Source organism: Drosophila suzukii, chromosome 3 (genome assembly GCF_043229965.1).
Source record: "Drosophila suzukii chromosome 3, CBGP_Dsuzu_IsoJpt1.0, whole genome shotgun sequence".
Lineage (NCBI taxonomy): Eukaryota > Metazoa > Arthropoda > Insecta > Diptera > Drosophilidae > Drosophila > Drosophila suzukii.
This window is the reverse complement of record NC_092082.1, coordinates 8,975,744-9,043,211: the sequence shown is the minus strand read 5'-3', so window position 1 is coordinate 9,043,211 and position 67,468 is coordinate 8,975,744. Positions and strand designations below refer to the sequence as shown.

The 67,468-nt window shown below is 39.4% G+C and overlaps 2 protein-coding genes and 1 long non-coding RNA gene across 4 annotated transcripts; 1 reads left to right on the top strand and 2 right to left on the bottom strand.

The window, feature by feature from the left end:
* Positions 1-17,254: 17,254 nt before the first annotated feature.
* Positions 17,255-20,688, bottom strand: can (cannonball). Its single transcript, XM_017077555.3, has 5 exons — positions 20,538-20,688; positions 20,056-20,479; positions 19,952-20,006; positions 19,731-19,883; positions 17,255-19,674 (listed from the first exon to the last, which is right to left on the bottom strand). The coding sequence occupies exons 1-5, from the start codon at positions 20,553-20,555 to the stop codon at positions 17,325-17,327; spliced, it is 3,000 nt and encodes a 999-aa protein (XP_016933044.3). The 5' UTR covers positions 20,556-20,688; the 3' UTR covers positions 17,255-17,324.
* Positions 20,689-27,210: 6,522 nt separating this feature from the next.
* Positions 27,211-28,687, top strand: Or67d (Odorant receptor 67d). 2 transcript variants are annotated; one of them, XM_036815434.3, is made up of 4 exons: positions 27,211-27,574; positions 27,638-27,919; positions 27,978-28,075; positions 28,143-28,332. In XM_036815434.3, exons 1-3 carry the CDS (start codon positions 27,249-27,251, stop codon positions 28,027-28,029), a joined length of 660 nt encoding a protein of 219 aa, XP_036671329.3. In that variant the 5' UTR covers positions 27,211-27,248; the 3' UTR covers positions 28,030-28,075; positions 28,143-28,332. The 2 variants fall into 2 exon arrangements, with proteins under 2 accessions (XP_036671329.3, XP_016933045.4); XM_017077556.4 differs by adding an exon at positions 28,385-28,687 and having other exon boundaries at positions 27,214-27,574; positions 27,638-28,075.
* A 15,204-nt stretch (positions 28,688-43,891) lies between these two features.
* LOC118877430 (uncharacterized) lies at positions 43,892-66,956 on the bottom strand. The gene is made up of 3 exons (XR_005014299.3): positions 66,875-66,956; positions 65,056-65,794; positions 43,892-44,688 (listed from the first exon to the last, which is right to left on the bottom strand). It is a non-coding gene; the product is annotated as an uncharacterized lncRNA (long non-coding RNA).
* Between the last annotated feature and the right edge of the window lie 512 nt (positions 66,957-67,468).

The window sequence follows — 67,468 nt, the reverse complement described above, 5'->3', positions numbered from 1 at the left end:
GGAGCTAATTTTTAAATGTTTCAAAAAGTATTTAAGTTAACTTATTATTTTTAGAAAATTATTCTAAATACCTTTTGAGGTTTGAAAACATAAATGTAAATAGAAAAAATTATAAGATTAATTTGCTTATACCTTTTGTTATTTTTTAATTATTTATATCTTTAGAAGTATTTAAGAAAATCTCCAAGCAACACTTAATAGCAACTATTAGTTTTTAACATGATTTATAAAGCAACATATATTTGATTAAAATTGTCTTAGCAATATAGAACTTTAAAGCCTTTATAACTGCGTATGAATTAAAAGTAAATCCTTCTTTAAGCACATCTCAAGTTACTCAGTAATTTTCTGCCAGAAGCTCCTACCTTTTCAATTCCGCCTTTTCATTTCAAACTCACAGCTCGCCGGCTTTTCAGCTTCATCGGACTGAACAACTTTAAGCTGATTTTGCGGTCATAACTGCTCAAACCCAAGGCCCCGAAACAACGGCAATCCGACAACTTTTGCCATATCAATGCCATGCAAAAATAAAAACCAAAACTGAAATGTACAAAAGCGGAGCAAAGGAAAGGGCTGCGACTGGAGGCTGGTTGGGAAATGGTAGGAAAATGGTAGGAAAATGGGGGAAAATAGGGAAAAGCTGAGACTGGGTGCGGGTACCCATGTTCCATTGCATTTCCGTTGCTTTTGACGCGATTTTTTCCCACACAGTCGACTATGCTGCATGCAACAAAAGCGATGAAAACAAAAACAAAACTTTTGCCATTTTTAATTACAGCTCTGAAAAGCGCCGAAAAAAATTCGCAGTTTGCCTTAATTACCGCGCGAAAAGCGAGACAGAGTCAAGGGATAGATAGAGAGTTGGGGGGGGCGAAAAAGTGGCAGGGTTTTTCCTCGCTTTTCCCCGTTTTTTTTTAAATATTTTTTTCGCTGATGAGGCGCACTTTGATGAAAGAATTGCAGCGACGACGATGACGACTACCTCGCAATTATGGCAACATGGAAATAAAGAAAAGCGAAATAATTCTCGTACTTGAAGGTATCGCAACAACTCCATTTTCGCCGCTGCCCCTCGAGTTCTTGGTTGGTTGGTTGTTTGGCTGGCTGCGCGGCAAGTGGAAGTGCATTGAGGCATGCAACAGGAACAGTGCCTCTGAAAAGTCTGAAAACACAGCCGCAGCTGCACTTTAACTTTGGCGCGCAATGAGGGGATAAGTCGGGTGAGAATCGTACTCCGCATGGCCGCCTGACACGCCCCCCACTGCCATTGTACATTTCCATTCTAAAATAATGGAGAATTCGCCCATGGAGCTGGAAAGTCATGACTAATTAATAATATTTAAATGCATTTACTTTTATTTTCATAGCAAAGGGAATGTAAACACATTTGTAAATAAAGTCAAGACTTAGCATTGCATTTCTACAACATTTTAAATGATTTTCAAATGCTTTGAGCATCAATTCTTCAAAGAATTACATTCCTAACATTATAATATTGAGTTAAATAGGTTGACAATTAAGTGAATATTTTAAAATTTAAAATAAAATTTGTATATCTTTTAAATTAATTTATAAATACCATTTCTTTAGTTTTAACTTTTAAAAACATATAGTTTCAATAATTTCTCTTGCATTACTTTTAGAAATTCCCCTAAAACCCGTCTTCAAATTTTTTATTTCCGACCATTTTCTGAGTGTATCTATACTCTACTACGACTCAGCAGCATATGGAAAATATCCCAGATAATAAACCAAATAAAAAACAGCAAAGAAGTAATGAAACCACTGAAAAAATGAAAAAGCTGCGAAAAAAACAGGGGGCGCGTAGATAGTCCTAGACATTCCACTCGCAGAGGGGGGAAAATGTGGAGGCATATCTCGTAATTATGCTGACAAGAGTTTACTTTGGGCTCCGCCAAATGCAATGGAAATGTCATTAATATTCGCGCCCATTAAAATCGACGCCAAGCGGAAAACTCCCAAAGGACGGGATCCCAAAGTGCGAGGGGCTTTCCAAGGGGGTTTCGGTATGGTACATCATTGCACTTTGAATGGGCTTCATTAGTGCGGTTTATTGAAACGCCGACTGCTGCATAGATACAATTACAAGTGGACGCCTGGATGGATAGATAGATAGATAGATAGATCCCGTAGATACAATTGCAAAAAATTAGTAACCAACTTGGCCGCTGAAGTGGGAGTCCATTGAGAACGGTCACAATGGAACTGATCGGATCTGAAGTGGCCCGAAGTGCAGATAGATGAAGCTGAATGGAGCCAATAAACGAGCCAATAAGGAAAGCTCAATTCAATGAAACCAGTTACGCAACGAGGAAATGAAGTGTTCAAGTAAATATTGTTGAGGGTCTAATGAGAATTGAAGAGGTGTCAAGGCATAAATCAAAAACATATATAACATTTGCCATTACAGAGATATTTTTGTAGGCCAATCCGTTAATAATTTAATCATGTTTTAGAAAAGATATAAAGATAGTAGTTATTCCAGTAAATAATGCTCAACAGATCCTTTTTTAGAGATGTCGTATACAGTTTTTGGTCAAGTTTAACCTATTTAAACTTATCCCGCAGCAATTAATTTTATTTATCTTCTGGGCACATTTAAATGAAATAGCTAAGAGTTTATCTGCAAGGTAATAAAGCGGACTCCTCTCCTTTAACGGGCATTTAATTGAAACCTTCTAGGCAGTGGCCTAAAGACCTTTACAGGTTTATAGACTTTTCCAGCCTCCTGCCGGCGACTTAACTATTTCCATTACCCTCGTCCATTATCAACTTCGCTTCCAATTTCAATCAACGGTTTTCCCCTCTAGTCTTTCCATTTGAAATGAGCTCACATCAATTTTAATTACCATCTAAATACGAAGTCTGCTCCCTTCTCCGTTTCTTGGCTTTCGATACGCCCCTCGGAATTAACTTGGCCATCGTTTGCAGCGTGCGTTGAAATAATTTGCGTTAATTTTTCGGTATTAACAAGTGAAGTTTTAGTGCCCCTGCTCGCTGGTTTTCAAATGGTACGAGCATTTCTTTTTTTCGAGGAGGTTGGACCGGCGCCTGCAAGGGCAATTAATCATAAGCTGGCTACCCAAAAAAACGTCGAAACGGCTTCCCTTTTGGGCTGGCTCTTTCGCTTTTTTGGCCAGCAAATGTAAACAAAATGCACGCCCCGTCGTCATTCGGATCGTCATCGCTGTCTGCCACAGACAAATGGTTGGCCAAACGGCCAAATGGCCAATGGGCCAATGTGACTGCCAACTGCAGTGCCCCTAAATACCCCCTCCCCTCTTTCTACGTAAAAAAAAATGTTTTTGCCTTGGCAAGAAATGTGCATGTGAAATAAAGTCTGCGGCTGAATTGGCTTTCACATGGGGGTTGCGCTGGTCAGATGTGAACGGGTATTTTGACATGGCCGAGTAAGGAAATTTATAGGCCAGGTACTGAGAAAAAATATGATTGCACTAAGAAAGGGGGGAAAAAAATCCCCAGCTTAGTTATAATATTATAGCAATCAAAAACCATGAAAAAACATTACTTTTAAAGATTAAAATGTAGACAAAAATTGAACTACAAAATAACTCTTTATAAAATGTAAGAGTCATTTATCATAGATTTGAGAACATGACTATTAATAGATTTATCTAAAACTATCAAGGGTTCAATATTCCCTAAAAACTACCATGTAAATTCAATTGAATATTTTTCTAGGTTTATTTTATTGCAAAATTGAACTATATCTGTTTTTTGAGTGTGGATTAATCCCCCCTACACACAGATTTTCATTCGAATGGTTTTTTGAGTGCATGTTTTCCTGGAGATGTTGGCTCCTTGGCAGCTTTTATCAAATGCATCAGAGTAAGGTGATCGTTTGCTGGCCATGTTTTTAAGCTTGGCTAACCACAGTAGTCGCGTTTTTTAAGCCGCCGCTTAATGCGCTTTTAAACATGCAAATTGGCTCATTATGGGCCACGTTTTCGGCTCCTATTCATGGGTGCGACTTAATTAGCCCGGCTAATTGCAAGGCGCTACCGTTTGCCGCGCGTTCCCGTTTCCAGTTTTATGGGCTGTTAATTGAGCCAGACCACTCAAAAGCCAACAGTCACCGATGCGCCTTTGTTTCCTCGCGATTTCGGGGAATTTCGGGCTGAGTTTATGATGCCTGAAATGGATTTGGGCTTTGAAAGTGCAGGTTGCATTTGCTCAGTTGGGCTCGCCGGCTAACAAAGATTTCAATCTTGATTGGAAGGAAAGCCAGTATTTATAAATGGGCTACTTTAATTACTCCAAAGGTATTTCCTCCACTAATTTAACACAACTATAAGTTCAGTGGTCATAAAATATTAAGATAATTAACTTAATGGCAACTTAAATATCTTTTGTAATTGCTTAATTAACTAATTTGGTTAATAAAATTGCTGGGTTACATTTACATTTACATTTGGAATTTAACAATTTTTTTTTTTCATTTATGATTTTAAAAATTTAGAATTTAACAATTTGTATTTTCATTTATGAAAACAGCGAATCAATTTGCCTCTGCATTTCACAATATTTCCCTTCCCATTTATGAATACTTCGAATCAATTATCTTTTATGAAGTGCTCCCGAACTGGTATCGTTTTCAAGGTGAAAGGTATCGATTAACCCAGCCATCGAGCCCTGTAATAAGCCACCACTTGACTGGCTGAATGTAACACGTATTTACGATTCATGAGATTCAATTGCAGGGCACAATTAAAATGGCAATTCCTCTGACAGGCTGACAAACTGACAATGCAAATTAGCACTTATGCCATTGATTATTGCCGATTGCCGATTGCCAATCGATTCGCACAAAAAAGGAACCCTGCAATTGAAGGGAGGCGGAGTGCCACAACAAAGGCAAACAAAACCGATGTCCTGTTGCAAAATGAACAAAGGACGTTGCAATTAAACCGGGCAGATCCCTGGGTGTCTGCAAAACACTCTCACCCCAAGGACATCGAGGATATCCCCTGACTGCATTTGCATAATTTCCATATAATTCTCTGTCGACCCGTTAGGAGAATACAAAGAAAGGGTTTTCGATCTAAACGGGGAATATTTCTCTATGCAAATTTCAGGCGGCGTGTGAAAATTCTATGCCGCTTTCAGAGTCAAAAGACAGCTGCTCCTGGTTTTATTTTCCTACCGATGCTGTTAATGCCTTGCACCTTAGATATCCTCGCACCTCTACTTGCACTGCAGTCTATAAATATTCAGGCGCTGCATTGACAGGCCCCCTGGTAAAAGTTTTTCCTGGTCAAAGTTTTCACTCTGCGACAGCTTAAAACAATAAAAATGGCTGAGGAAAAATAATATGGCAAAAGGAAAAGCAAGCCCAGTGAACTGTAATAAGAGAAGGGGAAAAGCGTTGCCTGAAAAGTTAGCGTATCATTTGGCGTTTTATGTTACGCCGATTTGCGTGGCCACGCAAAGTTGCAACAACTTGCCGGAGTTATAACTTTGTGCGCCACCAAATGAACTGCGTGGCAAGAACTGAAATCCCGAATAATAGTTCTGGAAAAAATAGAGAAGTATAAAAGTATTGAGGGATTTTTCAGAAATTTCATGAGAAATTTCATGAGAAAAACCATTTTGTAAGCTATGAAGTTTTAAAGTTTAATTCCCCCTTTCCATATTAATTAAATTTTAAATATAAATATAATAAAAAAAAAACAAATTAATTGAAAAAAAACGTATTCCCTATATTTTTATTAAAATTTTACCTTAATAAATTGATGAATAATATTAAAATAAACAGTTAGAAAAATAAAATTGTTTGAGTTTTGCAAGCACACCAAATGGTTTAAAAACAGAAAAAAAATATTGTTACAAAACATTTTTAATTTTTCATTTAAAATATTATTAATAATTTTATTATCTTTTTTATTAAAATACAAATATTTTAATTCTGTTCATATTCTTTCAATCCATACGTCCACTTATTTTATAACAATTTAATCTTCTCAAAGTTCTCTGTTGCTTTCATTTAACTAAATTTTACCTCGTCAACTGCAACCCATTTAACCCGTTGGGACCACTGTTGAGTTCTTTATTCCATTTCCTCCATTTTCCTCCCGTCAGCAAATGAATTCCAGAAATCTTTCCTCAAGTCGTCAGCTTTCCATTTCTGTTCGCCCAGTTCCTTTTTGGCAGCCAACTCGATGTCCTTTCACACCTACGTCAAGGACACGCACACAGGGACTTCAGTGCCAGACGCACACTCACTCACACACACACACACAGGGACACAAAGGAAAATGGAAAATAGAAAACTCTTGGCCACTCCCACCGTTTTGCAGAGCTAAATTAATTAAAAACTTTGCCCTCCATTTCTGGGAGCCCGTTACAAGTGACGGCAAATTGCTCCGCCAGCGGATGAGTGAGAGAGAAAGGAAAACAGAGAGAGAGTGAGATAGACGGAGAGAGGTTGAAAGAGAGTTTTCCTGAATTTTCCGAGAGAGTGTTAATTGCATTAGCGCCTGTGAACTTTGACCCCGGCTACCAGTTGCGGTCAGCTGAATTTTTTCAACACTTTTGTAACGAGGTCAAAAGAGCGCCACCTGCTGGACATTTTCCAGAAAAAACACCTCCCCTTTCCCAGTTCAAAAAAAAAGGAACAAATTGCGTAAATATTTTCGCAGCGTTAATAAACTTTTTTCCTTTTGGCCGCTTAATGCGACAGTTTTTCCCTCACCTCCAACTTCATTTTCATCTTTGGGTCTCGACCTTCGGTGGGTGGCATTTCCCGCCCGACTGCTTTTCCTTTGGTCTCTCTCTGCACCTCGCTCTTCGCCCCCGTGACAGTGAAAATGATAGCAAGGACAAGAAAAGTGGCTAATTAGGTTTTTGCCCCGGCTTCCTTATTCCTCTCTGACGTCACCGTTTGCTGGTGTAATTCGGTATGAAATGAAATTAGTTGGGTGGTTTTTGGGTGGTTTTGCGGCGACCAAAGCTTTTTAATGAGTTTTTGTTTTTATTTTGTTTGAGTCTGGGTCGCCGGGTTCCACTAATTTGCATTTCCCGTTTTTTTTTGGTCAAGGTCAATGTCAACATAAGTTCACAGACGGGTCAGGGTCATGGAAGTTAGGAGGATGAGCAGGATGAGAGGTCTGTTCAAGGTTGTTTATAAATAGAATTTAATGAGGGAAAAAAGGGTTAGAAGGGTTGGGAATTAACTCATGGAAAATAAAGCCTTTTCCGGTTCAACTTTTACATAAAACCAAGTCTTTATTATGATCCTATCTAGATATCATCTTAACTTTTTCTACCTACAACTAAATACTTTTTTAATGCATATATTTCTGATAGAATACCTTCTTTAAAAGGGAAAACTATAGACTTTGCTTTAATAAAAATATATTTTAGTTATTAAAATAAAGTTTTGAAAATACCAAGTTTAAGGTATTATAACTATTATTATCTTAAATTGCGTTGAAGTATATTTTATCAAGTTTTTATTTTATCTTTTAAAAATCTATCTTTTCCACCCCTAATCACAGCTTTATTTTCATATTTAAAAGGAAACTTTTGTTCGCTTTTTTGCCTCTATCAATCTCAACCACTTGAAACGATTTCAAATTCAAGATCCCCCAGTTCAAAGAACATTTTCGTCGCTTTCAAGCCGTGACATGGCCCAAACTGTACTCACATCTGCCTCCTTACATAGATTTTCTTGTACTTTTCCACTTTTCCACCGCCTATATGTGTGCACGCATATTTGCACAGAACCGCCCCTCGTTGAAAACTCACAAGTTCCCGCCCACGATTTTCAGTTGTTACTGCTCCCCCCAAAAAACCCAAGTTTACCAACATTTTCGCAAATCAACGGCAGACAAAAATCTTTTATTCAAATTTTATTTGATTGCTTTGCGATTTTCGCTGTTGTTCGGAGTGAATAAGAAAGGTACGCCGAAAAAGGACGGAGGCATCTCCACCGAAAGAGACGCATGAGAAATCAACATCGGGGGGTACAGAAAATATTATTTCGAGGACGACAACTTAGGGTTATTGTTCAATTTAAGCACGCAGACAGTGGCTGCAAAAGAGTGGAAAAATTTCACGTCGCTGGACGGGACAGCCGAAAAAGAAAAGCTCGGAAAAGTTCAGCATCAGCAGGATAAGAGCAGGACAAGAGGGCCAGGACGAAGAACCAGTCTGATGGGAAGACAGATGGACAGAAGGACCCAAAGTCGAAACGACGGACAGCCAGTCACTTGCAGTCATAGACAAATTCTGCACGAAAATAGTTGGGTTTAAGATTTCAGGAGGATCTTGAGATATATACACAGAATTAAAAAGGTTATCGGGTTGTTGAAATTGGATTAAATTAAAAATAATATTAAAATCTACAATCACAAAGATTTGTTAAAAAAAGATAGCATCGGAAAATACATAAAATAATTTAACACATTTTTTAGTAAATCAAATAATATTTATAAAAAGAAGCAGTAATCAATAATTTATTTTAGACAGTGTTGTAATTTTCAAGATTTAAGAAAAGACTTAAAGTCAAGTAAGGGCTAAGATACAAAGTTTTAAAAAACTTTAAACAAAGTAAGTCTTGCTAGACTTATGTATGTACTAAAAAAACCTTCTGAAACTTTAAGGAAACAAAGACCATAACAAAGTAACTTTTAACGGCCAGTACCAACACCTTTGAAGATAAAATATGGCATCAGGTGAGTGTTCACTGCATTTGCAACAAAATTGCATTTGCATTAAACTCTTTAAACAGCGGCCGCCTCGTAATACTTGATTATTAAATTTTGCACATTAACAACGTTAGTGGAGGCGGTCTGGGGCCGAAACAAAATCTAGATAAATATGCCGGCCCGATATGGGCGGTGGTCCCTGAAAAGGGGGCGTGGCAGGGCAGGTGCAGGGAGGCAGTGAAGCGCAAGGTTCAATTTTGAGGCAAACATTTCGCTCCACAAGCTTGGAAAGTCGGTAGTCGGTAGTTGGGTAGTCGGGAGTCTCATAAGCGGGGAGCGCCAGTCAGTCGTCTATAAATTATATCCGTTCCAAATTGAAATGCGCGTTAAAATGCAGTTAACTTGGTCGTTCTGGCTGTCTCTGGGCCTTGGTCCCTGGTTCTGGCCATGTTGTTATGGCCACGGTGGCAGCACTGCCGTTTTATGGCCCTTTCCATCCTCATCGCCTTTATGCTCCCGCTCCTGTTTTACAGTTTGTGCGCACATAAAAATAGAAAATGGCTCTGAGCACTGCCGGTCGCATGGACACGAGCACATTAGAGTCCGGCTCCGCTTTTCCCCGCTTCCATTTCCCATTTTCCAGGCACATTGTCCCAGCGTTTGTCCACCTGTTTGGCCCAAATGTTGATGGTCCACCCGAAAAAAAAAATAAAGAAAAGGGCAAACAAGATTTCCTGCCAACTAAAGACAAAGACAAAAGCTGGTGGAAAAATAAAGAGAAAATGTTAGAAAAAACGCTAGCATGGGAAATCGATGAGTTGTAGTTAGTTTTTGCTAACTGATTTCTTAATCAAAATAATAAAAATATTAGCCAGGTAAGATATTTTTTTTTATTCATTATAAAAGTGTTCGCAAGTGATAAGACTTTAATAAAAATTAGAAACGATGGGTACATAAATTGTTTCTAAATTGTTTAAAATATATTATGGAGCTGGTAAATTCAAGAAAAATTATTCAGGATCATGTCATATTGCCTCCATTAACCCACTGAATTTATATACCAAAAGTTTTAATATAACTCGAAATATTTCTCAAGTTTTTCATGAGTTTGTTGCGAGACTGTTTTAAAAGATTCTAGAGATATTGATGTAGCTGATTGATATTTATTAAAGTGTATTATTGGGGAAAGTGTAAAATACTATATGTGGCTTCTCTCCCACAGATCAAGGAACCCTCTTCGGTGACCTGTTCCCAATCATCCTCCGAATCGCTATCAAAGCAGTTGGATACCCAGGACTTCTCCTTCTCCGCTGCGTGTGGCGCTCAAGTGTTAAGCTTATGTCATCATTGAGGCATGAACGAGCTTTAGACACGCTGCCTGATTAAGCATACGCCAAGTTGGCGCACATGGCGACTTAAATTTTAAAGACCTAAAAAAGAGCCACGTTGGCAATTGGCAAATAATGCTAAAAGCAAATGCCACAGCAAACGGCAGGGGAGAAAAACTATTCAAGGCTTTTCAAAGGCAAAAAGTTTCCCAGCAAGAAGATGAAAATGCCACGCAATTTGGGGAAAATGCGTGCAAAAGTTTTGAGGTTACGAGCGAACAAACATGGCGGCCCGAAATAGAGTTGCTTGTAAATACATTTGCAGAAATTGCTGAATAAATGTGAGGGCTTTTTGAGGGGGTTGGGGGGCGAAAAAGCCATTTCGCATGGGTGGAAAAACTAACAAAGGCCACATAAAGAAAATTTTCCATTTTATATGGAAAATAGGAAAAACCCGGGCGGGCAGCACACGCACAAAGATACGGGACGGATACAGACAAATCCACCACCACATGCATGTGTGTATTGCTTTAATAGAAAATTGCAAAAGTTTCGCAAAAGAAAATGCCTCAGCCAAGTCAGTTGGGCCAACCCAAGTGAGCCAACCCTCCCGACCGCTTTTCCCTTTTCCCGTTTCACATTTCCCATTTGCCCCTTTCCACCTTGCGTCGCCGTTAAAATTGAAAAGAATGTGCAAAAGTAGCAAACCAGAGCGAAAACGAGGTGGTTCGAGGGTCAGGGGTTGGGGATTGGAGATTGAGGGTCGGAAAATGGGTGGTGGTGATGGGGCGGTATGTTTGGCGGATCGAGGCTTAGCGTTCGGGGGCTGCCAAGAAAGCCAAAGTAAGCTCGAAATAAACCCCCATCGCAGCCAGCGCCAATGTTGTCTGCCAGGAAAAGCAAGCAGTGAACTGCGGAAAAATCCCCACGAAAATGAGATACGCTCTTCATTACGAAAGGAAGGGGTCAGTAATATCCTAAGATGAAAAACCCTAGAACGAGCCAAGTTTTGATCTTATTTTTACAAAAGAATTTAAGTTCTTACTCTACCTTACTTTATATTATATTAATGTATAGGTTCCTACATTTTAAACATAAAATAAAGACTATAACATTTCAAAGCATTTTTAATATTACCTGGAGACTACAAAAAATTGTCTTATTACTTAGAAGGTTACAAAAAAAGACTCATAAATACTGTTAAAATTGTTCATATAAGGGTCTGATATTTGCATATTAATAGCTCCTTACTTAATAAAGTGTTTGTGAAGAAAGTATTAATTTAACTTACCTTTTAATATAAGTATTACAAACAAAGTTTTATTTTGATGTGAGAATGTAAATTTATTATTTTTAAAAATTAAATCTAAGAACCCTTTTCTTACAATGGAATGTTTCAAGTCCAGTTGAAATACCCATCATACCTTTTCTTTTGGATACTGACTCAGTTCAGGAAAACATTGGAGGCCAGCACACGCAGCGGGCTCTATGAAGATTTACCGGTTTTAACGTTGCCAGTCAGCAGTTCACTTCCACTAAGAGTGTGTATGTGTGTGTGACGGGGCGGTAGTAGGTGTTGGGCGGTAAAAGGGGGAGTGGCAGGGTTCATGTCGCGACTGGCATTATTCGTCGCATGCCCCATGTTCGGTTTCCTGTGCGCCCTGCCATGTCGTCATGCTATCGGAGGTTGGAAGTCCGGAGATGGGACTGGAAATGGGCAGGAGGATGCGTGGAGTCGAGGATACGAGCTGCAGGATGAGGACGAAGATATGGCCGGGCCTCATGCAAAACGCGTATCGATTTGTTGGGTCACGAAGGAGGCGACGTGGCAAGTATCTCAGGTGGCACAAGTAGCAACTTCATCCCAATGTCAATACTTTAAAGAATTTTGATAATACAAAACTCAGTTAAATAATTTTATTTAATATTTATTTTAATTTATTAAGTTATTTATTTTTGCGCTACCAAACGAAGAGTTAATAATGGAATACATATATTGGGAAAAATGCACATGGTTGATCAAAAGTCTTATGTTTTTATTCTTACAAAGATCGATTTACTTTTTTTGAGATCCAAAGATACAATGGCATGACAAATTTAATAAAAACATATATTTAAAAGATTAATTATGACGGCAATGAACTCTGGAGTGTTTACTCAAAGCCCTCTTGTTAAGGACATCAACCCGCAGTGCAAAATTCAATTTATCCGGTGGGACATACAATGTGATAATTGCCGCTGGCGACACAATAAGTTTCATGATTTATGGTCGTATATCTCGTGGTACTGCATACATATTTGATGGGCGATAGCCCGCCCATAATTAGGCGTTACCACCTGAAACGGGCTCTATATCTTTTTGCGCTGAGATGTGCGTGCAACAACATTGTGGCAAATGCTATCGGTAGAGATACCCTGGGATCTGGGATATGGGATCTGGGCCTTATCAACGACCACTATCTGAACCCGAAAGCAACTCGACAAGTGCGTGCGACCCGGTAATAAACGGAGCATAAAACGGGGACCTGTTCCATCGTCATCGTCGCTTCTAGAATGGAAAATAATTAAGTTAATGCAAAATGCATTTTCAAACTGTCTGCCACTGCATAATTGCCTGTGGGCCGTATGCCATTCATAATGCGAAACTGACAGCGGGTTAAGAACTAGAATCTATCATTTTTAATAGCCCCATTTGCCATCTGAAAATATTAATTGAAATTTAATACGAGGGTTTCATTTTCACGTTCTTAAGACTAGAAAAAGGCAATTAAAATTGCAGGGAATCTTCTTCAATTGAAATTACAACTAATTATATAGGCATAACATGGGCTTTCGAAGGAGGAGTTTTCATGACTTGATACTCTTTTTAATGACCCTTTTTTACGTACTTAACTGACATGCAAATGCTAATACCATAGTTAATAATACTATGTGGGGGATAACAAAATTAAAAAAATTGTATATATATTTTTAAAGCACTTTTGTTGAATTTACGATGATGTGATGCATTTGGGATATGCATTTTTTACAGAGGGCATACAGAATATATAACCAATTTATTTTTACCCAATTGTTATTCAAAGTACATACTCGTAAGCCAAATTATGTTTGCCCAACCGATAATTTTGGTATCTTACTTCAAGTTTGCATCTTGTTAAGCAGCTTTCGTTGTGAAAAGCGATCGCGATCCTTTCAACGCTTTTTAGAAAGGATAAGTAAGAGGGAGCCTTATCCTCGCCGCCATTAAATTCATTAAAATGGCATCAAAAAGTACGAGCTGGGGCCGCGTAATGGGCCTGTAATCCATCAGCGTGTCGCCATTGACACCCGAGGGCCCTTCACTCGACGGGTAATTTCGAAAGGTTTTATATACGAAAAATATGAATTACAATGTGCGCCGCAACATGTTAATAAGATGAAGTACGTGAATATGCACTTCGGACTGAAGACTTAAGACTTCGGACTGGCAAATTCAATTAGGCGGGACGAGTCGCGACAGTCATGTGCGATAAGTGGCCGCCACAAAAGCCGCAAAAGGCAGTCGAGGTCCATAGTATATCCTAGCCTATAGCTTATCCCTTTGCCGATCTGCGGTTGAAGTTGAATGCAGCAGAGGCAGTTGCAGTTGCAGTTGCAGCTGCAGATTCATTGTGTGCGAAACGAGCCGAATGCGTAATTTAATAAACTTACGAGGGCAACTAGGAGCAGGTTCAGGACATTTGCGACAACGCCTGCCAGCAATTCGGGCGAAAACTAGTCGGGGCAACTTTAATCCCGCCTCGCATTTGCGTAATAAAAGTTTCAACTTTATTGTTAATTAAATGGCCAGGACATGACGTGGTCGAAGTGGATGTCGAAGTCGAAGTCCTTCCACTCCTTACCCAAAGGCCTTTTCACAACGCAGCTGCCTTTTGGGCCACGTCTATCAATGTAAACGTGATCCTCTGGCCCATAGCCCGAAAGTGTGGAAATTATAATAAATTTAGCCGCATTTGGCCCGCAGTTTCTGTTGGCCGTAATTATGCGGACACCTTGCCAGCCTTTTGCAGATCGAAAGCGAGCTGCAATTGCATATTGCCATATTGGCAGCGTGATGGATGTTTGGATCCCAAGTACGAAGTATCAGGCCGAATTGAAATCGATTGAGCTGCTCGTGCTCCAAAAGGAGCTTTTGCATATATGGAAGAGAAAGACACTGCAAGAAAAGAAGGTAAGGTGTATGTTAGTTGAAGAAGTATATAAAAGGGGCATAATCTTCGTGTTTTTATTTCTTCTATATTTTTATCTTTTTCCATGTTTTGATAATATTTTAAAGATTACAATTTTTCAATTTCCTAAATGACAGAAAATTTATTAGAAATACTTCTTTGAAAAAATGAACTATTTGTATCCATTCGTAGGTCCTTAAAATACGTTTATGTTCTCACATCTTAGAAAAATAGGTGTATTTTCTTTAAAATACACTTAAAACGTTTTTTAGTAACGGTGAGATCGTATGCTTTAAGTACCCTTTTATGGCCCATAATATCATCGACCTACCCAATAAATTATGCAGGTACTTCGAGCATCCTTTTTTTGCCGAGTGCAAATACTGCCACGGGTGGTCCCCCGTCAAGTGGCTGGACATTAAGATTCGTCCGGCGACTACCGTTGGCCATTTAAGACAATAAATTTCATAAATAGCTTATGCATAAAATGCAGCCAGCCCCGCTCCTGGCCACTCCATTCGAACGCCGAACAGCACTCGACTCCCGCTGCGTTGATATTAATTGGACGACATAATTGCGGGGCCACGTTGGCCATAATAATGCGGAGTGCGGTCCGTGGGGTAATTGCTCTGGAAACACGTTCCACTGGCAGCACTCCCCAATCACCAGGCTGGCAGCGAACTACTGGAGTTGGAATTTGTATAAATTTGGCTAACATCGAGGGTCCTCTTCTGTAATTATGGGTTTGTGGCACTCAGCTTTTGCACCGCTGCCTTTTTGGCGGCACATACTTGAAATTATCGGTGTGTGTCCGCCTTTAATTTATTGTCTTTGGCGCTGCCCTAAATCCAATTGTAATACAATACGCGGCATTTATCATATTTAAGTACCGACTCCAAACTCACACACATCCTGTATTTACGGCCTGCTAATACGCGGTTTAACTTTAATGAGTGCAAAGGGGACGCTTTCGCTCTCAAACTTATGGAACTTCATAAAAATATGCAGCCATTGTTAAGAATAATATTTTGCAAACGAAAAATTATACAAAAAATATTAAAGTTTGGAAAAAAACCCAGTAATCCAACATCACCACTAATCAATTTATGATATAATATATTTGTTATGATGTTCGTATTATCTCAATATTATAATTTTTTACTCAGATCCTTTCTTCAGTTCATATTTATTTACGATTTATTTGCTCATCATCAGACTGAGATTGGTTCGAAACCCGCCAGGACATTGTTATGATTATAAATATTTATTTTATGCGCTGCTTTGCTCAGCTCGGGGCTTTTCTCGCCACTCCTCGCCGAGGAAATCGGTTAAATGGACTGTGCTGTTTATTTTTTCGTAGTCCCTTAATAAGCCCCATGAAAAATGGGCAAATAAAAGAAGGCGTCTGCAGGGGGAGGCTGAAGACGATTCCTTGAGGACATAAAACATGTGTGTAAATGTGGGTGTGGCATGTGTGGAAGGGTGGGCCCGAAAAGAAAATGGCGCTGGGCCAAGGATATGGCAGAAGATAAGGACCGAGTCGAAGGAGCAGCGAACAGAAAACATGTCCAGGCGAAATTGCGCACAATTACGGGGCAGAAACGGACTGTACTTCACCTTCCGCCAGCCCCGCGCTTCTTATCCAAGCGGAAAAGAATTATTACGTTGAATTTTCCCCCAAAAAAGCAAAGGAAAAGAAAACGAAGCGAAAGAATTCTCATTTTTTGATAGCCCACCAGGACGATGCCGCAAGGATGCACGGAGAAAAAAGACTTTCAAATATTTTAGACCACCTTATGGTAAAAAAAATCATGTATTTTGGTGGAAGACAAGAGAAAGTACATTCTTGAAAGTATATGTTAGTATAATAACATTTTGTAAAGCGTTGAAAATAACACATTTTGAAAAAATTCATCGATAATGCTTTTAAAATAAATAAAAAGAAAATAAAAGCTGTTTAACAAATATATTTTTTTTAAATATAATATAGTTTTTTCATGTGCTAGAAATATCAATTTCCGGTTAAATCTATCTTCAAAGTTTTTATAAAAAAAAGTGATTGACAATTCTAAAAAAACGTTGTTCATAAATCAATTTTGTTTACTGAAAGCCAGTTTATCATTTCAGGAAGACCTTTTATCATAGCTCTTAAATCACTTAAAATATATTTTTAAAAAAATTAATAAATAATATCTTATTGAGTATTTTTCTCAGTGTCCCCAAGGATATGCCAGCCACATCGCTTGGCTCACGTGCATATGACAGTGGAGTAAACAATTTCATTTCGCGCAGCAGGACCCACAAGATAACTGCTACAAACGAGAAGCAAGATGCTGCAGTGGCGTGCGGGGAGGGGTAAGAGGGGGTGCTTTGCAGGACATCGAGTGGGTGGCGCAGGGGGCAGCAAGGACAACGACAGCACTTGAGTTCTGTTTTCGAAGCCGAGCAAGAACAACAACCACCGACAGCAGCAGCATAAGAAGTTGCGTAAATATATTGTCCTGTCGCTTATTTTTCAGGGGGCGGTGGGATTTTTTTGTATGGATTGGGGCACAGGACGAAGGACGAACTGCGAAGGACTCGCGGACTGCGGTCGGCCGGGACCAATTCGAGACTCAACTGCCAGCGCCGTGGGCGTTTGGACGCAGTTAGTCGAGCGTGCCTGGCGGATTTTTTAATGCGTGCCTCTATAAATTTTGCACGCCTTTTGTAAATGTGAAGACCAAGGAGTGAATTCCTGATGGAGGAGTGGATTTTCATATTATATAGAGGAGTGGGGAGCGGTTCATGGGCAGCTGTACACGTGGCCTGACCAGTTTTTTTCAAAAAACTGTCAAATTGTTGTTACTGTACCATTCTCCCTCGCCCTGGGGGTTTGTCTCTGTTTACGAAAGTCATGTATATTTGTCATCCAAAGCGTTTATCCCCAATATTTTTCATAAATAACAAGGAACAACCCTGCAACGAGAAAAAAGTGTGTTAAATAAGTACTATCCCAAAGAAAAGATGAAGAAAAAATAGATAAAACTTTGCTATCTTGAGTTAAAGAACTCATATATTTATAATATTAATGAAATAGTTATTTCTTGAAATTTTATTTAGTTATTCTTTTGAGAATCCATTTCCTTCTCCACCTGTTCAGTACTCAAATGAATTTTATCCTTGAGATCAAAGCAAGCCTTCAACTTCACCGTGTCCAGAAAATGCAACCAATTGTCGAATTCAACACTTTTCTCCTTCTGTTGTTGCTTAATATCATTATCGAGGATATTATTTTTTGATGCCTTGGGAGTCGCACAAAAGCCCAGTAGAAGATTGCGACGGCTGAAGTGGACCTTGTAAAATGGAGCGTCTTGGCTGGGATAAGACATTAGAAGCAAATCTTCAACATTCGAATCTTGTTTTTCAGCCTGGTTCTGTTTTCTTGAAGACCTAGTCCCATTCAGGTACTCCTTCACCAGCCGTTCAAAGTCCCAATAGGTCATCTGACAATCCTGTCCACCCACCACCAATATGTTGTTATCCAAAGCGATCTTCATGGTGTTAATAGACGACTTGTGATGTTCTAGATAACGAATCAAAGTCTCGTTGGCAGTATCCCAAACCATGATGAGTTTGTCATCTCCACCAGAAACCAAGTAACGACCGCAAATGGAGTAGGTCAAGGCGGTTATTCTGCCCCGGTGACCCCTGAAAAGTCGCACTTGGCAGGCCTTTATCACATCCCAAATTCGAACTGTTGAATCAGCAGATCCAGTGGCCAAGTAATGACGATTTGGGTGGAATATGCACACCGCAAGTTCGGCCAAATGTCCTATGAGTATACGAGCTGGTTTTCTATTATCCTGCACCCAAATTCTGGCCGTACAATCATCCGAAGCGGTGGCGAAATAAAAACCCATTGGTGCGTAAACCACATGGCATACTGGTGCCAAATGTCCAGGATATATGACCACACAACTCCAGGATAGAAGACACCACAAACGAACGGTGGAATCCTCCGAACAACTAAGCAAAAAGCGATCCTCCGGGTTGAAGGAACAGCCATAAACAGGTCCTTGATGACCGTAAAGAGTTCGCTTGGTACATTTGCTGTTGGGATCCAGCATAGCCTTATCAACACCAGCCATTCCGGTATCCAGGACTTTTAGCCAGCTTGCCGGTTTCAGTTGAACCAATTTCGAGGGTTTCAAAGAGAAAATGTGAATGGCAGAGGCTACAGTTCCCAGAGCCATCATGCTAATGCTGTCCGAAAAGTGGGCACATATTACCACCTCATCACAGGGAGGGACTGTATAAAGATAGGCCGAAGGCAGGTTATCCCGATCCAATCTTACTCGATTCTGTTCATCGTTCTTCCTATGCAGCAAATCCATTCTCTTGATATTGGGAGTATGCATCTTGTCGCCTGGGGGCAAGTGAAGATTCTTATGAGTCTGCGGTTCGTTCTTCTTCCTGCGACGTTTTTGAAGAAAAGGACGAGGGGTGAAATCTTTCTTATGCATGGGTTCCGGCGCCCCATAAAATATTGGTTCCAATAGAGGTTTACCTATCTCAAAACGCTGCTGGGGCTTTTCCTCATCATTATAGCTTTGAATATGAAAGTGGATTAACAATTTCTCCTGCTGACCTCTGGGCCATTCCTCTGTAGCAAAAATAAGCTTACGATAAGCGCTTTCCGACATTTCCATTTTAATTTTCTGGAGACCAGCCAGCAGTTTCCTTGCTTTACTCGGAACTTCTTCAGGCCTGCTAATATCCCTAAGTTTCACCAGTCTTGGTGCAAAAGAGTCATCAAATTCATCTTGATATAAAAGGATAAACGCCCTCGCCTTCTGAACCTTATCACTGACCACCATTTGCAGATAAGTCAGGACCATCAGGGGATATATCAATAGGTTGATCTCGTATTTTAGATGACTAGGAGCGGCTTGGACCAGTATCTCAAGTTTCTTGATGGCCTCTTGATAGTCCACGAAAACCGAATCCTCCTTGATGACCACCGAACTGAAGTTCTCCCTGCCCTCCGGCAGCTGAGAACTATCTTCGTAAAAATCCAAACCATCATGCAACTTACTCTGATTTCTAGTGACTTCTTCTAGCTCGGAATCACTTCGATGTTCTGCGGAATTCTGTGATCTTTCTGCATTCTTCTCCTTTTCCTCTTCATTTAAAATAGCAATAAGTTCTTCTTGAGAAATTTCACCTGTGTCAACTGGTAGCGCGGACATCTCCTCCCAGTAGCTTAGTTTACTTTGAGGTGGGTCATCTAATTGCTCCAGTATATCTTCGACCTCTGTATCGTTTTCCAAAAAACTAAGACTCAAGCCGAATTCGGAGCTTGAGTCGCTGTCAGAAAAAAAATTCTCCACTTCCTCAATGGGGCTCATGTTTATATCATCCAAATTCGGTGGGGTTTCATCCAACTCATTTGGCTTTATCATTTCTCTAAGGTTAATATATGAAAATTGGGAAAAAAGTCTAATTTGCTACTCTTAACTTACATTTCTTCTTGAATTATTTCTGGCTGTTTGGGAGTCTGGACTATTTCAAAATTTTTGGTTACTTCATCATATATTGGCATCGAGGGCATGGGACCACGGAAAACTGGCATTGAAAACGATTGTTCTTCGGGCTTTGGTTCGGAATCTTCAGTTCTTAAAGAAATAAATTAAAAATGTAATTTTTTGGGGCTTACACAATGTCCTCTAAAAATATATCCCACCTTTTATCCAAAGAACATAGACTTACATTCTTAATGCTTTCTAGCCAACCGGAGTCTGAAAATAATATTCGTTATTGGTTTCAACACGCATAACAAAAACCTACCATCAGAGTTGGAATCATCCGAATCGCTGATCCGTTCGGAATCTGAGCTGATAGTTTTTTCGCTTTTACTATCATACGCATCTCCTGAATCATCGGATCCTCCGATTTCGAGGCCCATTTGGTCCTCAAATTCTTTCAAATACCATTTGTTCATCTTCGTATGGTGGGATTCGCCTTGTGGCTCTTTGGTTTTTTGTTCTTTCTGTTTATCCTCAAGATTCATAAGTGCCTTTCGTATCTCATCCCTTGAATCATTGGAATCCGAATCGGACGTTGTGTCCACATTTTCATATGGCGTCTTAGGGGTTTCCTCGATGGTGAGGTAATGCCTTTCTTGGACTTGATATGACCCAGAATAACAACTAGAACTAGCATCTTCTTCTACATCATGGAATTCATTCCGTTTGGACGACAAACACTGGGTCTACCAATGAATTTTGTTGATTAAGTTATTAAAGAGTAGTGTAACTGTTTCCACTTACTGTCTTGGCTCTCTTCATGGTTTTAACGCTAGTTCGATATTTTAGTAAGTTAAGACTGATTACCTTTCAGCAAAGTACAATTTTATTGTACTTGTCAAGTTTTTAGTTTGACAGCTTCTTATTGTGTGGCTGCATTTTTTACAACTCTTGTGACCAAAATACAACCAATTATACAAACTTAAAAAATACTAAAAGTTGGTAAACACTTTAGCAAACAAGTTAGGGCATTCCATTATGTTTTAAATCACTACAATTTTTAAAAAATGAATTTTTGGAATAATTAAATTTGTCTTTCGAGTAAGCCTTTTGATTAAAAATAAAACTTTAAATAGGAGTTACTTAAAAAACGCTCTAGAAAAATTCAAAAGAGTTGATTTCTGGGTACAATGTGCCCACATTTGGTGCAAAAATAAAAGACATCATGGCATTGCCAGCTCAACTTTTGCGGTCGGTTTTTTATTTTCGAATATTTCCTCTTTTTTCCACAATTTTTTCCCGACATGAAGCGACGACGACCGCTGATCTGAAACAAAATGCTGGCACAGCATCACATCACATGAGGGCGCTAGAATATCCAGGGTGTCCTTAAAAAACGAGGGGTGGCGGAGGGGTCCGTAGGTAGGAAAAAATTAATTTGCATACCCAATATTCAACGGATTTGCTGCTGTGGCGAGGTTTACCCAGCTACTGTCCGTTTGAGGGATTCGCTTATTTTAAAGATACCCTTTAAAAAGATTTTCACGACTTCTAAGGCAAAATATATTATTTTATTTGGTATTTTCTACCAACATAATAAGTACTATTCAAATACAGTAAATACATATATTTAGGAACTTAAACGAACTTCAATTTCATCTGCAAAAGTTGGTGTTATGATATGAACATTAATAGCTTAGGTAGCATCTATTATTGTATTAATCAGAATTTTTAAAATATTTTACAGGGTAGTTCTTGCTTGTTACTCAAAGAGGACCTTACATCTTGATTTCCCTTTTTTTCCACAGCTCACTTGTTAGTGGAATTGTGCGAGTATGCTGGCGAACCGAACCCGCGGATGCGTTTGGAATTCTTCTGTAGTTCGGGCAATATGTCGGTCCTGGCAACTCACTTTGCAGGACACAAAAATAAGAGGAGATGGGCGAAAAAAATGAATATACGAAAAACAGGCGACAGGACAACCCGCAGCAGTAGCAGAAAATGCTGCTGCATATTGTTTTGTAATTTCCGCCATGATTTATGGCATTCGGTAAAAGCACTTTAAGTTCTTTAAAAAAAACGCTATCAAAAACTAAAAATATAGCTATCTAGGGATCAGTATGTGTGTCAATAATCAAGGGCCACAGTTAGATGTCGACAATGGCAAACAAAGCCTCATTATTGGCAGCAACAATAGCCAAATCACTTGATATGTAATGCTGGCCATAAATAAATCACACTGCAGCATAATCCATTGTAAAGTGTCGAAAAACTGCAATTGAAATGCAAATCAATGCAAATCGATACTTGAATCATCACCAGCCGCAGCAGAATCAGAATCGGATTCCGAATCAGAAACTTGAACATGAATGATTCATGCAACGCACGCGAACATTCAAATGCAAATGTCAGAATGCAAAATCCGAAATGCAAAAATTATCCACAAATGCAAATTTTGCGAGTGCGAAAGACCCGCTGTGAGGGCAACAATCAAATCAAAATAAATGCACCGCACAAATACAAATCCCAAACTGCAACAAAGCCAAAAATAAACACACAGCAAACAATGCAGCTTGCGGATTTTCGCACTTCCGGTTAACTGTTGCTAATTTGATTAGGGAATTTTCCAAGGGGGCGGGGGCCAGATGAAAAACGGGGCGTGGCAAGCGAAAAGGCCATAAACATTTTTAGCTGCTGCTGATTTCGCTTTGGCCTGCCAACTTATGCAAATTATCCTGTGTGATTTATGCCCAGAATTTTCTCGCCTTCCAGCAGAAACTTTGCTCCTTGGGGTGCTGCTGTAAATTGAATTTTACAAAATACCGTAGACCGTCGGTGGGTTTCATTTTTAAATATTTTGTTTCTCTTTTACTGAAAAATTTTTGTAAGTTTTTGTAATTTTTAAAAATATTTATTTTTAAATTAGTTGCTTGATTTGAAGACTACAGGTAAATTTTGATTTAAGTATTAAATTGTAAAAACCTTAAAAGTTCATTTGAAATATTTTCATAATTTTCAAAGTGATAAAGGGGAACATTTTCTTAATCTATACCGTTCTGTTAAAGATAATAATAACATAACAAAACTTCCCAAGGCCTTACTTAGTTTCAAAGAAATAATTGTATCTGCGATCTAGAGTAGTTTAAAAATATTTTCACACGCAATCCAAGGAAGCTGGAATTGCTCTTTTAAGGTCCTGATTCTCATATTCAAATTTGTATGGTATGCGCATGCATATTCAATTCAATCATATCCTGTCATGTTGCCACCAGGAAACTGGTTCTTGTGCCATTGAGTAAAGCCCTTCTTACCTTTCCTGTCTACCATTGTCTCGTCCCCAGAACTTGTCCGTGTCGATTGTCATGCTAATTGAGGCAAAAAGGATTCCCAGGACTCAGGACTCACGCCAGGTAGAGGTTGAGGCTGCTCGGAAACTTAGTTCCTTCGCAGACATTGTCGCGTAAAGTGCTCGAAGGAGGGCAGTCGTTAAATAAACCATAAAACAAGCAGTCAGCCATGGAAAACAAATAAAGCCCACCCACTCAAATAAGCCGGTGGGTGGGGAAAAACCAAGGAGGGAAAACGGAAAATGTCCCCGACCCCACAGAAACCACAAGCATGACAAACATTAACACGGCCTCTGACGCAATTTAACACCAATTACAATATCCGTTACATCTAATTATTGTAAGCGGCCCACAAGGAAGCCACTGGGCAGCCGTCTTGCCGACTAAATTAAAGAAAAACACCGCTGCCCAGGACATGGGTGGCGCCATTTGCGGTTGCCAGGACATTAACAATGAAAACTCCCGTCCGAAGGAATAAAAAATACAAAAAAAAAACACACACACACCGGGAAAACGGAGCAGCAAATGGCGGCTATAAAACAACAGAGAACAGAACCCATGAAATATGAGCAGGAAGCTCAAGGAAAACAGAACTGTGGGTGGCTGGGGCGAACATTTCTTAATTTCCAACAATTTACGCTGAAAGCTTTCAGCGCTCAAATGACGCACGGACGGCTGCAGGACTCCAACTGTGTTTTTTCTCCTTATTTCACTGGCTCTGTTTTCTGGCTCTGGCCAGGGCGACGATGATGATCTAACGCCATTATTTCCCCGCCAAACGACAGGCAGTTGTTAATGGGGCTTACCACTTAAGCGCGACGGCATAAAATAAACACGCGGTCTGCAGCCGCCACTGCCACTGCCACGCCCACGCACACCGCCCACCGCCCAACCTCGGATGTCCTGGCAAATTAATTAACATGCCGCCCAGTCGCTGGCAATATTTTCCACACTGAAAATCTTATGACCAAACTGAGATGAGTTTATAAAATTCCATTAAACAAATAAAAAACCAAAAAAAAATGTTCTTACATTTATGTGATAAAGGATGCGAAATAAAAATATTTTTGAACGTTTAAAAATTTAATCTAAAACATAAACTTTCACAGTTGGTTTTAAAATAAACGGACGTGTGATTATTAATACCGAGTTTTTATCTTTTCTTAAGATCTAAGTCTCATCCAAAAACAAATTGTTCTTCATGATATTTTGTTTCATTAAGGCCCACAATTAAAGCCTACTATATTTAAAATATAAAAAATATTACTTATTTTTAAAAAATGATTATGCTATTTTGAAAATCATACACCTGTGAAAATTTATTTTCTACTATTTCCCAAAGTTTTTATATACATTTTTCCTAGTGCAGCTTTCCGATGTTTTTCTTCCATTCTTTTTTTTCATTGCTGTTTTTGTCTTTTGGCGTTTTTTTCTTCGGCTTAATTGTGGACCATCGTCTTCAGTCCTTCAGGGTGTCCTGTTCCCCCTCAAAAAAATATTGGGATTGGGGAGTTGGCCAGCGGCAGTTTAACAATTAAGAAACGTTTAAAGTTCGGTGAATTTGGGGCGCGGCTTTCCTTTGATTACAAGCCACGAGCAGCAGCAGCAACAGGATCTGGTGAGGTGAGGACCTCTGAGGTCCTTCGCAGGACATTCGACATACGCGGCACGTTGTCTGCATCCGTTTGACACCTTTTGTCGGGCCCAAAATGGCACAGGAAATGAGCTGGCCGTACGTGACTTGTTTTCCTTGTGGCCCAGCAAATTGGAAATGTAAAATATTCGACTGCTCAGGCCCGATTGTTGGACTGCTTGAAAGGGTCAGGAAGATCCTGGGATCCCCAAAGACACTCTCTCTTTAAGCTGACCCCAAGTCGGGAGACTGTTTAACATTCCAAATTTGTGCACTCGCTCAATTTCCTTCCATTCCCCAAATGTAATTACCCAAAAAGGGCGGCTACGCAATCTTTTTGATTTGACACGAATTTCTCGGCCCAACTCCGGCCGGAATAATTAGTGTCCATTGAAGGGGCTCTGCCACGGGAGCTACGTGCCAAACAAAACGCCCTGCGGCAAGGACGAAGACTCCTTGGAGGACTGTCCTCGCCGACGTCGTCCTGGCATAATTGCAATTAAAATGTTCGCCGGGAAGTGCAAACACTTGGAGGCAATTGCCGTGCACAGAAATAATAACAGGCAGATTGCGCAAATTAAAATATAATTAGAGACAAACAAGACGCCCAGTTGGGGAGGTGGGGAAATGGTTTTAAGATATGGCGGGCCTTGGGAGAAATTAGGGAAAATAGGTTTAAGACATTAGAAAATATACGAACAAATTTAAAGTAATTAAAAGTTGCAGCAATAAAGCAATAAAATATAAAAAGTAGCCAACTGAAAAAGTATGATCCTTAAAGCCAAAAAATAAAATGGTCTATAGAAATTTTTAACAGATGACTACATCACATACAATTTATAAAAAATGTTTACTCTTAAGTTGTCCCTATTATTCCAAAATTATTTTTACAATGGTATAACTTATTTTTATAACGTTTTTTTGGAAAACTAATTTATTCGTTAGGATTTTTCTTGGATTTTAAACTATATTTTTAAAGCTATAACTACATAAAATACAACCCCTTTCCACTCATCGAATTACAGTGCATATAGTGGCGCCCCCTGGCGGGCGGTGGCCGGGGAACGCCACGCACTTTCCACTGGAAGAAGTTTTGTGCTCGACTGGAAATTAGCGTGAGACAGCCCACCTTTTATTTTTTTCCCTTGAGGGTTGAACGAGTGAGCGAGAGGCAGACACCTTGGGTGCGTGTTAGAAAGAGAGAGATAACCTTTATAGAGGAGGGGGGTTCGAATACCTGGTAGCATAGCTCCCAACTAACGAGCAAGTAATTTTGTGGGCCAACTGAGCTGCCCGGCAGCGTCTTTAATGTTTCCTTGGCTACTTTAAGCCTCCGTTGTCTTGGCCTTTTCCCCACATTAAGTATACGCCGTGATGGTGAGGTGGTAAATGGTGAGGGTGGTGCTTTCGTTTACTTTTTTTCCGAGGGGTAGGCCTGTGAGGGTCGTTTTTTTTTGGCCACACCTTCCATTCTCACAGGGGTGACTAAGCAAGGAATATATTTTTCGTTTTTTTTCGCTGCGTGCGCCGTGCGTTCGCTTTTACTTTTGTTTGCCCGGATTTTCGATCGAAAAAAAATATATAGAATAAACGAAAAAAATAAATAAAATAAAAGCGAAATGAGGAAGAACGAAATTTGTTTCGCTGCTGCCTTATGAAATGTCAAAACTTCAAAGCGAACTCAACTTAAATGCAAGAAAATGAGAAAATATTCACTTGAGTGCGTATGAGTATGCGCCATCGAGGCTGGGCATCCTCATCCTGTTTGGCTGATTTTGAGCCCATTGTCCTGGCGTCCTTGTTGTTTTTGTTTGCGATGCTGCTGCTGCTGTTTGAACTGTTGTTGATAGCCTTTATTAGTTGTTGGCCCAAAGCCTAGGCGCTTACGCATTTCCCCCGCACTTTCACTTCCTGTCCCGAAATCGCCACATCACGACTCGTGCGCTCTGCAAATAGATATAATTTCGAGCTGCCCTCCTTGTTTCCATTTTCCCTGGTTTTTCCATTTGGAAATTCACTTTTTTTCCGGCAGCAAATTTTATTAAAAAATTTTATATTAAATCAATTGCGTGGAGATTTTCTCCTTATCTTGGGTTTTTCTGGCCGGGGTGTCAGATGTGCTCATGCATAAAGTTGTTTGGATGGGAGCTGTTTTGATGGAATTGAAATAAATTCAGTTACATTTATTGGCAAATCGATGAGGAAAACAAGAAACCAAGATTTATTACCATTTAACCTAAAATGTTCTTTTTTTTTTAATAATATAATATATGCAATCGAAATAGAAACAAATTAAACATATACCTATCAGTATTTCTACACTTAATAAATTATTTAACTATGAAATGCTATTAATTACACTTTTATATTTCTCCTTGAAGTGTAAGTTACCATGAAACGATTTTATTGCTAAATACCTTAATTAAGTTGTCAATATTTTGACATAAGATATCTGCCAGACTATAAAAGGAGGTTTTCCCAACTGTTGGGAATCACTTTTCCTATAAGATTGTATCCAAAGAGTTGTCAGTGAAAATGGCGAAAATAGAGCCTGTCGAGCGGTACCGCAAGGTCATTCGGATGATACGTTTTTGCGTGGGATTCTGCGGAAATGATGTTGCAGATCCCAATTTTCGAATGTGGTGGCTCACCTACTCTGTAATTGCCTCCATTTTCTTCTTTTTTGCCTGCACAGTATATACCATATACGTGGGCGTGGTTATCAATGGAGATCTAACAGTGATCCTTCAGGCATTTGCTATGGTAGGATCGGGATTCCAAGGATTAACCAAGCTATTGGTCACCGCCAATATGGCTTCTGAGATGCGAGGAATTCAAAACACTTATGAGAATATCTACAGGTAGGAGTGCCATTTTCCCAGAAATATTTTAATTTCAATATGTTTATTTCGTTCTGTCCTCAGTGAGTACGGTCCCAAGGGTGGTGAATATGCCAAATGCCTGGAAAGCAGAATCCGTATAACCTGGCAATTGATCATCGGCTTTATGATCGGTTACATTATCCTCCTGGGTCTCATTGTCGGTTTTCCAATCTTCTATTTGGTGGTTCTGCACGAGAAGGTTTTGGTCATGCAGTTCATGATGCCACTACTTGATCACACTACCGATAGAGGTCATCTGGTGCTCACTGCTATCCATGTGGGATTTATTGTTTTCGGTGGTTTGGGCAATTACGGCGGAGATATGTACTTCTTTCTTTTCGTCACCCATGTGCCTTTAATTAAGAACATATTCTCTTTGAAGCTGGAGGAATTCAACGAGGTTGTTGTCAAAAGAAATGAGTTCCCAAGAATGAGGGCCATGCTCTGTGATCTCTTGACATGGCATCAGCTTTATTCTAGGTAAAAAAATATTGGTGATTAGAGGTTTTCTTTAAATTTCTTATCATAACTTTATATTATTTTCCAGCATTCTTCAGACCACCAAAAAGATCTATAGCATCGTTTTATTTGTTCAGCTTTCCACAACTTGCGTAGGACTTCTGTGTACCATCTCTTGCATATTTATTAAAGCCTGGCCCGCAGCTCCTCTTTATCTAATATACGCTGCCATAACACTTTACACTTTCTGCGGACTGGGCACTTTGGTGGAAAATTCTGTAACTTAATCATGTCTTTCCCAAGAAACAGTAATTAATACATGCTTTTTAGAATGAGGAATTTCTCAGTGTGATCTACACGAACTGTTTGTGGTATGAGCTGCCTGTAAAAGAGGAGAAGCTACTTATCCTGATGATAGCCAAGGCCCAGAAAGAGGTTTGCCTCACCGCCGCCGATATGGCTCCTTTATCGATGAATACAGCTCTCCAGTTGACCAAGGGAATCTATAGTTTCAGCATGATGTTGATGAACTACTTGGGAAAGGATAACTAAGGAGCTTATTATAACTTAAAATATCGTGAACATTTTATCTATTGTATTGTAGAAACCACACTTTAATAAAAATGTTAGATGAATTGGTATTATTATTCATTAAAAAACATCAAATTTAACATACATTGACCAATTGTAAAAAAGTAGAGAAACAATAGAATCTACAAAGGATTTGCCTTGGTTTAACCATTAACTAACACCTTTTCGTTGAATTCTTCTATTCATGCTTCAAAAAACCCAATCCACTCCCAGACCTTCGGTGTGAAAAAAGATTCCTCTCAATATGAACACCGCAGTGCAACTTTCAAAGTCCATTTACTATGTTCTTATGCTGCTGAAATGAATTTGGGCGGGGAGGAAAGCTGATTAATTTTTGCTCTTTGTCTAATGAACTTGCCGCAAAAGAATTTAATAAACAGTCCCGCACTTTATGGGCCCACAAAAAATGATGTCTGCCAGGCCACAGACCATGAAAAATAGTAAAACCAAAAAAAAAGAAAGAAGACGTGGCAGGAGAAAAGAAAAACGCAGGCGATGCAAATGAGGGAAAAGTATGAAAAAGCATCGCTGGTAAGTTGTAAAAATTGTCTTTTAATGCCGCGCAAATCCAGCAGATTGCCACGTAGTGCTAATAAAATAAAGTTATGTCCGGGCATAAAGAACAAAAAGCCCGCGCACCGCTAAAACGCACCCGAAATAGTGTACTTCGGTACAAAAAAGTAAAAACCCACCAAGATCCACAAAAAATGGCGTTGAAAACTGAGTGCGCGGGCGCAAGGCGAAGGCCAAGATGGATGATGGGGTGGTGAGAGGGGGCGGCGAGGTCGGTAAACGCATCATTAATCAAATGTCCGAAGCGTAAGCACCGTTATTCATCATTGCTTATGGATAAGGTGCTCCACCGCCCCATCCACCCACTCGAAAGACCGCCTCATCCCCCAGCGGAAGCCCCTCAAGAAAGTCGGCATGAGTTGCTATATTCATCGGGCTGTTTTTTAGGTAATGAGAATTTTTTTGGAGCCCCAAAAATAATAAATAAAAATGAAAATATTGTAGATTTTAAAAAAAATTTTGGTTTCAAATAAAAATATTTTAACAATGATTTAAACCTCTGGAAGGATTTTTAATAGTGTGCAAATATATTGAATTTAATTTACAATTTGAAGTATTTTTTGTATTGTATTGAAATTGTTTTTTATTCATGTCGTTGATAAACCTCGTTACTAAGAATCAGAAAAAATATATTATAAATAAAATATATAAAAACTAATACGATTTATTACAAAATACTAACTTAATTTAATGAGATCAAATATAAAAGTTCTTTAAATAAATAGTATAATATTAAAAATATTTTCTTTCAGACAAATCATTTTTCTATCGATGGAACTCACAAAATAAAATCCCAAAAATGACTTTCACATTTTTATATAATTTCTTTAGACCTCTGGCAACTCACACACACGTGGCCGAGAAGCTCAAGAAAATCCTCAAAAAGTGAACTCTAGTCTAGAGCTCCCCCTACCAACCACTATATTATGCTGAATATCCCACCCTAATCACTTTCTAGACCACCCTAATGGCGCATATCAATTTGGCTCAGCCACGTGCTGATGATTTCTTTCCTTTCTTTTTCTCCAATTTTTGGTATTTACTTTACTTAATTTTTTTTTGGGGGAAATGTTTGGCTATATTTTTTGAAGAGCTTGTAGTGTATATTATTGCGGCCTGAAAGTGAATTTCGTGGGTTCCTTTTGGCTGGAACATCATAAATCAGGCTTACATTGCACAGAATCATCAAACAGGCGACAACTTTTCGCAGGAAAGGCGGTGAGAGAACGATGAACAGGAACTGCTAATGGAGTTTTTACATTAGAGATTGCTTCCCGTTGCCAGAATGTTGTTTTTATCGGGTCTACAACATCGAGATGCTGCTCTAACACCCCTTCAAGTGTCAGTTACATATTGTCGGGACAACAAAACGCTTCACTTTCCATCACAGGCAGCAACAACCCGAAAAAAAACACACCAAAAAAAAGGTTAGAACCAAAAAATTTGCATACACAGCAGCTGAAACAGGATGCGTCCTTTTTTTTCCTGCTGTTGTGGTTGTCTGTCCAGGAAGTGTGCACATTGAAAGGTTTTCTTTTTTACACTCCACGTCGGCAGCTTTTTTTTCCTTTTTTCCGATGGAAAACGAAAAAATATAGCAGTCAAAGTAAAAATGTTAGCTATTAATTGGCCGGCGGTGGAACAAAATGTGAGAGGGATGCTGAAAGAGGCAGGCAGCTGGGGTAAAAGTCTCCTAAATTAAATAGAAATTATATGCAAATTTGAATCGAGTTTTCCATTAACCCTTCGACGGCAGGAAAATCATATTTGGTTACATTTCCACAACACGTCGACGTGTTTAAGTACGCATCATTGGGCCGCTTGGTTGTAATTTAATTGGTTTGGCTGACGGGGCAGGTATCCTTGAAAGGTCCTGGCAATGAGGCAACTAATTTATGCCATCGCCCCGAAGGGTTGAGCGACTTTGTTGCACGAGCGTCGCCGTCGAGGAGTTGCCTTATTAATTATTATTCTAATTAATAAGACGCAGATGGAGGAAGGAAAAGGTATGGTAAGATGTAAAAAAATAATAATAAAAACACGGATGCCTGGCAATTTGCATATGAGTGACACAACAGGACATTTGCTTCCTGTCACGCAGCCCAGCGAAGAGGACACAAAAGAGGCGACAGGCACGTTCAAAGGATGCAGGATCGAGGGGTGGGCACATTCTTTTTTTCCAGCCTCTCCAGAAATCCCCAGCAAATCTCATGCATAATGCAAGTGAAAAGGCCCGTGAGAAACTCCCAGGTCGAAAATTACAGTCCTGCCAGACAAGGATCCTCTTCCTGGCAGCTGCTTTTTAAAGCTCTCTATTTTTTTCTAGACCAAAACAGACTTCTTTTACACTGATCAACAGGTTGGAATTGGCCACAAATCCATCAGTCGACGCCCAGACAATTTGCCAAATCGATAAACCCCTATTTGGGTACGTGTATCCTGTATTCTGCACCCCTCTAACGATCTACCCCTGATCGATTTGCAAGAGATTTGCCAAATTGGCAGAGTCAAATGTCAAAGCAATTAAGTCGCAAAATCGAATCGATTTTCAGGGGTCGCACTCCCCTTTTGTCACTGGCATTATCATTGTCATGTTTGCTAATTCCCTTTGTTGTTCGCCGTGTTTGCCATTTCACTTTCACCTTTCGCTTTGTGTGCCAATCTCTTTCTTTCTTTCTCTCTCCGGGGTCGAGGGTTAAAAGTATGCCAATTTTCGCCAGCTCTCCTAATTATGAGGTGGAGTTATGACAGCCGGGATTACAAAAGTAAACAAACCACTTGAATGGGCCTTGATTACTTTCTCGCTTTCTTCTAATGACTTTTGATTAATTGGGGTTGCAGACTCGAATTTTAAAAAATAATAATCGGTAACTCGGTTTGAGAGTAATTATTGGTGTTAGGATAATATAATTCAAGAAAAATGAAAAGAGATTAGTGTATAATTTAAAGAGTATTAAACGATGCATCATCCATACAATTTTAAAACTATTTAAAAAAAACAAATTTGGGAGGACTGTAGTTTGTATTAAAGATAAGAACGTTCCCTTATTTTATTTTAATGAAGAGTATTATTCGATGCATCAACCATAAAACATTAAAACTTTGTTGTAAGCCGTAAAGAACCTTCTTTATTTTAAAAAACTTTTGTTAAATTTTCTTTGGAGCTCCCCAATGGTTTCGAGGGAATTTTACTTATTTATTTTCGAGGTGCCACTGTGCAAAGCCATTTCTCGTTGTGTAACAATTATTTGTGAACTTCTTTCTTGTATTTCATTGTGCTTCCAAGGAATCTCTCTTTAACTTGGACTTCAACTGGCGGCGGCCTTTGTTTTCGGCTCGTTTCAATGAAATTCATAAAAACAATTTCTTTTATGGCAACTCCAAGGCCTCGACCCATCCCCAATTGCCATCGTGCGTTGCTGGGGCCCAGGCTCAGCGAAATTGGTTTTTAAAAATATTTCACATTTCAATCTCCCCAGACTTTTCCCTCTATCTCTCTGTGGGCCACCTTGGCCGGAAAAACTTGTAATAAAAGCCACTGGATTTATGGAGTGGAGTGGAGTTTTGGGGGTTGGGGGAAAAGCCACAACAGTTGGCCAGGCCAAACGCACCGCACATTGTTGGCTTTTTTACTGTCCCCACAAATAACAATCAAAATATAAAATATCCCCCCTCCCCTCACGGTTGCCACTGGGGATAAGATTTTGCCAGGGGAAATTGCCGCGAGTCCTGTGGGTTCTGTGGAAATTACAGGTGCCTAATGCAAATTTGTGTGGCATATTTCCAGCTGAAAAATAATATTCGCTTTTCGCAGCGTTTGCTAAAAAATCTTCCATTATTTCTTCTTTCTTTTACATTTTTTTTTGCCTGGTTTTTGGATTTTGATTTTGATTTTGAGATTTTCCCTTTTGGCAATGCCAACTCCGCTTGATTGTCATCATTGAGGCTGAAAAACAGATTTGCCTCCAATCAACGTGGCACTTAATTTCGTTTATTTGATTGGATTTGTGTTTACATGGCTGCCCCTGCGGAAAGTGGGTGGTGGAATGGGTGGTGGGTGGCCAGACATGTGGGTGGGTGGGCTGTTAGAGGACCGAAATTCGTTGCAAATTAGAAAATCAAATCACTTTTGGCCGGACTCACACGCCGTTGGCCAAAAAAGCCAGGAGAAAACTGAAAAGAACACACACACAGAGAATAACGCACACATAAATTTATGAATATTGAAAAATTAAATCGACATTTTCGCCACCCTCAATAAAGCCCAACAAAAAATAAAAAATACAAGAGAGCAAAAAAAACATGGCCACGGAAGTGGTGCGTTGTTGTTGTTACCCAGCTTTTTTTTTCGACCATTTTTCCAATGATGGATTTTCGAAATTTTAATGGTTGCTCTCGCTGCTTGGATGAGTCCAGGAGTCCTGGAGTCCTGGAGTCCCAGTGTCCTGGCTTCCCAGAGTCCTAAAAACCGGAGTCAACTTCGTCAGCGTCGTCTGGCGTTGTCAGGCGTTGGGTGGGGGTGGAAAATTCGCCCGCGAGGGGTGGATTCCGCCCATGGGTGGGTGGTTTTTTTCCTCTCTGGGTTTTTTTCCTCCGTTCACTTCCTTTGTTTGGCAGCCATTGAGGGTGGTGGGCGGTGTGGGTGGCCGGGCTTAAGGGATGGAATCGATATTTGTTTTCCCTGGCAGCAAAACAGAAACAGCAACTGCCAGGACACCCGGGACATCCCGTACACCCACTCCCCCATCGATATGCCCGCCTAATCCAATGTCTCAGGAGCTTCGGCGTCCTAATCAATATGCGCAAATGATAATTTTTAATGGCTTCCGAGCGCGTTTGTTTACCATCGACGCAGGCCAACATCGCTGATTTGGCCACAGAGAGAAAAATCCTAGGATCCTAAAAGTATTCCTAAAGATAGGTGAATATAATCGAAAGTTCATAGATATAAAGCCCATATTTATTATTACCACCAGTCTAAAAATCAACCCATTTAATTTGTGAAAAATTCGGGGATCAGAAAGAATTTCTAAAGATTATTGAGATTATTATAATGGAAGGCTGATTGGTCGCTAATTCTGTAAATATTCTCTTTATTGTAATACCTATACATATAAGTAATCCTATCAACATTTTTTAAAATATATTTTCCTCTAGTAACCTTTTTATAAAGTTTTTAAGTCGGCTTGAAACTCTGATTTTTTTTTACTCGAAGTAGCACCTTCTTTTAACAGTCGATATGGCTTAGAACTTTATTCTGGAGAAGTTTATTCTAAAAACATGGCTCCATTTTTTCCCCTAATCTTTTAAGCCCCAATTATTTTCGTTTTTTCCGTGTACTTGATTTGTTCCAATGCCATGCCAAAGTCTGCGTAAATTTAATTTCCAATCGCCGCCAAACGTCAGCGTCAACCTTAACGGAAATTTAATTTCCAGACTGGCCAGACCAAACAGATTCCATGGATTTCGAGCTGAATCTCGAGGAGCTATCCCAGAGATAATGTTCGCCCAACGGGCCACGCCCCTTTGCGAAGGCCATTGTCTTGAGTGGGCGCGAGAGTAAAAGATTCAAATGCTAATTGCTTTCTAATACGGTAATTTCTACGTCTCGCAGCGAGCTTATTGCGGATTAATTCTACAAGCCAATTTCTTATGTAAATTCCAGGCCATAGCATGTTATTTTTACCCCAGAATTAAGTGGGAATTATTTGGGGGATGAGATGGGCAGGCAAACGCACGGCAGGTGAGCAAAACGCGATGGAAATGCTAATTCAAAGGCGTCGACTGTAATTAGAAGGCAATTTAAGTTCTAATAAATATTTCAGTTGGCAGCTTAACTTTGTTCGGGGGAAAGAAAGAAAGAAATGCGGATTGGATTGGGGTGGAGCTTTCAAGATGGACAGGCTTGGGATAAGATGGGATTACTTTGGTGGAAGGATTTGTGGTCATAGAGATAGCTCGCATTGATGAAAAAGGTATTATAAACCAAAAATAATATTATAGTATAAGCTTAATGGCTTCAAAAGAAAAGTAAATGGAACAAGATGATGAATTAAATATATCTAAAAGCTAGAAAGGCAGATACTTAAAAAAAATATTTTTTAAAGAGCATATTAAATGCAAACTAATCAGAATCTTAACTTCCCGAAAATCTCTATCTAACCATTTTTTCGCTTCGTTGAACCAGCGAAACTCAATCCTATCGATTACAGCAAACAGGCAGGCCAAAAAACGGGGCAAATCCAGGGGAAGGAAAGAGAAAAAGTGAAATCGTATCCATGCTAATTTCCAACCATCGCATCATTCAAAACAAAAAAGTCCCAAAACGATAAACCGAAAACTGAAAGCCGACTGACAGGCCAGAGATCTATGGGACAAACGCCGGCAGAAACAAACCGACAGATGCACGGCATATTAATCTCAGACAAACAGATAGCAATGAGCCATTTCCTATCACAGGAATAATAAACGGGGGAAAAAAATAGGAAAAGAAAAAAAAACTGAAATCTCGCTTGAAAATCCTTTTTTTTCCATGCCCGTTTAATGCTAAATTATATACCTATGCAAATAAGTTTTTTTCACTTGATTTTTTCATTAAATCATGACGATTTGACAGGAAGCCAGGGATGCTGAGGATGCTAAGGACGGGTAGGGGGGTTGATAAATACGGGTAGTGTTTCTGAGTCTGAGGAAAGGGTTGTCGTTGTCCAACACAGACTACATAGAGTGGTCCTTTCAGCCCGAGGGCCTGAGTTCGCTTAGTTTGTTTGTTCGCTCCGTCCAAACTGACTGACTGACTGGTTTCTGCCCGGGGCCTTTTAATGGCTTTTCGAAATTGGAGCCGAGCATGGGTTAATGCGTGTTTGTCCTCCTGTTTATCCTTCTGTCTGTTGCCGGTGTACTGAGCCGTGAAATTGTATGAGGTCATGGGTCGGACGACTAGAACAAGGTGAGCTTGTCATTTGATTTTGACCCCACCATCCTCAGTTCTCTCACTCATTCCAATTCCAATTAGTCATTGATCTTCCAATCGTTTTCGAGCAACCCCTAAATCAATTTCAACTCTTTGCCAGCGCCCTCTAGTGTTGAGTGGCAGCCAGTGACCGTCAAACTGTACGATCCTCCTTGGGCTTTCAATATCCAATAATTTTGTAGTTTCGCCCATATATAGTAGACTATGTATGGCAGCTGGGGCGTACTATATGATTACGATCAACTACAAACTCATTAAGCCAAAATCAACAACTGCAACTTTGCAAATGCCATTTGCATGTCTTGTTCTTTCGATTCCGTGGGGAAACTTGTACAACTATAGGAAAAATGCTAAGAGCTTTTATCCGATATGAAAAAAAAGAAAAGGAAAAACATAATGACCATCTTAACTCAAGAAAAATATAACATTTGTAATATTTAGGTATATATTTCTTTTTCATTCTTTACCTACAACCTTTATAAAATATTTAACTTTTGTTTTTTTTCGAGAATGAAACACAGATGGGGTAGTAGAAAAATAACATTTTATGTTATCTAAACTATCATATTTCTCTATATTTTTGCACTTGTCTGTAGCTTCAATGGCATACACTGTCGATCCATCATCGAGCCAGTTTTCTGACCCAATAATGAGACCGCGTGCGTGCAGCCTACTTAATTTTCGGGAGCATCGGCACAACAACTTTCGATCGAGTGACACACACAACACACCATTCATTGAGGTTGTTCCGCCCCCTGAGCCCCCCATTTTCCCCTTAACGGACTCCGCCTTTTGTCGGTGAATGTCCCCCAGCAATTACCCAGAAATAATAAGAAAACCAAGTGCCCCAGCGATGTTGTCCTTCACATTTTCGGCAAAGTCCAGAGCTGTCATCATGGTTGTCGTTGCCGTTGTCGTTGTCGTTGTCGTTGTCGTTGTTCTCCTCGTTGTCGGTTTTAATGTCTGAGGCGTGCGTCACTGGCAAAAAGCTGGGGCTGTCATTAAAATAATGCACATACATCTGAAGTATGTGGGCAGAGACTCAAGTGGAAGTTGCAGCAGGAGTATTGGGAAGGTGTTTATTAACAGATCGTTTGGCCGACCGACGGCTGCATCGAGGGCCCTCCAACTCCAACTGCAGACGAACCCTTTTTGGTCCCACTTAACCATCCAGTCGAGCAGAAAATCATGCAAAGTGTCGCCAGTGCACAGTGCATTTAAAAATATTGTTAATAACATGCATTACACCCCATCCAGCCGTGACCTGTTATTATTAGTAGTTAATGGCTGGGTGTTGTTGGCCCAGTTTACATGGCTCTGGCTGGCAGCTTTTAGCCTGATTGCCATCTTTATGAAGACATAACGATGCGGGAATTTGCATACGTTGCGTGTGTGTAACCATAGCACCAAAACATTGTAATTAGAACGCGAACACTACATGAAAGTTGCAGTTTTGCGGATAGCCTCAGGCCTATTACGATGCTAATTCCTTTTGGGGCTGCAGCGTCTTTATGTTCCGAAGACATGAAAGCGAATTTTTTGCCAAACAATGGAGCACATTGTGGTGGAAAACACCCTTGAACATGCAGGATTTTGTTAAATTTAATTTGAAACACCTAAGGAAAAGTTAAGTAGAAACAAAATATGAATTAAATATCCCATTATCTTTTTTTCGTGGTTCATCACAAGCTCTTTTCTGAATTTAACACAGTAGCTATCTTCTCTAAAATCACTTAAAGCGCCATAACCCCTCTAATTATGAAATAACAACTCATTTCGCGGAACAACCTCGACCAGGTTCAGTTCCCTTTTGCTGTCTGAGAACCAGTTGTAAGCCCCTCCTGATGGGGACTTTCACTTTTACACTTGGCACAGCACAGGAAGCGCCAAGTACATAAAAGCCCAACTCCCGATCTTGTTTCTCACCAGTCGAAGACAACGACTTCAAGCCTAATTACACATAATTTGAAGGGAATGAATGCGAGGAGGGTAAGCGGCTTTATAACTGCAACAGCATTCTTCATTCATGGACTGTTCTGTTTCCCTCTTTGAGATCAGATCCACCACTTTGTATGCCCAACAGTGCGAATCCTAACGCCGGTTTAAGAACACTTTAAAAAATATGCAAAAAATTTGATGGCTTATAAATGTATTTAGAAATATCAATGGATTTGTTATAATGTTTCAAAGGTGCGATTTTTATAATCCAAGGATATTTTATATATGTTATATGATGTCTTTAATATGTTAAAATATTTTTAAGGATTGTTCTTTTTAAAAAGGGTAATATGTATATTTAACGAATCTTTTATTTTACTATTTATCAGAAATAAAATATATTTATAATGAGGCATCAAAACTTTTTGTATTCTTCAAAAGGATATAAAGTGTTGCTTCTTAAAACTAGTGTACAATGTCTCTAAAGTACGAAGGTTAGGTAATTCTTATTACATAAATATTTCAAATTTTTTTTAAATTAGCTATCATATGATATTTTTTCCAGTACATCCCTATAAGTCAGCCAGTTGGTCAGTTGATCGGCGATCAGCGAAAGGGACCTTTGCTGCGTACGTGTGTTTGGCACGCAAGCCGATGCGTGTTTACACTGGCGATTATCCCGTTGGGCCTTCGATCCGGGCCGATCCTCCGATCCGATCCGCAAAAGAGGAGATAATTTGCCGGGCCAAAGCCAAAGTCGATGGATGGGCTAACTTGTTTGTTTTGCCCAACGATTCCATCCGATCCGCCAGGCCTTTGCGAAAAGAGGATCGTTTCGTTGGATCGTTAACGCAAATTAACGAGCAATCATCAAATCGAAGCCCAATATTGGAAGGTTCGGGGTTCTGTTCAGTTACGTTGGGTTCTGGCTGGGCATTAAGAGCGTTTATTTTGAAATTAATGCGCAGCTCAGGGAGCAGCTGTTTTGGCCAGGCTTGCGGTATTCCCTCATTAACCATTGAAATTACAACCGGACCTGGTCAGCTGGCAATGTCCGGCATTTACAACATAATTCATTTTTATTCTCCTTTGCTGCCCATCGCGTAATTGCAACTTTTGCAACTCGCAACTTGTTGCCATCGCTCGCTTATTAATTGCTTTTTAATAATTGCCGCGAGTACAGCATTGAAATATGCCGGGTAAATATTCGCACAATTTATCAGGGCAGCAATGCTCCCTTGTTGCAATTTATTGAAATTAATTTTCGCATTATCTCGCTAAAAATACAAAATGATAATTGCTCGGGGCCTTTATTCATAAATATTTATTTGGCATTTTTGAAGTCCGTTTTTGATGTTAAATCATTAAGGTCCTTTGGCCGCACTGCTTGCGAACGCAGCTTCCTGTGAACTGCTTGTTTCATCTCCAGTTTCCTAGGTTGTACATTAGAGGGCGCCACTTCTTCCTCCTGCAATTTTCTAAGGGATGATTTATTAGCATAAGGACAGGCTGCTTGGAGTAGAATTATATTGCTTAAAAAAATTGCAGGACTACAATTTGTTTTTTATTTTAGTGACAATATAAAATTAATAGTTTTTCAAATTACAACATCATTTAAGTTACATAAGATAGTAGAAGGTCCTTGCGCTTTTTTGCCATCGCTTAAAAATGATTAAATTAATTTAAATAATTGTGCAACATTAAAAATGATTTTAAAAACTCAAAGTATTAAGAAAAATTAAAAACAAATTTATTAAAAATTCCAAAAATCAGACGACAGTAAATTTGATGATGAAAACTTTTGATTTTAGAGTTCGGATAGAATTATCAGTTTTGCATAAGTTCTATAGCCCTCAGGATGTGAGAGTTGTTTTTGCAAACCATCACACTGCGTATTTAAAATAACAATTTTGAACCAAAATAAAACAAACATGTATGTATATTTATTTATATATTTTTTTTACATATTTATTTTAAATGATTTATGACTTTTGTGAAATGCATATAAGTTTTAGGCAAGCTTTTGGATTATCCATCTAAGGAAAAGGTATTATAAAACTCACCATAAACTCTTAAATAGATATTACAAGAATATATTTTTTATTGAAAACTTATAAAGTAAATTATTTAATAAATAAACTATTTAATTATAAATAAGAACATTTGCAGATCTGAATAAAAGACCGCGTGCCATAGCGAACAGCCTTAAGTCACAGCCCATGATTTCGCACCCCATCCGTTCACCCTCCGAACTTAAAGGTCCTGAACCTTGGCCTTTGTGTGCTAATTAAACAAAAGGAAAACCCTTTCACACCTTGCAAGCCATGGAAAACTGTTACAACTTCTTTTGTGTGTGCGGTGCGAGAATAAATTTGCATAATTTTTACGCAGCGTCATCAAATTGCGAAATTGCGAAACTGCGCGAGCAACCAGAACAAGCGAAAATATTAATTTTCACAGTTTGACATGTCGCACTCGCATCTGCCTCAGGTTTTTCCCTCAGGTTTTCCCTCATGCGGTGGTATTCGCATGCAAATGAGGCAACAATCGAGCCGACATTTGATCGTTTTTTTTCATGTTTGGTCGATCCTCCAGATCCTTTGTCCTTTGATGATTTTGCATATAAATCAAGTTTCCTTTTGCAACCCTCTCAAGGAATTTGCATGCGACCTTACCGTACCTTCAAACGGGAAAAAAAAGAATAACAAATGAAAGTTGTAGAAAGTGAAAGGGCTGCAGATCGTGTGAATTTCTTAGGTAATTCAATTAGCGCCGTTCGCTGGGAAGGTTGACAACTCGTGTATATATAGTATTCACCTCCTCAAGTTGCTCTTGAGAAATTCCATTTCGACAGGCAGTTAGGATGATTTATTGAACAGTCGGTTCTCGGTGGAAAGCGGGGAAATCGGTGGGGGAAATTCTCAGGACAAACCAAATGCACACGGAGAGATACCGAGGAAAAGCTAGAGGAGAAGTGCTCAACTACACGTGTGCCAAATTCATTTCCATGCCATCCTTGTGGGCGACTATTGATGTTGCTGTGGGTTGTGGGTGCTCCTTGGCGTCTATTCTCCCTCTCCCTCTAGCCCATCTGCCATCTCACTTGCTCGCATGGAGAGTGTGCCTGTTTGCTAAAGGATAACAACAGCAGCGGCAGCAACAACAGCGACAGCTAATACACAATTTGCATATATTTATCCATCAAATTGATGGATGCTACTGCACACACTGAGCCAAAAGGAGGGGGATTTTCCGGTGGAAAGGGGGGCGGTGGAAAATGGAGCTTGGGATGGGCAGGACACGGCGTTGTTGCTTTGACACGTCGCAATACCCCAAAAGGATAATGACAAAGACAGTAACAGCAACATCAGCAGCAGTCAGGACAATGCCACAAACACTGGGAGAAGATTTGAGTATAAGAAAACAAATTAGATAAATAAAATAACAAATTTTTTCCTCAAAATAAATAGTTTCGGCACTCCTTTAAAAGGAAAATTTTAATGTATTTTAATATTAAAAAATTCAACAAAAAGTCGTAGAGGTAACGCATTTTAAAATCGGACTCCAATAACTCAAGCTGTGGAATCTGGAAGTGCAGTTTTTGGCCCCCATTCGGAATGCCATTGGTATTACAGAAAAATCGAACATAAAAATGGGCTAAAATTTAGACCCTCGTTAAAAAGAAAACTAATAATGTAGAATATTAGAGAATTTAACCACAAACTCATAGAGGTATCACACGTTTAAATCGGTTTACAATGACTCAAGTTATGGAATCTAGAAGTTCAGTTTTGGGGTCCCATTCTGGAAGTCATGGGAAATACAGAAAAATCCGACATTAAAATGGGCTAAAATTTTGACCCTCTTTTAAGAGAACAATTTGAATGCAGATCATTTAAGAATTCAATTACAAATTCATAGAGGTATACCACGCCTAAATCGGTTTACAATGACTCAAGTTATGGAATCTAGAAGTTCAGTTTTGGGGTCCCATTCTGGAAGTCATTGGAAATACAGAAAAATCCGACATTAAAATGGGCTAAAATTTTGACCCTCTTTTAAGAGAACAATTTGAATGCAGATCATTTAAGAATTCAATTACAAATTCATAGAGGTATACCACGCCTAAATCGGTTTACAATGACTCAAGTTATGGAATCTAGAAGTTCAGTTTTGGGGTCCCATTCTGGAAGTCATTGGAAATACAGAAAAATCCGACATTAAAATGGGCTAAAATTTTGACCCTCTTTTAAGAGAACAATTTGAATGCAGATCATTTAAGAATTCAATTACAAATTCATAGAGGTATACCACGCCTAAATCGGTTTACAATGACTCAAGTTATGGAATCTAGAAGTTCAGTTTTGGGGTCCCATTCTGGAAGTCATTGGAAATACAGAAAAATCCGACATGAAAATGGGCTAAAATTTTGAACCTCTTTTAAGAGAACAATTTGAATGCAGATTATTTAAGAATTCAATTACAAACTCATAGAGGTATCCCACGTTTAAATCGGTTTACAATGACTCAAGTTATGGAATCTAGAAGTTCAGTTTTGGGGTCCCATTCTGGAAGTCATTGGAAATACGGAAAAATCTAACATGAAAATGGGTTAAAATTCGACCCTCTTTTAAGAGAACAATTTGAATGCAGATTTTTTGAGATTTCAATTACAAACTCAAAGAGGTATCCCACGCTTAGATCGGTTTACATTGACTCAAGTTATGGATTCTAGAAGTTCAGTTTTGGGGTCCCATTCTGGAAGTCATTGGAAATACAGAAAAATCTAACATGAAAATGGGCTAAAATTTGGACCCTCTTTTAAGAGAACAATTTGAATGCAGATTATTTAAAAATTCAATTACAAACTCATAGAGGTATCCCACGTTTAAATCGGTTTACAATGACTCAAGTTATGGAATCTAGAAGTTCAGTTTTGGGGTCCCATTCTGGAAGTCATTGGAAATACAGAAAAATCTAACATGAAAATGGGCTAAAATTTTGACCTTCTTTTAAGAGAAAAATTTTAATGCAGATCATTTAAGAATTCAATTACAAATTCATAGAGGTATCCCACGCTTAAATCGGTTTACATTGACTCAAGTTATGGAATCTAGAAGTTCAGTTTTGGGGTCCCATTCTGGAAGTCATTGGAAATACAGAAAAATCTAACATGAAAATGGGCTAAAATTTGGACCCTCTTTTAAGAGAACAATTTGAATGCAGGTTATCTGAGAATTCAATTACAAACTCATAGAGGTATCCCACGTTTAAATCGGTTTACAATGACTCAAGTTATGGAATCTAGAAGTTCAGTTTTGGGGTCCTATTCTGGAAGTCATTGGAAATACAGAAAAATCCGACATGAAAATGGGCTAAAATTTTGACCCTCTTTTAAGAGAACAATTTGAATGCAGATTATTTAAGAATTCAATTACTAACTCATAGAGGTATCACACGTCAAAATCGGACTTAAATAACTTAAGTTATGGAATCTGGAAGTGCCGTTTTGGGTCCCCATTCTGACAGCTATTGGAATTACGGAAAAATAGAGCATGAAAATGGGCTAAAATTTTGATCCTCGTTAAATGGAAAAATTTGAGTGCAGATTATCTGAGAATTCAATTACAAACTCATGAAGGTATCCCACGTCTAAATCGGTTTCCAATATCACAAGTTATGGAATCTAGAATTGCAGTTTTGGCATCCCGATGTTATAGTTTGTGGTAAGATCGTCTAGTTAAATAAAACATCCATGCTGATTTGGTTTTTAGCTTAAACGTTTTTTTATTCAGTTGGGTTACAAATTTACTCGCAGTGCACACACACACCAATGCCCGCACACACTTGGCAAGCGTGAGCAATTTGCAAGGCGCTGGCGAAAAAGGGCAACAGGAAAAGGAAACTGTCAAGATGGGGGACTGCTCTTGGGGGGAAAAGCGCTGGCTGTGAGCATCCTTTAAGTTTCCTTTCTCGCCTAGGTACCCAACCGACACTTCAATCGTGCCACGTTCGACGCTCTGCTCTGGAAAAGCGGGATGGAAAAGCGGGCTGAGGAAAAGCGAGCGTCGAGGACGAGCGGCGAATGTTGGCTGCCATGAGAAAATTACATTTTCCCCGGAAAAGCACTCAACCCGAAGACATTTTCCGTTGGCACTGGCAACTCAGTGCGGTTGATGGTGATGGTTTGATGGTGGGTGGGTGAGGGGGAGGGGGTTTTCTGCCATTTCAAGTGGGGCCTTTGTGTCCATGTGTGTGTGTGTGAGTGTGTTAGAATGTGTGTTTTTCTGTGTGTGTGAGTGCCGCTGCTTTATATCCTTTTCTGCCGCTGCTGCCTGATAACAAAATTTTCTATTTTATCTCATAAAAATATATGTAAGAAGTCCTCCACGACGAGCTAGCAACAAAGCCATAAAGCGGGAAAAGGGGAAAACCTGGAGGAAAAGTGTAAGAAAAAGAAAATTCTTTTATGCGTACTTATACATTTTTATGGAGCGATTGTTGAACGGGCTTAGTCCACAGGCTTCGGTTTCACTCGCCCACCTTTTCGGGATTTAACCTACAAGAAAATAGGGATTAATATAATACTAGAAATGATTAAAAATATGTGATCTTCACAGCAAAAAATAATATTTTCTTTTATTTTTAGGCTAATATATTTTTAGGAGTGCAGCTTTAAAAATTCTTAGCTCAGATATAATTTAATTTTCATTAAGATATAATACATTTTATTCTTAGGTTGTTTTTTATCACAAACCAAATATTTTTCTTAGTGGAGTTTTTTCATCGACCCCATCCTTAATAAACCCCTTGAGAAACAATCGATGGTCCCTTAAGCTTTTCCTCTCTCGCTCACAATTATGCGGAAACATCTTGGTGAACACAACTCTTTTGAGCGCTAATTTCCCTCGCATTTCCTTCTAATGAACAGCTGTTTTTCCACCGGCCGCGAATCTGGCGATAAAAATAAAGCCAAGAAGAGTGCGCAAAGCGAGTCGCGGAAAATTAAAAAAGAAAATGAACAACGGCGGCGTCATCAGCTGTTGCTGGCATCGTCATTAGCTGCGGAGCGTGGTGAGAGTGGGTGGAAAATGGGAAATGGAAAATGAGGTGGGACAGGGAGAGGGGAAAGCCAGCCAGCTGTGCGCTGGTGTGGGCGCAATGAATGAAAATGAAAATCGCACAAATGAAAATGAGCGCCGTGACGACGCCGGTGTTTTGCAGTGGCCAAAAAGCACGTGTTGCCGGCTAGCAAATTGAGAGCGAGAAAGGGGAAAATTAGAGAGAGCAGGGAAAGTATCACTCTATAGCGCTAATTGATAAAATAATAGATTTATAAGTTCAAAGGTTTTAAAATACGTTTGGGCATTACATCCACATGAAAAGGTTTCTTTAAACTCAGAATAAATTACTTAATTAGTTTATGTTCTAATAGTAGCGTGTCATCTAAAGTTCTTATAATATCAACAAAACAAACCCTTTAAAAAATAATAATTTAATAATGAGCATGAAATTGGAAATATAAAAATCGAAATGACAGTATGAAATGCATGTATACATTTTTGTGGGACTCTGTATCACTCATAAAAAATGTATGGAATGTGGAAATGATCTTATTACATAATGATAGATTCAAATAACTGTACCCCCATTAACACAAAGCAAAAGCAGTTTTATAATAATAATAAATTGAAAAAATTTTAAAATGTCATTAGAAAATTGCTCTACACCTGATACCTGAATCAATTTTTTTAAAATATAAAAGTTTTTTTCCAAGTATTGGTTCTTTAAAATAATTACAACGCATAATTTCGAAATGTGGTTTTCATATGGTGATTTCTGTAAAAAGAAAAACAATTTTGTTTTATTATTTTCAATTTATTTTAAAGTTTCATTACTGGAAATAATTGTGTCAATCTTCAATACATTTTGCATTGCGGTAGTCAAATGAGTTTTCCAACTCCGGGGAACTCCCGAAGGAAGCCACAAATAAACTCGAAAATTTGAACCCCATCCCCCGACTTTCCTCAGCTCAATTAAAAACCGAGCAACGCAGCCCACCACCCACTCACCCATTTTCCCCCATTGTCGTTGTTGTTGTTGTTGTGCCGGCACGTCGTCGCTGGGTCGTGTCCTTGAACTAGAAACCCGTTTAATTTAACTGTTGCTTAATTGCTGGCAGAAGCAGAGGCTGCGACGCCGACGCCGCATTACGTCATTAAGTATGCTGCCGCTTTTCCTACGGCTTTTCCGACTGCCTCTCCTGCCTCTGCCCGCGTCGCAGTTGCTGCACTGCACTTTCCGCTGCCGGGAAAACTTCATTTTGGGTAATTTTTCGCCCGTCTTTGTTTCTCATTTTCATTTTCATTCATTACCCGGCGTTAATTTCCTCGTGCCGAATGCCAAAGCGTTCCCCTCACCACGAATTTTCCTGATTTTTCGCTGCGAACGTTTGGGAAATGGAACGCAGCGACAGCGCTGCTTTTCGGGGGTTGCAATGGTTTGTAAGTGAGTGCGAGAGAGATGCAAAGTGGCGTGTGGCAGCGCGCATGCGCACTGGTCGGAAAACGCCGACTTCGCTGCCGGCGTCGCTGTCGGGCTGAACATTTTCCCCTGCTGCGGAAAACAGAAGCAGCGTACGAAAGGCCAAAGGCGAATAATGGCAGTCGGGCTCTTGACTCCCACCCACCCACTATGGCCCTCTCCCTTACTCGCTTTCCGTCTCGCTCTCTCTTCTCTTTCTTCGCAGCGACGCTGGCAGCGACGTCGCTGCCGCAGGGCGACGAAATTTGCATGCGCCCAAAAATCGGGTTAACTATATAGATAACTTTGTACAGTGCATACTGAGGAAACTGAAAATGAGAAAGTGTTCCAAAATTAAAAAACTAATATAACTGTTGAAAGTTTTATAAATTTATTTTTCTTTAGAAAATAAATAAACATCTTAAAAATTTGTATGAGTTGGTTAGGTAAAAATATTTTAAAATGTGCTTAAGTAATGTTATTATAACACAATTATAAGGCAAGCGAAAAATACGACATTTTCCTTTTTTGCTTTATAAGGACTTTTTAAATTTCGTTCCTAAATTACATTATTATTTTTACCATTCAGCATATTTGAATTCATCTAAATACAGCTTCCATGTATCATTACATCTTACAGGTTGTAAGCACACATTTAAAAATAAAATATTAATAAACTTTATTTATAAAGCAGAGAGTATCATTAGTTTCAAAAAGTTACAAGTCTACATTTTTTCGGAAAAAACCAAGGAACTAGACTTATAATGATAAAATTGAACATGTGGCTTAAGGACAATGTTGGAGCGCCTTAACTTTTTAGTGTTCTTCATTCGAGTGACCACTGTGAGATAGATATCTGTGTACACATACAAAAGTATGTGCCCTGGGCGCTGGGATGATGGGGTGGCTGGGTGGTGGGGTGCTCGTAGAAAGGGGGTGGCAGCTCGGGCATTTTCGCCGGAGATGTGGAGTGGAAGCTGAAGGCTTCAGCAATATTGCTGTATTTTTGAAATTCCAATTTGCATATTTTGATGTGCGTCGTCGACGTTCGACGCTTCCACTCCCCGTTCGCCCCTTTTCGCCCCTCAGCAATTTTCGCAATTTTATCGAATGCGCCCTGGGAGAATTTCCCGGCAAATGGCGCCTCCAAGTAGGCAATACTTTTCCTCAGGCCAACGAGCAAAAATCAGTGAAAATTTCACACTGGAAAAGAGACAAATGATAATTAAAAGCGGAGGAAGAACAACCACCAGTTGATTCACCACCGCCGGTTCATTCACCTCTTCATTATGCTAATCAAGAAAAAGAAAATACCACAAGGAAAAGCCGAAGTCGCTGCCAGCGCTTAATGAACGCAGCAGAAAAGCGACTGCGACGCCGACAGCGCGAAAAGCAAAACAATAACCGCCGTCACCTTGACCTTGAAACCCACATTTAAAATAATTCACTCCCGGCAGCTTCATCATCATCACGCTTTTCCAGGGAGAGGAAAAACAGAGACACCGAAACCATTATCTCATCAACGAAAATGAAAATGAAAATGAGCGCAGCTCCCTCACACCAAGGCAGCCGGGAAAAGGCAGCGCAGTCGGCGTCGCAGTCCGCTTCAGTTGGGAAAACTCCATTATCACACGGCGATAAAATTCGGAAGTCAAATCGTCTGGCAATTAACTGATTAATTTAAAAGTCACTAATAAGTTAAGATCATCCTTTCCTTAATTTGGTAATAGATATAAATTGACTTTAAATAAAGTTACAATTAACCTTCAGTTAAGTTTTCTTAGTTTGTAAATTAAATATCAAGACTTAATCTTTAAAAAGAATGTGCTTAATTAAATTTAAGATTAAAATTGTTTTGCTTTATTATTTTTTTTTTTTATTTGATTGCCATCAAGATATTATTTTAAACCTAAAGACAACTTTGAGGGCCGTTTTCTCAACCTCCTGTTAAACTAGAAAGTATGCACATTCAGAGTTTAGCTCAAATGCGAATGAGAAAACGAGCCTAAATATTTTAACCACAACATACATCTCTTCTTATTAACCTAAGTTATTTTTTAAAATTGATATACATAAAAAAATACTTAAAAGCTATATTTTTAAGTTAATTTAACTTACTGATATTTAATAAATTTGTAGTTTTCTAGTGAAATATATATCCTAATTTCTCTCCGTGCCTTTGTTCACTGCCATTCATTTGGCGGGTGTAGAAAAGTGGGCCGCGCTCTCTTGCGGCTTTGGCCCCAAAAACAAACTAACGAACGCCGACGCCGACGCAGGACGACAGCAGCAACCAGCAACCCGCAACCGGCAACCTGCAACACCAACAGCAGCAACATCGGGAGCAGCAGCAGCAACAACAACTCCTCGTCGAGTGGGTTGCAAAGTAAATTTTTAATGGGCGAATGAAATTATAGCCCCACCCAGAGGAGGAGGAAAAGCTGTGGAAACTCTGCCGGCAACGAGATGAAATAAATGAAATGAAACAAGCGGAGCCCAGCAGCGAGGAAAAGCGAACGCTGACTAACTACCAACTTGGCTCATTTTCACAGCAGCAACAGCGATGACGTAGCGGCTGCCTTGCCTCTTAATGCAACAGTTTTTCCTCGCCACTTTGCCACCCACTTCGGTGAACTCATTTCCACGGGGCTTCCCCAGACGCAGCCTTAGATGTTGTTGCATTTGGCCTTGCAGCGTCTACCAAAACGAAAGCGAAATTAAAATGGCACAAGAAATTAATGGGCTACGTGGGCGGGAAGTCGAAGTTAGATGGGTGAAAAAACAAAGGAAATGCTATTTATTTTCCAGGATTTATGATCCACCAAGGACACATTCCAGTTAATGGGAACATTTGCAGCACCAAACTATTTGCGAAAGTTTTTAAATGGGAAAAGGAAATGCGGTTTGTTTCTAAAGAAGTGAATTAAAGTAAAAATAGTTTAGATAGATGATAAAATAGACGATTTAAAGTCTTAATCTATTGTGATCCTTGAACCCATATAGACATCGTATTATCTCTTCAATTATTATTGCTTATACACATCCTATTATATTATTTTCCACTTCACCAATCTAATATGATTGGATAGATTACCTTATCTCCCCCACTTCTCATTTAATTACTCAAATATCTCATCTTCGCTGCGACAATCACTCATGGCCAAAGAAAGACCCCACTTCCTTTAACAAGGACAATCAATCGACAATATCAGAAGTCATTCAATCTATACATTTTCCAATCTTACAGAACCAAAAGTCATTGGCTGACTTGAAAGCTGAAAAGTCAGAGAAAGAAAGGCGGCAAAAATCAGGAACCCAAAGCAATTGACAAAAGGATCAGCAGCGAACAGACCCGAAAACTGACCCTTTTACCATGGCTGCCAATTGGCAAATGAAATTCAGTCGAGTGCAACCGACAAAAAGAATGGAAATCCAGCTCACCATTTTGTTGCCTTTTGCTGCCCGACTGGCGTTCTCTGATTAGAATCGACTGTGGACACGCATCGGTGGCATTGAATGGCCAAAGGTTGCCCAAGTGTCAGCACATATAGAAATGTTCGGATGCAGAAAGTTAGGAGTGAAAGGTACCTATATATTATATATAAAATATTAAATATATATAGGGAAAATAGGGATTTAATTTAAGTTTATTGTATCTCAAATATATTACAAGGTTTATATTGAAAATATTCTTTAGCTCTTAAAAATAAGTAATAATTTTTATCGAAGAATTTTCTTTTAAACAAAATATTATGTCGACCATTTTGATATTTTATTAATGTTTTTGAAATTTTTAGTTACTTTAGTTTAACCAACAAATTTAATGAAATAGTATACTAACAAGATTGTTTATATATGTTGCTCATCACCTAATAAAATCTTTGATTTCCTACACTTTTTTTTGCATTACTTATTTTCCCTTAACTGTATTTGTCTCTTTAAATATGTATATATTTCAACTGATATTTATGCTTAATGGTTTTTACTTTTGCTCTTCACTCCAAAATGAGATTAAAGAACATTGACAACTAAATGAAAAGCTCCTTTTTGCACCCAAGCCATTTCGGGGTGTATCACATGTATTTTTTTTGGGCAGAAGGAAAAATGGCAAATTTCCAGTACATTAATATGGCAGCCGATAAGGCAGCGGTTCGCCAAAAAATAAAAAAAAATAAAAACGGGGAGAAGGGGGCGTGGCAGTCGGGCTACATGTGTGACATATCGCATGACATTCAGCGCGTTGAATTTTCAAAGAGTTTTTTTCGCAGCCATCTCTCCCTTTTGGCTTTCATTTTTTTATTTTTGCTGAATTTTGCTTGCCTCGAAATTGAATAAAACAACCTGAAATGACAAACGAGACCGCGTTCGTGGGGTTGGGAAATGTATGCTGTTGTTGTGGGTCAGGGGGTGGCAGTTGTGCATGTGTGCGTGAGCACGTGTGCACCCGTAATTTTCCATTTGTGAACTTTTCCCTTTCTTTCGACTGTAGATTTTCACGCTTCCGGCATTGATGAAGCTGCTGAAGGAGTCGGCGGCGGCGGCAGCAGCAGCCAGCGGAAAATGCTGAAAAACCAACAGCAGCCGCAGCTTGACAGCCAGATAGACGTAACAACAAAAACAACGAGCAGGAAAAACTACAACAACCACTCTAACAAGCTCTCTCATTGCGTGTGTGTGCGTGCGTGAGGGTGTCAATTTGCAAAAAGAAAAAAGAAAGTATAAAGAAATGGAAATACGCAAAGCGCGACAGGCAAAAATCGAAGTTGAAAAATAAATGGAAGACAATTTCGTCAGGGAAAAGTAAAAAGAGCGGGAACTACACAAAGAGAAAAAATGTGTAAAAGGTACCATAAGGCAAGCTACACGTATCTCAACTTTTATAAGAATGAAAACAAAATTTCCCCTATACATAAATGGTTCATTCAATATATGAGAAATTACATTTATTGAATGTAGCTAATACCCCACAATACAGTTTTCTTTAAGCTTCCGTATGGGTAGAACAAATAATCTTGGCATCATTATATGTTTCCTGATGGATGATTGTTTTTAAAGATTTTAAAGCCCTTTAAGTCGGCTTATAATTCCATTACAAGATTAATGAACATTTACATTTTGAACAGAATTTTCATTGGGTACAACTTTAATGGACTTAATATTAAGAACCTTTTTTATTTTAAAGATATATTTTTAATTTTGTAAGATAACAAGCACTTTGCTTGATTTTTTTAATAAATAATATTTAAAAAGAAATTGTTTCATATGCTTCTTTTAAATTTAGAAATATTTGCTAATATATTTCTTTGAGAAAATGTTTTCCAAAATTTTGAAGCTAACAATATTGATAAGCCCCATATACATATATACAAAAAATAATGAATATTCTTTTTGGTGTTAAAAAAAAATATAAGTATTATCTTTCTGGTAGACTTTGTAATATTTTTCGGTGCATTTAGGTGGATCCTGGCTCTACTGGGTCCAATGGAGGGTCCCGTTTGTTTATGCGGCCTATATGAGTTCTAAATAAAAAATGGCTGCCAAAGGCAGCACATGTGTGTGTATGTTTCAGAGTGTGTGTCTGTGTAATAAGATATTTTAGTGACTTGTGTCACAGCGCATGCAAATCCATCAAATGTGTAGAACCCCCCAGCGTCCCTCTGCGAGAAGCTCCCTTTACTTATTTGTAATGGGATCACAAACACACTTCAATTTCATTTGTGACGCTTTACGCACAAACACACTGTCAGCCGAGGAGGAGTGGGGGATTCCCCGGGCAAGATGAGAGCTCGGCAGAGTCAGCGTATCAATCACAAATTAATGAGATGTGAGTGCCGCACAGTTTCTGCCAAGAAGAACTCCAAACTGACAGTTTGCCATTTTGAGGAAAAGCTATTGGGAGGGGGGTGGAGAAGAGAAGGGAAATGCAGGGTGGGGGTGGCGATTTTCCCTCTCATGCAAATGCTTCGCCCATCCAAATTACATACAATTCATCACATTTCATTTGGCAGAGTCGATCTCCGTCTCCACCGATATATCTTTCTATTTCTGTTTGGGTTTCGGTTTTGGGTTTGGGTTTCCGTTTCAGTTCAGTTTGTGAGGCTGCTCCTGCTGTCTTCGGGACCTGGCCAAATTGGTGGCCCGGCATTTAATGGGCTTTGCGACAAAGGCCCTCAAACGAGCTTTGTGCCATCCGAATACTCAGAGGCACCTATGTGTCTGGCTTTGTCTGCCCAATTTGTAGCAAATCCAATTGCCTGATATGCGCACATATAAATAAGGTAACGTTATAGCCTTGAAGGATGTCAACTGGAGATGGGATGGGATGGCCTCTAATAAATTTAAAGGAAATGTTAGTTGGCAATCAAAGGTTTGGAAGGTAATCGTTCCAGGCAATAAATGTTTTTTCAGTAATAAAAAATATATAACTCTTGATTTTATTTACCTAGTATATTCTTGTTTAGGATTGTGGTCTTTGTGGTATTATTATATTTATAAACTAATTTCAATAGTAGTTTCACTTTGAGTAACTCCTTTAAATCACCATAAAATGATCCAATATTAGAACAAGGTAGTAAATAACCAGAACCCCAGTTCAATAACTTAATAACTATCTTTTCTACCTTAGCCAAAGTTGCTTGTCATGTTTTTGATAGGTAAGACACCTTTAGCTCCCCAAAACTTTCGCCTTATTCCAGAATCTCGAAGAATTTGCCAAAGTCTTGGCAGCAGCCACAAATTGCGCAGCGTCATAAAATGTAAAATTTTCAATTGTCTGCAATCTGTGTGCGAAGCAGTGTGTGAGGAGCTCCACTTGAACCCCAGTGAACTGCCGGGGGATCCCCCGGAAAAGCCCGGAGAGCCCGGAACCCCCCTTCTACCACTCCCCCCTTAGATCTCCTACTTGAGTGGCCAGAGACCAAACATTTTTATGGACGCTTACAGTTTGGCAACCGTTGGCCGCTTACATTGTTCACATGCTGCCGCCGAAGTCACTAACTTGGCTGAAAGGCAAAGTATTAGAAATACAATAAAGTCGAGTCAAAGTGAAAAGTTTTACGCAGCGGCTGCCGCAGCTACTGCGTATTTTCCACCCAACCCCCGCCACCCCCTTGGACCAACAAAGAAATTGAGTAAAAAATGCAGGAAAAGCGAGGAGAAAAAAGTTTCGCAAACAGCAAAGTTTGCTGGCGCCCGATGAGAACTACCTTTGTCGGGGAAAATTTGAGGTGCGGGGGAAAATGGGAAAAGGGGCACCACAAAAGCGCTACCACAAATAACTTTGTTTGCCACATATGAGGCGGTGCTTTTCCTCTCTTCCATTTTTTTTTTGTTTGAGGCGCGGCTTAAAAACTTTTAACAATGCACCAAAGCTGCCAAGTGATTTCTTTCATATTATTAACTTGGGCTCGAGGAGTCGGCTCATGTGAAGTGGCCACCAGTGGAGGAGCAGCCACTGCATTTCGCATTTCAGCTACTGGGACCACTGCTCGAGGAGGAAAACTCCCGACTTTCCCAACTTTAACCCTCTCGAGGCACTGCCACTTGACCGTAAAGGAGTCACGCATGCGTGCGGGCCAGTGTCATTTCCATAGGGGAATTAACACTTGAAGAAAATTTGAGGACTTTTAGAAACTTGGAAAATTGTCAATAGAAGTCTATATAGCATAAAATATAACTTAACATACAATTTTCACATCAAAAATGAATTCAATATAAAGTGAATCAAAAATTCGAGAACTTTAAACTCTATTTTAATATTATTTTGTAGCACTATTGTATGTTCTTCCTCTTTTAAAATGCGATAATATATATTTCTGATCTTTAGTAAACATTGTAATAATTAATCAAAATTTTTTTGAATTATTTAACCACAATTAACATCATAAGAAATTTAAAGATCGTTTTAGCATTATTACATCTATCTAACCCGAATGTATTGTGATTCACTTTATATTCACTAATATATTTAGTTAATAATCTGCAACTTGTATGGTATTTTTCGCAGTGCTGGATCTGGCTTTCCTATATCTCTGGCCATCTGAACCAACACCATCTCGATCTGGCAACCAACACGCTCGAGCTTCACGCACAAACTGAGGATCTGCTAGAATCGCAGAACATCTGTGAAGGGTTCGCTGCCTCAGTCATGCAAATCGCGCATAAATTCTAATTTATTCAGCGCGGATCAGAGGGTTGCCCTCTACCCAGAGCTATAACTCTAACTCTATGGGTATATCCTCCGCCCAGGTAGAACAGGCTCCTGGGCCCTCAGTTTTTTTCACTTTTTCGCCGAGGCGTTTACGCAGGCGCATAAATTACCCAGCAAGAGACCTCCGAAGGCAGCGGTTCAAACCCCTTTCGAGAACCGGGAACTGGTCACGTAATGCCCACATCAATCTGTCCTCCGTCTCCTTTTCACTTTTCTGGAAGGCGTTCTGCTGGGGATTTTCGCCGGGCATTTGGTTATTTTATTCGGCTTATAAACTGACAAATTCGGTAAATGCCGGCTGTCATTTGATTGATGAGCTGGCGTCTGAATTTTGTGGCGGCTTAAGGCTCGCAATATTTTTTTTGCTGGGTCTTTTTGATGATGGGTTAGGCCAAGCGGTAGTCAAATGAGAGGATAAAACGGGGAGGATCCAGAAATATATAGCGAGGGCAGAAAGAAAATAGCTTGAATCAAAATACAACACAAATTTTAAGGATATTACACAATATTGAAGAAAGAAAATTGGTACCACCTTACTTAAAATGTTTTATAAAACATAAAAATCAGTACATTGCAGGTTGTTTTTGTGTAATCGTATGTACCCAAACAATTGTATAATTTAATCAACAAAAGAGTCGACTATTGTTGATTTTCAATAGCATAATACCTATTATTTTTGTTTATTTAAAGTACCACAGGTTTTCCTTATTTTTGTTAGCAAGCCACTTTACCCCTTCACAAAACAAACCAAAGAGTCACCCAACTCTCGGTGACATCGAGAACGGCACTTGAAATTTCATGGGCAATTCAATGCCAAAATCCCTTTCACCCAACTCTACCCGTAAAACTAAAAATCTAAAAAAACTAATAAAATAGAGGATACGTAAAACAGCATGTAAATGTGTTGTTAAATGCGACGGCGACATAAAGAAATATTGGCATAGCGAAAAATCCAAGTTGGCGGGCATAAATCAACAATTTTTATGCAATTGCCAGCGGATAGCAGAGCACTAACCCCATTGATCCGCAAAATCGGAGAAAGGGGAAAGGGAAATCATCCTCAACATATGCCAGCCCATTAACATGCGATTGTCAGTTCGGTTGTGATTCGGCATTATGAATATTCATAGCCCGGCATTGTTTGGAATCGGCGTAACGTAAATTAAAAGGCAAATTTATAATAATGCCCGAAAGCCACGGGGACAATGGGAGATCACAAAAGGGGTTATATCTGATAAAAATGCTCTATCTCTTCGCCCAGAAAGCACTTTCGTCGTTCCGAGGGGCAAATCGGCAATAAATCGCCTTCAGACAATGGTTATGGTAAGGGGGAAAAAAGGGTTTCGAGAGCATCCTATCTCCTGTTTGCTTTCGCTTACTCCCGATTTTATTGACAATAGGGGTAGTAAAAAATACCTGACTTTCCATCGCTTGCCACGCAAAAACATTGAACTCATCGTGTCGAGTGTTTGCGGTTGGTATAGGTTTCTGTTTTTTTTTTGGTCTCTGGATTTTTTCTGGGCCGCACTTAATTAGACTTTTATGGCAAACTTTCAATACACATTTCATGCTCAAATTGCTGATGTGGGATGGGTTCGAGGCCCCTGAAATCTCTCTCATCTGCATACAAAATCTAGGCCCGCATGCTACATCGTTTCCTTGGCTACCTGAAGCGAATTCGAAACGCTTTTGTCTTTCGTCTTCACGGTTCATGAATTTGATTGAGGATTTTATGCTTTGCATTCAATAATTTTACGCAGCTTCTTCTCATTCAACACAGGAACCGGAAGTTGCCCCCCGGAAATATATCTCTCAAGAGATTTTGTTTTTCCTTGTTATGTGCTGCGCTCTGAAAACTTTTTCAAAAAAGTGAAAGTGCAAAAAATTGGTAGAAGTTTTGCAAGTAACGCACTTGACAGTCACCTTGGATTGAGTTGGTTAATGAGGAGGGGGATATTGGAGAGGATGGAAAAAGAATCTTTATAAGTTCATTGATAACTTCTTTCTTTAACTTGTTTTTTGAAATATTTCACAGTTGATTTTCAGTAGGCAATTGAAGAAATTATAATCTTACATATTATTAACATGAATATTATTCTAATAATTTAAAAAGGGGAAAATAGGGGGTTATTTTTAGGTAGTATATTCAGGAGCTGAAGAAACTCAGCTACATGCTTACAAGTAGTATGAAATTTATAAAAAATATTTTTATTTCAAAAGGTTAACACTTTAACATAGGCATCCTAGGTGAAGAGACGAATAAATCTGACAAAAAAAGAAAACAGCAAAATAAAACAAACTAAAACAAGGAAGAACGCTATAGTCGAGTACCTCGACTATCAGATACCCGTTACTCAGCTATATGGAGATATGCAAGCAGCAAAGCGAGATTAAAATGCGCCACCTACCGGCGGTATACAGATTTAAGCGTTATGGGCGTTAGAGTGGGCGTGGCAAATTTTTTTTTGGATCAATCGATAGGTATCTACGAGACCAATACATTTCAGTTAAAATTTTTTATCTAGCATGAAAATTGTGGGCGTCACAGGTTTTCGCGGTTTGTGGGCGTTAAAGTGGGCGTGGCAAACTTTTTTTTGGGTCAATCGATAGGTATTGATGAGAACAATACATTTCAGTTAAAATTTTTATTCTAGCATCAAAGCTGTAGGAGCCACAGTTTTGGGCGGTTTGTGGGCGTTAGAGTGGGCGTGGCACTGTGCCGAAACAAACTTGCGCTGCGTAAGAAGCACAGGAGTCTGCACGCCAAATCTCCATAGCCTAGCTCCCATAGTTTCCGAGATCTCAGCGTTCATCCGGACGGACAGACAGACGGACAGACGGACAGACGGACATGGCTAGATCGACTCGGCTAGTGATCCTGATCAAGAATATATATACTTTGTGTGGTCGGAAACGCTTCCTTCTGCCTGTTACATACTTTCCGACGAATCTAGTATACCCTTTTACTCTACGAGTAACGGGTATAATAAGGAAATTCCAACTGCAGTTACAGTTGAAACTTGGAGATAAGCCCCAGCAACTCCAACTGGAATATTTAGAGATCCTGGGGCAGAAAAAAACCCCCAGTTGCATGAGCAACATCAAGCAAACAAGCAGCAACATCAACATCCACAGGAGCAACATCAACGACATCTTAAGCAACATAATGAAATTAAGCCATATTGTGCTGCTTTTCCGACTTCGTCTCCCCAACCCACCAACCCCCTCCACTTTCCTCCGGCATTTAACTGCTGCTGTGTCTTTGGAAAACGCAGGAAACCCAAGAGAAATTCGTGTACGTGAAAATGAACGCCCAACTTTTCCCAGCTTGACTCATTTTCATTTTCATTTTCCCCCCGCATTTCCCGCCCAGCATTTGTGTGTGTGTGTGTTTCGGGCGCAATTAATTAAAACTTTGTTGGGGTTGGTTATGGTCGTGTTCTTGTGTCCTTGAGGGGGTGGTGGGCGGTGGGTGGCTGAAGTCTGCTGGCGGGGAAATTATGTCAAAGTGTCTGGCTCAGTTTTGCTCCTTCCCCCAGCTTTTTCTTCGCTTGTCTGGGGCGTTTTGTGGGAATTCCCCCAATTATTTCGACGTCGCCGTCGAGAGCTTAATTTGTTTTTACTTTCAGTCGGGCGTTGGGAAAGTGGGTGGTTTTCTGTTTTTCCTCTCATTTTCTTTCGGTGGCAACTTGTTGCACGGCCTGCCTTGCCATTTAATGAAATCAATTATGATGAGGAGGACTGATGATGATAAAAGCAACTGGTGGCTGATGAAAATGAAATGCCACTTGCTGTAGCTGCCACAATTTGTCAACTGGCACATCACAACAGCAACGCACGGCACTATGTCCTTAATATTCCCTCACATCCTGCGAATTGAAGTGGCTCGTTCCGCTTCCCTTTGGCTGAAATTTCAATAAGCGAACAATGGCCTGAATTCTGGGATTGGTTGCCTCTCCAGCCGCCTGCAAATTGTCATTCAAAATTCATGCAGAGGCACCAGTAAAAGCATCCTTTGGCAGGCTCTCGACTCAACTCACACATGCAGATGGTGGCAGCCCTTGGAAATGTCTTGAACACAGGGAAAAAATTGGGTGATTCGCATTTATGGATGGCCATTTTCGAGGCCTAATGGTCAGCGGAGATTAAAGTTGGCTAAGGAAAGGGGGCTCTATTTTACTTTGAAACGAAATTCAAGAGTTCTTTGGTAATAAACTGACTTTTAAATTCATTTTAGAAATATATAAATATTACAGATAAATGTTTTGTGATAGTATCTCTTAATATTTCATTTAAAATATTAATTTTAAAAACATTTCTGCCCGTGCAGTGCACATCCATACAATAAAAAAACACACATCCTGTGCGACACATTCAATTCCACATTCCTCTACGTGCCCTTAGCCATACCCCCCCTCCTCGACTCGTCCTTCAATCGCCCCCTACTCGAACCCCTTTCACCTTTGTCAACATGCAGACTCTTCACTGTACTTTGATTTTTATTCATTTCCCGCTCGCTGGCATCGACAATGACGCTTATTATGAATTCTTTGTGATTTCGCGTGTGTTTTTTTCCAGCTCCCGTGTCTTTTCATATTTTCAATATCTTCGACGCCCCCCTAGTCAATTGAAATAACTCGCATGATGATGATTGTTATTCAAATGTGATTTCGCTTCTTATGCTCCTCGCATTCCCATGCATCCTTTGCGCCAGCCTGTGTTTATCGTGTTGTTTGCTTTACATTGTGTATGCAAAAATAATTATTTATATTGTTGCATTTCAAAGGGAGGGGGGTCCAGAGTTTGCGAACTCGAGCTGAAGGAATTTTTAGAATTTTTAATTGTTCTCAGAACGATGATTGATGGAAATTGAAATCGACCTGTGTATTTTCTGGCTTTGATATTCTCGGTATTGATGAATTTATTTTCTTTGATGTTAAAAGGTTAAGTTTTATTACAGAATTTTTTTTTTAAATTCTAATATCTAATACTCTGATAAGAAAAATTTCTATGCATGTTCATAGGCTACCATAGATTCTAAAATTGGATTCCCTTGCCAACTTATTGATCCCATCAACCTCCGTATCATTTCAATCCATAACTCAGGTTGGCATTAAAAATGAAGCAAAATTTGATGACCCCCATCATGATTCATGATGTCGACGGAATATCTTAAAAATTTACACTAAAAAAGGGCAGGCCAAAATAAAGAGCACGAACCGAGCGTTTCGCTATCGATTAAACCTTTCTTTGATGGGCAAACCTTGAACCCAAATCGGTATTCGAGCAGCATATAGATATGGGGTGGGGTACACCCCCATTGTTGTGTGAGATCTTCGGGGGCGGCGGCTGTCATCAAAAAATATTGTATTGTTATTATTTTATTTTTATGTGGCAGTGTCGAGGACGCTGGCTGATGGTATTTGCATAAGGATGCCATGCTTGTGGTCCTAAAGGTCCTGGTCGGAGGTCCTGAAAACCAGCAGCCAGAAAAAAAATGTTGAAATAAAAAGCGTTTTGTGTTCGTTTCGCTTGCTTATTTCGCATTGTAAATTTTTATGCTAAAACGGGAGTGTGTGTGTGGGTGTGTGAGTGTGTGTGTGGGGGTCCTGCCACACCCCCTCCCCATCCTCCGCCCCCTTTTCAGCTGCCTAGCGAGCCAAGCAATCACACACATTGTAATTGAACACACACGCTCGAACGCATTTTGTTTAGATTTCATTTTTTTTCTGTGTGTCCTTGTTGCTCCCGCTCCTTTTTGGTCCTTCTGCTTTATTCTTCGGCGGGTTCGTCTTTCTATACGTATTTTTTGTGTATTTTTTTTTTAACATTTTGGGTTCAGGAGATGTCGACATAAAATGCAAAACAGAATTTCATTTTCGGCAGGAATGCTCTGAGCGGAGTTGTTGTTATTGGGAATGCTACAACATTGTTGAAGCATGTAATATCCTGCCAAGGATAAGGGTTGGCACACTCACACTGGCACACACACACTCACACATCTATATGAAGGACCCTCCCCACTACATCATGTATGTTGTTGACGATTTCTGCTCGACTTTTTCGTCCTTCTTCCTTTTTTTTCGCTCCTTGCGAATTTAGTTTATTGGTTTTGTGTGCCTGTATGCGTGTGGGAGGAGCTGCCCTGTACACACACATGTGTATGTGTGTGTGTATGCGTGAGTTCCCTTTTTTGGGGTGATTGATTGGCATTACGAGCTCGACATTTACATACACATTTCATTTATGCAAATGCTCGCAATTCATATTCCACAAATACTTTAGCAAATTACAATGAGCCAGCAGCAACAACAACTACCGACCGCTCTGCTCACATTTCAATTTCCAATTTTAAGCATTTTCGCAGCTAATTTCCCCTCAAGATTTGCACCAGTTAGATATCCATGCCAGATATCGGCTCTAGATCTCCCGTAATTTCCTGTCGCAGCCATTTTCGTATTTCCACACGCCAATGGGGCGAAGTGGAACGAAGATGGCCAAAATGCAGCGATAGGTGTGGCCAAGATAGTCCATCACTCCACGGCTATTCAGTTATTCATTCGGTAAGTCGGACATTCAGACATTAGCACAACCAGAACCCGGTCCCTGAAGCAGGGGCTGGAATGTCATGCCTGACGAGTTATGCTGATAAAGAGGCGTTTACGCCTAAGACGGCGATACAGTGGGTTAAAAGTATGGCTATTTGGTTTGATAATGAAACTAAAGCGATAGAACATTTTGACTTTAAGAATAATTATCAACATAATTTTAGACACAAATATTTACCTAACCAGCAGCTACTTTCAATAAATTATTATAGAAACAAATCATAAACATTCATTTTATAAAAGCTCATTATTAAATACATCTATTTATTGATAGATGTACTTGCAATACTAAAACTAAGACACTTGTATACTAAAATTTACTATAGATATTTCATGGCATAAATAGGCGACGTTATCAACAATATAAGCCAATACATTGTTAACATGGTAGTATCAAAGAATTATTGAATAGTGCCTTTTCTCATCAATCGCTGCGAATATATCATATTTAAATATGCAGTTTATTTGAACTATCCAATTTTAAGGACATATCAAGGACATACTCATGTAAGCATTTAATTATTTTTTTTTAAGACCAAAATTGTTAGTTATTCCCACTGTGCCAGCAAGTTGAACAACTTCCTCCGCTCAAGACTTGGATTTAAATTAGCATTTTGCATAAATGTTTGGCATGTCATCATAAAGCAACACAAGCACGCACATACACACACTTAATACACACATTAAAACCGCACACCCACACAGGCAGAAGCACACCAACACACTGACAGCAGAGTTAGAAACATCAAACAGGCATTTGCAGCCACACGCGGCGTATGCGTAATGCGAAATGCGAAATGCAGACATCAACTCAAAGGAATCGAAAGATTCGTCTCGTTTGTGCCATATATCTTTATTATTTTCGTTACAAAATTTCGGGGCGCGGTTTTTGCGATGTGCAGCTGGGCAAATCCGTTTTGTGTGCAATCAGCTAAAGCTATCGCAAAATTCGATCGACCAGGTACTCTAAATAATGTCTCCTAAGCATCGCACCAGAGGAAATTAATGTTCCTTTTTGGGGCTAGATTGTGGGGGGGGAGGATGTGGGAAACCTCTCGGTGATGCCTGCCACTGACGTCTGATGTCTGAGCGAGTGTGGCAGATTAATGATTTGCCAGGGAAACGTGGAGGGGGCCCAAGGAAACCCCCCGAAAATACCAAACCGACCTCATGCCAGCCTGATTAGCTTTTTGCAATGGTCATTAGTCGCTGCTCAGGAGGAATTTGCCTTTATGAAATTCCAAGAGTTGGAAGCGTATGGAAACATATAGACGTTCTACAATTGGGGTCAACACATTGGAAGTAATAAGATCTCAATAATGTCTCAAGATTAGTAGGCAAAGGTACGCGAATTCTTCAGCAATTTGTTTACGAAAATTTTTAAAAATGGTATAATAATATTATTAAAATTCAGGATATTTCTTTTGATTGATCCAAATAATTTTGAATAAAAATACATATATATTAAAAACAGTTTCCAAAGGCATTTCAACATTTAATCAAATTAACTTCTACCTTGATATTTCAAATCTATGGGTCTATCTAAAAAATCTAAATAAATGTAATACTACCCCCTGCTGTTCAAACCCACACATGCATCAGCTAACTAGGGAAATTATAATAAAAAAACTTTTCGAGAGCCAAATAACTCGAAATGCCTTTTTGATGTTGTAGAAATATTCATGTTGCTGCCAACACAACAGCAACTACAAGTTTCTCGCATTCATATATGAAGAAAGGGATCTTATAATAAATTCCAGTACGGGCAGCCGAGTTGAGGATGACGAGAAACGACAAGGATTCAATGTGAAGAAGGAAACTTTTGCCTTCTTATTTTTGCCTTTTTTGGCCAAATTGTTGCATGCAAATGCGAAGGACTTGCGAGTAAGTGTGTGTTGTAGTTTCATTAGGATTACAGTTAGCTTACAGTTTTGCCAGACCAAACCCAACCCTCCACCCCCTTGGAAACCCTCAACCCCCCTTTAAGCTGGTTATTGAGTTATGACGCATGCGAGTTGTAAGCAAAAGTGTGGGGGGAAATAAAAATTTGCTGCTTAAAAAGTCGGTAACTATACCCACGCACACATATAAAAAAAAAACACATCCGAGCAGATTTCAACTTATATATAACATAGTACCATAGTTGGATGCGAGTTTGTGTGAGACGACATAACAAAAGCTTTGGCAATAAGCATGGCAGCCCAGGCTGACAGACATGGCTCGAGAAAATCACAGCCGCCCCCCCTTGGAAAACCCCCTGCCACCGCCTCTGGCATCCCTTTGAATTGAAGTTGCAGCTGATCCATGAAAATATGTTGCATCCAGCCCGACAGCAGCAGCAACAACCAATCTCGAGTACTGCTACTTACAGCTTGTGGCTCATAAAAAAAGCGGAGTAAAAATCCAACTAACATAAAATATATAAAAATGTGCACAGAATTGAGGAGCAGCCAGTGGAGATGGGGAAATATTTGCCCAGGAATGCAATTTGGATTAGCTTAAAGTGAAGATTTCTATGGGTAAAACAACAATTGTATTTACTGTTTAAAAGGAATTTGTAACAATAACGAAAGTAATGAAAAATTAATATATTTTAAAAATGTAATTTACAAATTAAAATAATTTTTAAAATATTGAAAATTGTAAGGAAGTTTTGTTACATAAGGATTATCTTTACTTAGAAAATTACTATTACGAATGTATTATTACTTTACTATATATTATTCAGGTTGTCACAGATGATTTCTTATAACGTTTTTGAAAAGAAATCAAATCACAAGCTTTCAAATAATATGTTCAAATTTTTTTCGGATATTATTATTATTTGCATTTTGTTTAAAAAATAGTCTCTTTCAAGTTTTGATTATTTAATGCATCCCTAAGATTTAAAGACCCCACCAATCAATCCCTTCTTAAAGCATCTTCAACTCCTTGACAGCCCCATTCGATTGGTTTGTTTGTTATTGGTTATACATAAGCTTCCATTATCGATTCAGCTCTACGAATCCGTTCGTTCCCCCTTTGTTGGTAAAAAAAGAGGCAACCCCACACCATTTACCCGAGGACATTTCCTTGTTGGCGAATGCTGTTGGCATGTTGCCGCTGCATTTTACATTTTTACTTCGTTAACTTGATTTCCGCCGCCAAATGAATGCAGGCGAGAACGTTGCGAATCGCAAAAAGTTGACAGCTTCAAGCGATCGAAGCGTGTTTAAAGTTTAAATATTTGGTTACAGGGAGGCGGCGAAATTCAATTTACGCCAAACAAAATCATAATCCATCTATCATTCATCAGGCGGCGAACGGAAGGAACTTCATAGATACGCGCCAACCTGCAAGCTCAGATACAGATACAACGCATCTGTATCTGGGGGGTATGAGAAGAAGGTTTTCTGTTCTGTTCGGCTCTTATTTTTTTTTTCTTGGGGTGGGGGCCTCTCATGCCGGGGCTTTTCTTTATTTCTTTTTACATATTTTGTTACGCTTGTAAAGCTCAAATCCCCAGCGTATAAGCATTTCTACTTCAGTCGCTGCTCAGTTTAGCAGGCCCCCAGTCCCCGTTTTATTTTTATCCCCAAACTCTTACCTCTCTCTCACCCGGCAGCTTTCTCCTTGTTTGCCTTTGAATTTGACAAAATGCGTGGCTGGCATTTGCCTGATAACGTGGCTAGTACGGCCTTTAAAGCCCGCTCAACAAATGGCCAGAAAACGTTTCAAAAGCGTGGTGAGTACTGGGTCTAAGGGGTACGAACTCCCTGGAAGGTTTCTCTTTTCCTTCTCCAGGTTTTCCCATTTTTTTGTATTACTTGCAAAGGAGAAATGTGTGGGGTTGTTCGGAACATAATGGTTCTCTATAGAGAGCGGGGAATACAAGTGCGCCTGCGTTGTAACTTGGGTAAAAAAGCAGCGCTGCCAACGTCGCACACTTGACGTTTCTCCCTTGATATTATTTTATTTTGGGGGTGGCATTCAGTCTTCCAGTTCTGCCCCTGTGTGTGTGTGTGTGCTTCTGCTGCGAGGGTGTGTGTGTGAGCGGACCACAAAAACAAATGCCAGCCAGAAGTTCTGTGGGCAGTAGCTGGCGGGCCTTACGCCCGGCAAGTCTTCGTTCTTCGTTCTTCGGTCTTTGGTTCCCAAGAACACCCCCGTGTATCCCCCGGATTCTTGACGCCGACGCCTCGCGATTACTCCAATTCGTGTGCGTGCGATAAGAAAGTCGAAGTCTCGAAACTCGAGGACCACAGCCAAAGTATCTTATTGGAGTCGCTGGCAGAATCATTCCTTAACGCGACGCGTCTCGGTGCGGTTGTGTTCATAGATCCCATCTGAAATACTTAGATTCTCAGGGCATATCCGTGGATTAACAATGTGACATCGCAGTGAACTTGGACAACAAAACTTAGCTTTATTACAATTTAATTGACACATTAATTGAGCCATTCTGATGGGCTCTAAAATAAGAAATCTCAAGAAGCAAACCATATATAAATTTTAAAAAATTAATTATCAGGTAAGTGAGTGAACCAAGAAAGTGAAATTATTAGAAAGTTTTTAAGTCACAATTTTTAAAATTTTTAAGTTCCAGTGCTTTAAAAAGGTTGTTCCTTTTTTTTTTGAATTAAAATGTTTGCAATTTTTTAAACGGTTAATTTTTTATCATTTGCATATTCTACAATTGAAAAGACTCGATCATCTTATTTCAATATTTTATATTTCAAAACGATGATATGATGTTATGATATTGGCTTTATTTGATGATATGATGTTTGATATTGGCTTTATTTTCATAATTTTCTTAACTTTTGTGGAATCGTAAAAAAGAAGTGTTGGATTACTGGAAGCTATATTTTTTGATATTGTAGGCTTCCATGTACTTTTTTGTATAAAAAGTGTTTGTAAGAATACAGTTTTTTTAAGTTATGCATGCTATTTAATATTTTTGAATTTAATTATTTAATGATATACTTTTTTAAAATCGCTCCAATTGGAATTCAAGAAAATAAAATAGAATAATATACGGAAATTTCGGGACAATTAGAAGTAAATCTTAGGCGGAATCCAAAATGCGTTATAAAATAAGTGCAATCGTTAAGATTTACAAAATTGTGATTTAGCGAGTAATGGATGAGAAAGTGGTTTCAGTTTCATGATATATGCCCAAAATAATTTAAATTATTTGAAGTTATATATTTTCCAAAAATTTTTTTACACGGCGGGTATTTCAAAGTCATTATAAGCTAAAAATTTGATCCAATTAACTGATGTGATTTATCATTTTTATAAAGCACACATTTAGTGACCAAGTCACATTATGGATAGTGTTTATCTATCTATCTATTATCACTGCCACATCGCGAGTATTTTTTATTTATCCGAGTCAATATTGACATTTTAGTTAAGATCACCTTTAAAAGATCGACTGCCGTTACAAAAACACAACCGCACCAAACGAGCCAACGCGCCAAAATAACTTCACATCCTGCAAAATCAAAATCAGAGCCAGAAAACGAAAATGAAAACAAGGCCAGCCGGCGAAATAATTGCATAAATTAAAATGTTAATTATGCCAGGACTCTCGCATTCTCTCTCGCATTCTCTCTCTCTCTCTCCGTCGGCTTTTCTCACTCTCCTGGTGTGACGTCATCAAATGAGCGAGGGACAAAATGAAAAATGAAACAGGACGAAAGAGAGGGAGCGAGAGAATTAAACAAGAGGAGAAAATTTGCAGGCGGAAAAATATGCAAAAATGCGAATGGGCGAAATTAATGAGCAGTAGTAACAGGAGCAAAGGCAGCCAGGATGTTTTTGCAAGGACCTCTCGCTGCCGCAGTCGCTGCCGCTGCCTCGGTCGGCGTCGCAGTCGCCGCTCTGCCCAGACTCTGCTCATTACTCAAATGAGAAGCGCAGGACTCGTTGTCCTTGGCCGTGATTTTGGTCCTGTTCGTGCCGCCTTTTCCCCCTCGTCGCAGCCACCGTTCATTAACATAATTTTAATTTGG

Excerpts from the sequence above, each read along its gene's own strand:
- can (XM_017077555.3), bottom strand. Across the intron at positions 19,884-19,951 it reads CTATGTTCTTTGGATAAAAG|AACTGAAGATTCCGAACCAA; the intron begins GTGGGATATATT and ends TATTTCTTTAAG. Across the intron at positions 19,675-19,730 it reads GAAATAATTCAAGAAGAAAT|AGAAATGATAAAGCCAAATG; the intron begins GTAAGTTAAGAG and ends TATTAACCTTAG.
- Or67d (XM_017077556.4), top strand. The coding sequence starts at position 27,249 with ATGGCGAAAATAGAGCCTGTCGAGCGGTACCGCAAGGTCATTCGGATG. Across the intron at positions 27,575-27,637 it reads ACTTATGAGAATATCTACAG|TGAGTACGGTCCCAAGGGTG; the intron begins GTAGGAGTGCCA and ends TTCTGTCCTCAG. Across the intron at positions 28,333-28,384 it reads GCACTTTGGTGGAAAATTCT|AATGAGGAATTTCTCAGTGT; the intron begins GTAACTTAATCA and ends CATGCTTTTTAG.